This window comes from Nyctereutes procyonoides, unplaced genomic scaffold (assembly GCF_905146905.1).
Source record: "Nyctereutes procyonoides isolate TBG_1078 unplaced genomic scaffold, NYPRO_anot_genome, whole genome shotgun sequence".
NCBI classification, from domain to species: Eukaryota; Metazoa; Chordata; class Mammalia; order Carnivora; family Canidae; genus Nyctereutes; species Nyctereutes procyonoides.
In genome coordinates, this window is record NW_026575024.1 from 24,942,080 (window position 1) to 24,994,102 (window position 52,023).

A 52,023-nucleotide genomic window follows, 5' to 3' on the forward strand; every position below is an offset into this window, starting at 1 on the left:
TAACTACTGACATCTATGGCCCCTCCCTCCGAGTCAGATGTCTTACAAATATTTCATTAATTATCTGATGATAGCCCTATGAAGTAGGTACACATCACAGCTGAGGAAACAGAAGTTTAGAGAGGTTGAATAATTTGCCCAAAGTCACCCCATTATTAAATGATGTGGTTGGTATTTGAAACCCCCCCCAGCAAATGATAGAAAAATATATATTTTTAAATTTTATTTATTTATTTATTTATTTATTTATTTATTTATTTATGATAGTCACAGAGAGAGAGAGAGAGGCAGAGACACAGGCAGAGGGAGAAGCAGGCTCCATGCACTGGGAGCCCGATGTGGGATTCGATCCCGGGTCTCCAGGATCGCGCCCTGGGCCAAAGGCAGGCGCCAAACCGCTGCGCCACCCAGGGATCCCTTAAATTTTATTTATTATTTGACAGAGAGCAAGAGAGCACAAGCAAGGGGAGCAGCACAGGGAGAGGGAGAATCAGCCCAACCAACTGAGCCACCCAGGTACCCCTAGAAAATCTTTATTGAGTACTTCATGCTACACAAGACAGTGAGCTGAGCATTTAAGATCTATCACCTCATTTAGCCAGCACAACTGCATGAGGTAGGCATTATTATTGCCCCATTTTATATATCAGGTACTGGAGAAACAGAGAAGTTGAACAGCTTGCCCAAGGCCACACGGCTTGTAGAGGCAAAGTTGAGATTCTTAATGTAAAATTAAGTGTAGCATAATCTCTATGCTACACTGCCTTTACCCAAATGAATGAATGGATAGAGATATGCACAATTAAATACAAATAAATGAAGTGTTAGGAGTCTGGGAAAAGATATGACCTCCCTGGGGAATAGGGCAAAGTTAGCAGTAGAGTAGGAGAGACCCAGCAGAATCTGAGAGACCAAGTGGGGAGTAGGAGGAGATTGTGCACTGGAGAGGCCCCTGCACTTGCGTTAATGGTGGGTTACAAGGCCTGCCTATTCCATACCTATTCACCTCAGCATGTGTAGGCTATGCAACAGGAACTGTGCCTGAGGGTCAAATGTTTCTTTCTTAGTAAGGCTTTTCAGGTCCCCCCATATCATGCTGCAACCTGCACCCCACCCAACCTTCATACTACTGTCCTTTTTTTTTTTTCTGCAGTACTCATTACCTTCTAAAATATAACTTGCTTATTTGTTGTTGATCTTCTGCTTCTTCCACAGAGGATCTCCACAGATCATTATTTGGTTCACAATGCCTCATCAATCCCCTGAACTATGCCCAGCATATAGTAGGCACTTGATAAATATTTTGTCAAATAGTAAATGAATGGGTTGAGATAGCAGTGACTTGGAGGGCAGGAGAACTGGGTTTGGATTTGGCCTTTTTAAAATAGACCTTGGACAAGACTTGTCCATTATTGGGCCTCATTTTATTCTCTGTGATTCTACAAAGGGCCCAAGGCCCTGAAATTGGGCCTCAGCCCCTCGCCTCAGGATTCTCTGCCCGACCTCACAGAGAGGTTCAGCCTCAACCCTGAGGTGGAATCTGCTCTATCAACCTACAGGACCTGAGAATCCATAGGAGTCCTCTGCTGACAGCCTTGGGGGTTGGGAGCACCTACAGCTGCCACCTCCACTCCAGCCTCTCCAAGGGAGACAAAACTGGTCCAACCAGTTCTCCTAGGCTGCACCAATACGTTACTGTGTCAACTGAGATTTCCAAGCCACTGCCTCTGTCATGTCCTAGATATTCTAAGCTTCTTAAAACAAAGGAAAATGGGGCTTTATGGGGCTTTAGGTTTGCCGTTTCTCAGCCTCCATGACAGATTCTTCCTGAAGGAAATTTACCCTTGGCCTCCATGGAATGGGAAAAGGGGATGGGTAGAGTGGGTCTTGTTCTCTCAAAGTGCTGTTTTCAGTTCATTCAACGAATATTGACTGGCAATTCCTGAGCAGTTCTAGGCACTGTAAATGTATCAGTGAACAAAACAGAGAAAGGTCTTTGTCCTTGTGGACCTTTTGTTTTTAATGAGGGGAACAGACAATAAAAAAATGCCTAATAAAATGTCAAGGATGATGAATAAAAACGAAGGTTAAGGGATTAGAGTGATATGAAGGTGGGGTGGGGGGCCATTTTAAAGAGATAGGCCATGGAAGTCCTGAGGCGGTAACTTTTGGACAAAGGTAAATAGAGGGAGGGAGCCACTCATATGAAAATCTGAGGGAAGAGCATTCTAGACAGAGGGAATGGAAAGTACACAGGCCCTGAGGCAGCAAGTGGCCTATATGATGGAGGAGCAGCAAGAGGGCAGGTATGGCTGGAGTAGAATGAGAGAAGAAAAGATGAGGGCCATATCATATAGAACCTTGAAATCTATCAGGTAAACTTTAGATTTGACTCTGGGAGAGACTGGAAGCCACTAGAGAGTTTTAAAAAGAACATGGCATAATCTGATTGAAGCTTTAGAAAGATCCCTTGGGATGCTGTCAAGAGAATGGATCACGGTGGAGAGAGAAAGCAGGGAAAACAAAGAGAAGGCTGATGCAATCATCCATGCAAGAGAGGCTGGCAGCCTGGACAGGGCAACAATGGCTGGGGAGATGAAAAGTGGTTGGAGCCTTGGAGAAGTGATTTAAAAAACAAACAAATCTTGGCTTATCAGACCTGGCGAGAGCTTTAGTGATCCTGAGACAAGGCAGGAATTTTGGAGTTGTCATTCCTGGGTCTGAAGCCCAGCTTGACACATTCTGGCTGAGAGAATTTGGGCAGGTTGCTGCACCTCTCTGAGCCTTGGTTTCCCCATTTATAAACTGGACATGATAACTTGCTTCCAAGGGTGTTTTGAGGACTCAGTGACATGTAAGTAAGACACAGAGCACAGGGTTTGACACTTAATAGACAGTAAAGTTAGTTATGACTCAACTTCTCACATTTATTGATAGAGAAACTGAGGCCGGCTAGCTTAGAGGCAGAGACATGACAGTGGGAGGGAGAAAAGAAAGCACTATTTACAGGGTTCCTCAAGTTATATACCTTAGGTCCAGACAGTAAGATGGTTGAGTAGGCAAGGAACATAAAAAATCATGTAATCCTCCCTGGCTATCTTGTTTTCCTACTCTCCAAAGACATGGGAAATTAGAAATATTTCTCTACTCAAAGATAAATCAACACAAGTATAGTAAGTAGCAACTGATATTCAGCTGCAGTGTCAGGGAGACCTGAGAGAAGAACAGGAATCGTGGCATCTGGAATGCATGTGCCCAGTGAAAGGGGCTGGCTAGCTCAGCTCCACCTGACTGCTGTTTCCCTATGCCAGACATCCTTATTTTCAACACAAGTCAGAATCCAGATTTTTATATGAAATCTCCCATTTTTAAAAAAGATTTTAATTTATTTATTCATGAAAGACACACACAGAGAAGCAGAGACACAGGCAGAGGGAGAAGCAGGCTCCATGCAGGGAGCCTGATGTGGGACTTGATCCTGGATCCCCAGGATCACATCCAGGGCTGAAGGTGGCGCCAAACTGCTGGGCCACCGGGGCTGCCCCTAAATCTCCCATTTTTTAAAAAAGACTTTATTTTTAAGCAATTTCTAAACCCAATGTGGGGCTCAAACTTAGAAACCCAAAATCAAGAGTCATATGCTTCACTGAGTCAGCCAGACACTCCGTCTCCCCCCAATTTTTTTAAACTTTTTTTTTTTTTTTTAAGTAGACTCTGCCCAGCATGGAGTGCAACACAGGGCTTGAACTCATGACCCTGAGATCAAGGCTTGAGCTGAAATTAAGAGTCTGAAGCTTAACCAACTGAGCTACCCAGGTGCCCCCCCATCTCCCCATTTTTAATAACATTTTCTAATTGCTTCTGGAGTATAAGAACCCAGCAATTTTTTTTATTCATAGAATGTAGTAAATTTTTATATATTGATTTTGCTATTATTTCAGCATTCTTGCCATTATTTCACCCTTTCTGATCCTTATACTATTTCTTTTTCTTGCCTTATTGCTTTGGCTAGGCCTCCAACACAATGTGGAATCACAGTAGCAGGCATCCTTTTCTTGTTCTTGACACAGAGGGAATACATCTCCCTTTTCACCAGGTTTTTAATTTCATTATTTTTAAATATTGGCTTTTTTTTTTTTCATTGTGAAATCTAAACAAAGTCTATCTGTAGGCTGCATTCAACCCATGGGCTGCCAATCCATTCTCTGCTTTACCTGAATTCTCTCTGAATTGTGATAACCTTATTGGGTAGGTACTATTATTCTCCCCCATCTACATATGAGGACACTGAGGCTCAGAGAGGTGATGTGACTTGCCACAGCCACATACCTAGGAAGGGACAGAGCCAGATTCAAACCTAGCTCTACTTGATTTGAACATCTCTGTGGAACCCTGGATGCTCAGAGTGGACCCTCTTTATATTTCATCCTCTCCAGCACCTTGGGGGTCCTATAGAGAGCTCTGGGGTCCTGGAGCAGCTCTGGTGTCAACTTTGAGTAACCCATGACCAAGGGCCTTCCCCTTTAAAAAAAAAGATTTTATTTATTTGGCAGGGGGAGGGAGAGCACAAAGGATGAAAGTGAGAAGCAGACTCCTCACTGAGCAGAAAGCCTGAAGTAGGGCCCAATCTCAGGCCTCCAGGATCATAACCTGAGCTGAAGGCAGATGCCCAACCAACTGAGCCACCCAGGCACCCTAGCCTTCCCCTTTCTGGACCTCAGTCTTCCCATCTGCCAATCTAGGAGGGATGTAGTTATGGGAACCCAATATGTGGTCCCAGCTTCTTCCCCTGCAGTCCAACTATGCATCTACCAAATATTAGACGCTGATATGCCCCTTGTTCTGTGGCCTAGCTCTGCCACTTACTGCTCTGTGATTTGGGGCTATTTAACCTCACTGTATCTTTGGCTTCATCTCAGCTACAAGATGGAATTAAAAGTGCTTTGGACATGCCAGGCATGGCATAAGTGCTAATAAACACAAGCCTTATGATTATTGATAAATATACATGCATGTGTACACTGACAGGAAGAGACTGAAATATAACTTCAGTAGTTGTATTAGGATGGAGATATGGTTTTTAACATTTTCTTTAATGGCACAATTTTTAAAAATGTTTAATGCCTCCCATGACTCCTCCATTTTGAAGAGAATAAAGTCCAAATTCCTTAACCTAAGATCCAAGGATACTTCTGATTCAACATCAACTTCTATTTCAATATGGCAAAGTGGCTAACAGTGCACGGAGGCAGGCCACCCCAGCTGGAATCCCAGCTCTGTGACTTACTAGCTGTGTGAGCTTGGGCAAGGAGCTTAGTTTCTCTGCGCCTCTGTGTTCTCATCTGCAAAATAAGGAAATTAACAATTCTCACCTGATGGGGCTGAGGTGCTAAGTGCAGTGTCCCTCGTGTGGAAGCTTGAAATATATTCATGATTATGATGATTTAACCACTATCCCCAAATCTCTTGTCATCCTGGTCCCTTCACCAGCCCCAGAACTGTCATACCTTGAAGGCTTGGCTCATGGCTTGCTCTCCCTGGCATGCCTTCCCCTATTTATCCATCCATCAAAATATTCCGTGTTAAGGACCAGTTCAAGTGTGACCTCCCCTGAAGAGATTTTCTGTTCTTACCAGTTCCTCCTCTGGCCCTGCAGGCTGGGTGCACTTACAGCTCTCACCCCCTCAGTGGTGTGCCATTTCCTCATTGGTCCTTCCTACTGCATTGTACCTTTCCTGAGGGGAAGTTGGGCTTGCTCTGAGCTCCAGCCCAGAGCCCCAACACAGATATCTGAGGGATGTACCAGTCTTCAAGGAAACTCATCAAACTGAGTGCAAGAGCTGTGCTGCATCCCGTCCTGACCCTTCTGGAGCCTGTTTCCTCTCCTATCACTGAGGCAGTGTGGCTGTGAATGGAAATGAGGAAACACTGGCCAAGGCCCCTTTTCTCTTCTTTGCTTCCCAATAAGCCTGGTTTGCTTCTTCTCTGGACTAGCTGGGGAGTGGGGACAGAGCGCAGGTGGTGGGGGCAACTATGGATTCTGGAGGCCTGCCTGAGATGGACCTCTGGCTCTGATCAGAGTTTCTGATGCCAAAGGGTTTGGGGCAAGACCCAGGAGATCTTGTATTTTCAGAAGTGAATATAAACCCCTTCCATAGCCATGTTCTTAAATAACCATTCTGGGAGCATCAAACTTCTCCATGGCTAATGGGGCAACACAGCTGTGCACAAAGGGCCATGGGACCTCTCGGCTCCCCCAACACTTTGGAGGAGGGGGTGCTGCCACCTAGGGGCAAAGAAAGAAACTGCCAAGGCTCAAGCCTGAGCCATTGGACACACTTTGATATAAACATTTATTGAGCACTTTCCAAGTGCCAAGCACTATGCCGAGTTCTTTGCACATTTCATCATACTGGATCCCTATGACAGCCCTATGAGGTCAAAATTTCATATGCCCCATTGTACAGATGAGAAACACAGGGTCCAGGGAGGTAAAGTGACATACCCAAGGTCACACAGCAAGTGAGTAGCAGATTTGAAGCCAAATCTGGTTGATAGCTGCACTCTAACCATGACACTTGAGTACCACCTAAATGTCTACATCACAGAGTCATCTGTAGATACCATGTGGAACCGTGTATGAAAAGATCCAGAAGATAAGGGCCCTACCCATTTCAGGCCTCCAGAAGAGCATCTTGACTAGAGGCCACACCAAGATAGCCCAGATGAAGGGCAGGTCAGACCATCCTGTCTTCTCTCTTAGGTGGGCTGACATCAGCCTGGACCAGCCAGACCCGGGACTGCTGGCTTGGCCAGCTCTCTTATCTCCAATGTCCCTATCTGGAAGCCATAGGCAGCCCTGCCTCACATTCCAGAATGCTGCAGGGCTATCCATCAGAATAGGAGCTACAGCAGGCTGGCCATAGGCCAGGGTTCACAAATGACACTCCAGAAGGACTTTGGCCAATGGCTCACTTCTATTGGGAAGGATCTCTAGTCAGTCCCTGAGGCCTGGACCCAAAGGTGAGCGTTAGGCCAGGCTTGGGGAGCAAACACCAAGAGTCCATCATTCTGAGGCCTGGATGTAGACAGGCACAGCAAGCATGGCACATGGGCCCTCAGCCCCTGCCTGTAGCTCCGCTAGTGCCAGGTTGGAGCCCAGGCTCTCAGCATGCCCGGGCACTACCAGCTCAGGCTCGCCACCCACTGTGCCACCCACTACGATGGACAGCACTGCATCTGGTTCTGAGAAGGGCGGCTTGCCTGGGGCAGCCTCGGGCACTGGCCCAGACCCTGTGTCCTTCAGCTCCTCCAGCCCCAGCGGGTCAGGCAGGGGGGTCACCACCTTGCGCCCACCACTGCTGCTGCTGCGGGGTGCTGCCCTCCTCCGGGAGGGCCGCCGGGCTTGCAGGTCCTTATCCTTTTGGGGGCCAAGGCGGCAGCGGTGATCCTTGAGGTATTTGTGTCGGGAAAAGCCCTTGGCACAGCCGGCGCAGCGGAACTTGTAGTTGCCCGTGTGAGCGCGCTGGTGCTCCGCGAGGTGGGCGCGGCGGCTGAAGGACTTGCTGCACAGGGCACACTTGTGGAGCTTCATGCCTGAAGCGAGGGGAAGTCAGTGAGAGGCACCCCGACCCCGTACTCTACCACCACGCCTCTGCACTCGGAATAAAACCCAGTCTCTCACCATGTCCTGTAAGCATGTGTGTGAACTGGGCTCTGCTCCTGCCAGTCTCATCTTCCCCTTCTCCCGGGCCATTTACTCCCAGACAGCCACACATGCTCTCCTTAGGCCACTAAACTGGCTCCTGCCTCTGGGCCTTTGTACTTGCTGTTTCCCCTCTGCCTAGAATAGCGTGCTCAGCCCCAAAACCTTGGCTAACTTGCCAGGTCACCATTTTCTCTCCTCTCTGGTCTGTCTGCCTCACCCTTGCCCCCCAGACCATCCCCACAGGGCAGCCAGAGATGGCTTCATTAAATACACAAAGGATAGTGATATTCTTTGCTCTGAACCCTCCAGTGATTCTCCAAGTTTCCCACAAAGCCCTATGCAGTCTGACCACCCCTTTCACCTTTCAGCCCCAATCCCCGCTGCCCCTCACTTGCTCTATGAGCTCTTCACCTCCCACTCACCCTTCTTTGTCTTAAACACACACACACACACACACACACACACACACACACACACACACACGGTCTCTTTCCTGCCCCAAGGCTTTGCACTCGTTCCCTCCTGGAAGCTATTTCCCAGCTCTTCTCATCCCTCAGGACTGCACTCATGTTACCTCCTCCAGGAGGACTTCCCTGATACCCGCTTCATATCTTTCTCTGCTCCATCACTCTTTATTCTTGTCTTTGTACCCTGCACATTTCACTGTAACATACTTGTCTGTTGTTCATTTTCAATCTCTGCAACTAAATGCTAAGCTTCTCCAGGGAGCCAGGGTAGGGCTCTGCCCATCACCCCCAGAGTCTGACATGTGATAGGTTCTCAATAGTCATTCACTGAATGAATCACTGGTGCCTCCACGTTTACCATGAAGTCAACTCCAGCCCACACTCACCCTGAGCCATGTTCCCCTCACCCTCCCTGGAATGAAGGCTCGGAGAGGGGCAGTAACTTGCATGAAGCAACATAGGAGGGCAGTGGTAGTGCTAAGAATCAAAATCAGGCCCTCTATCTTCAAGTTCTCAACTCTAGTCTCCCAGTTTTGAAACTTTCTTGAGCCACTAAGTCCTTTCTATAAACCAATGGTTCTTAACCAGGGGCAATTTTTCCCCTCCAGGAGATGTTTGGCTTGTCTTCTGGAGACATCTGTGGTTATCCTAACTGTGGGGAAGATACCACTGACATCTAGAGGGTAGAGGCCAGATATATTGCTAAACATCCTACAATGCACAGGGCAGCCCCCATGACAGAGCATCTGATACTACCAAATATCAGGAGTGCCAAGAAACCATGTTCTAGACTGAATGGTATGTAGAAAGCCAGCCAAGCTGCTCTGGGGATACCACAGCACCCAAGGAAGTGCCATAGAGCCCCTGGGGAACTGGAGTGGGGTGGAGACCCTTGCTCCACACACCAGCTGCCCTGCTCTGCTAAGGGTACCAAAGAACGTTTCTGGCTATGTCTTGGACCCAGGTAGAATCTGATTTCCTTCCATGCCCGATCCATATCTTTATCACACTGGGCACCTCTCTGATTTACAGCTATCTGCCCTCAGGTCAGCTTCCCCCTGCGCAGCCTGGGGGACTATATCTGACTTCCCTCTGTAGGACCCTGAGGACCCTAACGCAGGCCTGGCTCATGGCTCACACAAGCAAAAGTCTGTTGGCTGGAATATAACAGGCAGTGATAATAAACTTCATGAGATGTGTCTTCTCTTTATAGGGGGCCTGCCCCAGGGATTCAGACTCTCCTGGTAGGTCCAGCAGTCACTTACCAGAGTGGGAGAGGATATGAGCCTTCAGCTTATCTGGCCGGTTGAACTCTTTACTGCAGCCTGTGTGTGTCCTAGAACCCAAAACCACTGGTCAGGGGGACCTCACCAGATTCAGACTCTCTGTGCTAGCCCTGGGCATGAGGGACTCCCTGTGTAGTCTAGGTAAGGAAGCAGGGTGGCAAGGAAGCAGGGTGGGGTGTGAGGTAGGCAGGCAAGGCTCACAATAGGAAGTCTAGGCAAGGAAGCAGGGTGGGGAGTGAGGTAGGCAGACAAGGCTCACAATAGGAAGAAAGAAGAGGGGGGCCTTCAGAACCTCAGCCCTGACAATTTCCTATCCCACTGCTGGGTAAATCTTCCCCTCCCACTCATACCAATCTCTACTCACGAGAAGGGGCATTTGTATTTCTTGAATGGCTCATGGATCAACATGTGTCTCTTCAGTTTGTCCTTACGGTTGAACGCGGATTCGCACACTGAGCATTTGTAGGGCTTCTCACCTGCAGGAGGAGACATAGATGGGGGTCCCATGAGATGGAGTCTGAATCTGGGGTACACTAGAGGATAACAGCCCCTCTAGGGAAGTGGCCTGGGAAAAAAACAGCCTCGCCCATTCCTCATGACTTTGTTTTTCCAAAGAGGAGAGGGGGCTATTTCAGATAGGGCAGTCAGGAAAGGCCTTTCTGATGAGGCAAGAGGGGAGACCTGAGGTGGTAGGGGAGCAAGCCATAATGGAAATTAGAGTCAGGGTCCCAGGAAGAAGGAAAGGTGGGAGTGTATGGTATGTCTGAAGAGCAGTGGGGAGGCCAGTGTGGCTGGAACACAATGGGGAAGGGAAAATGAGGCAGTAGGGGAGGTCAGCAAGACACAGCTGGGCCCAACAGGAAGGGTCTGGAAGGCCTAGGTTTATGAACAAGATGAGAAGCCAACAGATGGGCCCAGTGGGGCAGGGACTGACAGATCTGACTTAAGAGTGCCATGGGTGGGACACCTGGGTAGCTCAGTGTCTGTCTGCCTTTGGCTCAGGTTGTGATCCTGGGGTCCTGGGATCAAGCCCCACATCAGGCTCCCCGTAGGGAGCCTGCTTCTCCCTCTGCCTATGTCTCTGCCTCTCTCTGTGTGTCTCTCATGAATAAATAAATATAATCTTTAAAAAAAAAAAAAGTGCCACAGGCTCCCTCTAGCTGCATGCAGAGAACAGACTGGGGGTGGGGGGGTGGGGTGGAAGAGTGGGAAGTAGCTAAGTACAGATCATGTTAGGAAAGCAGAATCGGCAGCCTTTGCCAGTGGATTGACTGTGGGTTGTGAGCAGAAGCAGTCCAGGATGAATCTTAGGTGGGGCTGAGTGACGGGTGAATGGTTGTGGCACTTATGGAAATGGGGTCCACCATAGGGGAGCAGGGAATTACACCTTAATTAATGGAATCATTGCAACAAACTATGCACTAAGAACTAGATGAGAAAACCGAAGGTCATATAGTCTGCACCTAGTGATTGGGGGAACTAAGATGCCAGCCTAGCATATGATGCAGAGTTCACCTGAGTTGCCCCATGTTGACAGCTCCAGAGCCTGGTGAGGACCAGGGCAGGGAGAAGGTCAGGTGTCACAACCTGTCCTGTGGATAAAGAGCTGCTGTGCTATTGCGCTGTTCTGATTTCCTGCCATTATTTCCTCCCTGTTCTCCCCCTGGAATGAATAAAGTACTTTTGAAAAAATGCCAACCCAGTGATTAAGGAAATTCTGGTCCTTAAAATGGAATGGTCTGCAGTCATTAAAAAGATTAGAGTCCATCTGTGTTTCCTGATCTGGAATGAGGCTCCTGGTCATACTGCTAGGGGGGAAAGAAAACTGTAGAACAGCTTAAGATAATCCCCTTTGTGTTAGAAAAAAGTACAATCCTCATACTCCAAAACAGTCTTAGCCACAGGTGTTTGTGTATACATGGAATATGCGGGGAGAAAGTCAGTAGCAAATAGGATTTGAAGGAGGAATTTAAAGCTTTACCTTATGTACTTCTATGCTGTTTCTGTTTTTTTTTTAATTTTTTATTTATTTATGATAGTCACAGAGAGAGAGAGAGAGAGAGAGAGAGAGAGAGAGAGAGAGAGAGAGAGGCAGAGACACAGGCAGAGGGAGAAGCAGGCTCCATGCACCGGGAGCCCGACGCGGAATTCGATCCCGGGTCTCCAGGATCGCGCCCTGGGCCAAAGGCAGGTGCTAAACCGCTGCGCCACCCAGGGATCCCGCTGTTTCTGTTTTTTAAATAAGCATGTATTACTTTTGAATAATAATTCTTAAAACTATAGAGTAATTTGGTAGTATCTACCAATATTACTAAAGCATGTACTTTCCCCCCTTATTATGGTAAAATATACATAAAATTTACCATTTCAACCATCTTTCAGTATACATTTCAGTGGTGTTAGGTACATTCTCACTGTGGTTCAATCACTGCCACCATCCATCTCAGAGCTCTGTCATCATCCCAAACAGAAACTCAGTACTATACTGCATATATATTTTAACCTAGCATTTCCACTGCTAGGAATATACAACTACAGATATACTCCCAAAAGCATGCCAAGGGGACCTATATAGCATTTTGTGTACAAACTATCAGCTGAAAAATAATCTAAGCATCCATCCATAGGAACTAGTTAAGTAAAAATTAGTAAATACAGAGGAATTCTCCACAGCTGAGAAAAAGAAGGTACTGCTAGGAGCATCTTTAAGGTATATTGATGAGTGAAGAAAAAAGGTACATAACAGAGCAAATAACATATGTGCTCAATTGTGTAAAAGTAAGCAAGTGTGCTGTAGAGATATAAAATTAAACCATAAAGACTCAGACTGGGGTGCCTGGGTGGCTCAGTTGCTTAAGTGGCTGCCTTTGCCTTGGGTCATGGTCCTGGGGTCCTGGGATCAGGCCCTGCTTTAAGCTTCCTGCTTAGCAAGGAGTCTGCTTCTTTCCCCCTTCTCTTCTCCCAGCTTATGCTCTCTCTCTTTCGAAAGAAAGAAAGAAAGAAAGAAAGAAAGAAAGAAAGAAAGAAAGAAAGAAAGAAAGAAAGAAAGAAAGAAAGACTAGGACTACTAACAGTTATCTTTGAAGAGGGGAGTCGGTATTTTTCAAACTGCAAGTCACAACCTGTTGGTGGCTATTTTATTTTATTTATTTATTTATTTATTTTATTTATTTATTTATTTATTAAATTTATTTATTCATAGAGACAGAGAGAGAGAGGCAGAGACACAGGCAGAGGGAGAAGGCATCATACAGAGAGCCCAATGCGGGACTCGATCCAGGGTCTCCAGGATCATGCCCTGGGCTGCAGGCAGCGCTAAACCGCTGCACCACCGGGGCTGCCCCTTGGTGGCTATTTTAATAACTAAAATTGAACAGAATGGAAAATACTGTTTTATGAAATTCTTTTTTTTTAAAACATGTATTTATTCATGATAGACACACACAGAGAGAGAGGCAGAGACAGGCAGAGGGAGAAGCAGGCTCCATGCAGGGAGCCTGACGTGGGACTCGATCCCGGGTCTCCAAGATCACTCCCTGGGCTGAAGGCGTCACTAAACTGCTGAGCCACCCAGGCTGCCTGTTTTATGAAATTTCTATTTAAATATATCCTCTGTATGGGCAGCCCTGATGGCACAGTGGTTTAATGCCACCTGCAGCCCAGGGTGTGATCCTGAAGACCCTGGATCGAGTCCCATGTCGGGCTCCCTGCATGGTGCCTGCTTCTCCCTCTGCCTGTGTCTCTGCCTCTCTCTCTCTCTGTGTGTCTCTATGAATAAATAAATAAAGTCCTTTAAAAAAAATAAATATATCCTCTGTATATAAATACATTTCCTGGGTTGTAGTATAAAAAATATTTTTTACCATAGGTCATAATGAAAAAAACAAACCAAAAAAAACCATCAAGCATTTGGATTATACATCTGAGGTGAGGAGATGGGGTTATTTTTTTTTCATATTTGCTTTTATAATATCAAGGATTTTTTTTTAAAGATTTTATTTATTTATTCACGAGAGACACAGAGAGAGAGAGAGGCAGAGACACAGGCAGAGGGAGAAGCAGGCTCCATGCAGGGAGCCTGATGTGGGACTTGACCCCAGGTCTCCAGGATCACACCCTGGGCTGAAGGCGGTGCTAAACCGCTGAGCCACCGGGGCTGCCCTCAAAGATTTTCTACTCAGGTTTTTGCAATCTTTTTTTTTTTTTTTTTAAAGATTCATTCATTCATTCATGAGAGAGACAGAGAGAGACAGAGAGGCTGGAGACATAGGCAGAGGGAGAAGCAGGCTCCTCGCAGAAGCCCGATGTGGGATCGGATCCTCGATCCCAGGATCATGACCCATGCCAAAGGCAGCTGCCCACCCGCTGAGCCACCCAGGCATCCCAGGTTTTTGCAATCTTTAGGTCCTTTTCAATGGAAAAAAAAAAAGATCTTTTAATTTATTTATTATTTATTTGACAGAGAGAGTGAGTGCATAAGCAGAGCGAGAGGTGAGAAGCAGGCTCCTCACTGAGCAGGGAATCCAATGTGGGGCTCAGTCCCAGGACCCCAGGATCATGACCCAAGCCAAAGGCAGATGCTTAACCGACTGAAAAACCCAGGTGCCCCTAATAATCTTTTCTTGTTTTAAAGATTTTATTTATTTATTTGAGAGCCAGCAAGCACACAGAGGGAAAAGCAGACTCCCTGCTGAGCAGAGAGCCTAATATGGGGCTCCATCCCAGGACCCTGAGATCATGATCTGAGCCCAAGGCAGAGGCTTAACAGACTGGGCCACCCAGGCACCCTTTAACTAATAATCCTTTAAAGATTAAAAGAAAATAAAATGTCGGGATCCCTGGGTGGTGCAGCGGTTTGGCGCCTGCCTTTGGCCCAGGGCGTGATCCTGGAGATCCAGGATCGAATCCCACATCGGGCTCCCAGTGCATGGAGCCTGCTTCTCCCTCTGCCTATGTCTCTGCGCCTCTCTCTCTCTCTCTGTGACTATGATAAATAAATAAAAAATTAAAAAAAAAAAAGAAAAGAAAATGTTAATGTGTCTCAATGGGGGAACCAAGGAGACGGGGTTCTGTCCAGGTGTGGGTGGGAATTGTGCAGTGAGAACAGCACCCCCACCCTTAAGGGCTCAGAATGATCTCAGTGGGCTGTTAGGGGGCAGGGCCAACAGTCCCCCCCCCCCCCCCAGCCTCCAGAGATACATGTCTACTCTAGTATCAGTAGGAACTCCTGTTCACTTGAGAGGGCAGTCTGGTAGGAGGCCAGAAAGGGGATTTGGAAGGGGGTGAAGAAAGAGTTGGGGAGGAATTGGATGGGGAGAAGAGGGCTGGCAAAGGCCAGAGCAGGGTGGGAAGGGGAATAGAGAGGGAGTTAGGGGAGAGTGTAGGCTGGGCAGGAATTGATGGGGGCAGGGAACCCACCTGAGTGGATGTGAGCATGCAGTTTGAGGTAGTGCTCCCGCCGGAAGAACTTCTTGCACACCTGGCACTTGAACCTGCCCCCACTTCCATGGGTGGGCAGATGCCGTCGCAGGTAACGTTCACAAGGAAACACCTGTCAGAAGAGAGGAGTTGGTGTTAGGTCTGATTCACTAGCCCTCACCATCTTCTGAGCTTAAGAGGTTTTTCCTTTCCCACACTTACAGAAATAATTTCCTTCCTGCCCAACAGGGATCAGGGCCCAGTGTCAGGCTGAGCCCTTAGAACCTCACGGCTCCTCACGGCTCCCCCTACTCACCCATAATACATGCTCTGAGCTTCTGCTAGGCTTCTTCTTCTACCCAGGAGGCCTTTCTCTCTTAGCCTGACAAATTTCTACCTAGCCTTCAAGACCCAACTCGGGTGTCACTGCTTCTGGGAAGCCCTCTCTGACTCTCCAATGCCACATAAGGCAACACAGATTCTGCCCTTGAATGTTCATATACATGTTGTTCATTTATTTTTTATTATTATTTTTTAAAGTAAACTCTACCCCCAATGTGCGGTTCAAACTCATGACCCCGAGATCAAGAGTCGCAAGTTCTACCACCTGAGCTGGCCAGGTGCTCCTGTTCATCTATGTTTATAAAGTCACCAACTGGGGCAGCCCAGGTGGCTCAACAGTTTAGTGCCGCCTTCAGCCCAGGGCCTGATCCTGGAGACCCGGGATCGAGTCCCACGTCGGGCTCCCTGCATGGAGCCTGCTTCTCCCTCTGCCTGTGTCTCTGCCCCCGGCCCCCCCTCTCTCATGAATAAATAAATAAATAATAAAATCTTTAAAAAAAAAGTCACCATCTAACCCACTAAATTACAATCAGTTCCTAATATGAGATTTTTTAAAAGATTTTATTTATTTATTAGAGATACAGAGAGAAAGAAAGAAAAAGAGAAAGAAAGAAAGAAAGAAAGAAAAGAAGAAAAAGAAAGAAGAAAAAGAAAGAAAGAAAGAAAGAAAGAAAGAAAGAAAGAAAGAAAGAAAGAAAGAAAGAAAGAAAGAAGAAAGAAAAAGAAAGAAAGAAAGAGGAAGAAGCACTGGTGGGGGGAACCTATTGATGAACAGAAAGCAATTAGAGTATGTGGACCTGATTCAAACAAAGAAACCTGACAAAAATTATGATGTTTCTGAAACAATTAGAAATTAGGACACTGCCTGGATATCTGATGATATGAAAGGACAGGCTTCAGTGATGGCTTTCAGATTCTCTGAAAAGAAGAACCAGTAACAAGATGGATAACATATCAGGAAGCTGGAGGCCACTGGAGATGCTGGGCCTGGGCTCAGGAGAGGCCTCACCCCACATCAGCACAGCCTGGCCTGGCCGGACCCAGCAGGGGCCCCAGGGTGGCCCTGTGTGCTATCTAGTGGCTCAGATGGGCCAGGCAGGGATCTTACTCCTCAAAGGTGAAGTGTCGTCTCTGGAGACAAGCCCAGGCTTTGCTGCATGTACTGATGCAGGAAGGGAGGAGACATGAGGTGTTTGCTCTACCATCTCCCACCCCCTATTGTTGCCCCAGCCCAGAAAGGACAGTGGTACCCACCTTCTGGCAGTGTGGGCAGGGGAAGTTGTGAGTTGCTGTCTGCAGGTGGTGCTCCAGGGCCTCGGGGGTAGAGTATTTGTTGACACATTTGACACACCTACATGGGAAGGAGCAAGAGAGGAGACAGAGCAGTGTGTGGAGACTGGACTGGCCCAGGAACCAGCCATTCTCCCCCAGGGCCAACACTGAGAAGAAAATTCTACATTTAATTAATTCATTCTTTTTTTTTTTAAAGATTTTATTTATTCATTCATGAGAGACACACACACACACACAGAGAGAGGCAGAGATACAGACAGAGGGAGAAGCAGGCCCCATGCAGGGAGCCCGATGTGGGACTCGATCCTGGGTCTCCAGGATCAGGCCGTGGGCCGAAGGTGGCACTAAACCGCAGAGCCACCTGGGCTGCCCGCCGCCCCCCCCCCTTTTTTTGATTTTATTTATTTATTTGAGAGACAGAGTGCGCACAAGCCAAGGAATATGCAGAGGAAGAGGGAGAAGCAGACTCCCTGCCAAGTAGGGAGCTGGACAGGGGCTCCATCCCAGGACTGTGACCTGAGCCAAAGGCAGACACTTAACCGACTGAGCCATCCAGGCACCCCCATTCTTTTCCTTTTTTTAAAAAAAAATTTTTAAGTAGGCTCCACACCCAATGTGGAGCTTGAACTTATGACCCTGAGATAAAAAGTCACATGCTCTACTGACTGAGCCAGCCAGGAGCCCCAGAGGGAATCTTTATTTTTATTTTATTTTATTTTTTTTATGGAATGCTTCACGAATTTGCATGTCATCCTTGTGCAGGGGCCATGCTAATCTTCTCTGTATCATTCCAATTTTAGTATATGTGCTGCTGAAGTGAGCACCAGAGGGAGTCTTTAAAAAATGAAAATTAAAAAAAGAAAAAAAATCAGACCGTGTCACATCTTTGCTTAGAAGTCCCTACCTCAGCTTATGAGGCTCTAGTGGCTTGACCACTCCGACCTCTCAGACTTCATCTTTCTCCACTGCTCACTTCAATTTTGCTCCAGCCACCCTGGCCTTCTTAATATACCTTGAATACACTAAACTCTTTCCTACCTCAGGGCCTTTGCACTTGATGTTCCTGCTACCTGGAACACTCTTCCCCAAGTATTCCCTTGGGTAGCACCTTCTTAACCTTCAGGTCTCACCTCAAATGTCACCTTCTTAGAGATGCCGTCCTTGAGCACCCTGTCTCAAGTTGTCCCCTATGGCCTACCCCTAGGCACTCCCTATCAGGTCACCCAGTTTTATTTTCTTCTTAGCACTTATTATCTATGATTATTATTTATTTACTTGCTTACTTGATTATGATCTCTCTTTCATCAGCAATTGGGCTCTGGAGGCAGGGACCACATCTGTCCTGTTCATAACCTGATTTGAGCGCCAGTGACAATCTGTTATGTGAAAGAGTCAGGCAGACAAGGATCCAGGCCTGGCACCTGCTTGCTTCTGACCCTCAGTTTCCTCATCCATAAAATGGGGTAGGAATCGCAAATGGATGTGCCCCTTGTTCATTCTTAAGACTGTCACAAGAGTCAAAGGACACAACTGTGCCAAACTGCTCATACATCACAAAGCATTATAAACACAGTCTCTACTCTTAACATCACTGGCTAACAAGCCTTCAAAACAGCAGTTTCAGGTCACAAGCCACTCCCTAGTCTCCCGATCATTAAAACATTTGCCAACAAATGGACCTATTTATGATGAGATTCCAGTGAGGAATGCCACAGGTAAATGGGCAATTCATGCTCAAAGTAAAAACATGGGCCCTAACATCTGCATACCAGGGCCACCATGGGTAACTCACAGGGAGGCTGCACCTGTGGTAGGCCCAGCAGACTCCCTCAGGCCACACTCTGAAAACCACGGGCTAAATGCCTCCAGATGGCAAGAAAGAAAAAGCAAGTCAGGTGGGAGAGAGCTCCCAGGGGGACAGAGATCTTGCAGGTGGGTAAGGTAGGAGATGGCAAGAACTTCACAAGCTTGAGCAGTGAGGAGACACAGGTTTGTGTGGAAGGTAGTTCAGCAATAACCATTAGAATTAAAACTGCCGGGATGCCTGGGTGGCTCAGCGGTTGAGCATCTGCCTTTGGCTCAGGGCGTGATCCTGGAGTCCCGGGATCGAATTCCGCATCGGGCTCCCTGCATGGAGCCTGCTTCTCCCTCTGCCTGTGTCTCTGCCCCCCCCCCTGTGTGTGTGTGTGTGTGTGTGTGTGTGTGTCTCTCATGAATAAATAAATAAAATCTTAAAAAAAAAAAAGAATTAAAACTTCCTCCCAGAAATGCCACCCTCACTAAGTCATCCAAGGTAACATCCCCAACACGGGGCAAACCAATGTCATGTGCCTGCTGATTTAATGTGCTGAGGACAGAGCATTACTTTGTGATATTTCCTGCCAAGAGTGCCAATTCTGCATCTAACTTGAGGTCAAATCAGATAGATCCGAACTGAAGACATTCTACAAAATAACTGGCCTATATTCTTCAAAAATATAATAGTCATGAAAGACAAAGACTGAATGAGCAGCTGTTCCAGCTTAAAAGAGAATAAAGACACACTATCTGATGTGTAATGTGTGAACCTGGCTTAGACCCCTAGCCAGAAAAAACATTTACTTTGTCTATAAAAGATGTTATTGAAACAATTGCAAATTTTTGAATAAGGTCTGTAGATTAGGAAACAGAACTGTATTGATTTAACTTTCTGATTTTGATAACTATACAGTACTTATATAAGAGGTTGTCCTTACTTCCAGAAAATGTACACTCAAGTCAAAGGGTAAAAGAGCATCATGTCAGCAAATTATCCTCAAATAGCTTAGAATATAACAAAACAAATGTGGTAAAAAAAAAAAAAATCAATGTCCCTAAGTCAGAGCTTGGCGCATAGTAGGTGTTCTCTTCCTTTTACTTTGGCATCTCACTCCAGAGAGCCACACAGTCATGGGAACTCACAGATAATCCAAAAATTGTTAAGGCAAAAGCAAAAGAAAATGCCCCCTGAATACAAATGGGAATTATCCATCACTAACCAGAAATCTCTACCCCTTGACTAGCCAAAGCTTTGCCTGGTTTTCCTACCTCTCTGGCTCCACTACTCAATCTCCTCCAGGGCAAGCTGCCCTATACATACCCATTTAAGGCCTGGTCTCCCTGTCAATTTCTCAATGCTTTTGTGGTTTCTACAGGCCCCTTTTTACCCTGGCCCTACTTTTTCCCCTAGGCCACATCTTAACATCATTTCTTCCACTTCTACTCTATACAACAATCTTTCTAAGCCACTTGGTATTTCATTTTATGTCTCTACACTTGGTGTTCCTCCTACTAGGAATACACTCTACCCTACCCACTGTCTATTTGGCAAACTCCTATTCATCCTTTAAAACCCAGTTCAGATATCACTGCTTTAGGGACATCTTCCAATGTCGCACTGTGGTACTTGTGTACCTTATATCTAAATATACATTAGCGGGGATCCCTGGGTGGGGCAGCGGTTTGGCGCCTGCCTTTGGCCCAGGGCGCGATCCTGGAGACCCGGGATCAAATCCCACCTCGGGCTCCCGGTGCATGGAGCCTGCTTCTCCCTCTGCCTGTGTCTCTGCCTCTCTCTCTCTCTCTGTGACTATCATGAATAATATATATATATATATATATATATATATATATATACATTAGCATTTTGTCACAGTACATGTAAGCATATTTACACACCTGTCTCCCTAAGAAGCCTGTGCATTTTTTTTGTTTGAAAAATATTTTATTTATTCACTCATCAGAGACACAAAAAGAGAGGCAGAGACACAGGCAGAGGGAGAAGCAGGCTCTCTGTGAGGAACCCGATGTGGGCCTCAATTCTAGGACCCTAGGATCACGCCCTGAGCTGAAGGTAGATGCTCAACCACTGAGCCACCCAGGCATCCCAAAGCCTGTGCATTCTAAAAGCAGGGTCTGTTGTTACTTATCTGAAGCCTAGACACGTCACCCAGGAGTAACAGAGGTTACTGGATAAATCTCTATAGACACAAGTTTGTACAGAGAAGCAAAACCATTCCAACATGAAAATATTCACTAAGAACTGGGAGAAGTCCCCTGACAAATACCCCTCCTTGCTTATCACTAATACCTATTCCCACGCACTCTGTGCAGGGTTTTGTGAGGCAGCTGCTCCCCGATGACATAAGGTGAACACAAAACAAAATGACTCCAGGCAAAAACGTGGGATTTCATGCTAATGAAAATGATGTTAGGTGCCTGCGGATAACCCATCAACTCAGGAAGGCTGGAAGAGGGATCAGAAAACAACCAAATAAGAGAAACTCAGTGAGGATGGTCACAGGATTGAGAGCTCAACAAGAATGATTTGAAGATAACAGGATTCAAAGCCTGTGACAAAACTGAGGGAGCCCTTCTTCATTTCTGCCAAAGGGATGCTCTCTGACTACTACAGAAGACTAAAGTGATGTAAAGGACTGTCAGAAAAAAATCACTCCAAATGAAATCTGCACTTGGGGGATGCCTGGGTGGCTCAGTGGTTGAGTGTCTGCCTTCAGCACCGGACATGATCCTGGAGTCCTGGGATTGAGTCCCACATCAGACTCCTTGATGGAGCCTGGTTCTCCCTCTACCTGTGTCTCTGCCTCTCTCTCTGTGTCTCTCATGAATAAATAAATAAAATCTTTTTTAAAAAATCTGCACTTGGTTCAGTCTTTGGTCATTCTAAGGATCAGCCTATAGCTTCAACTTTAAACTGAATTGTGTAGGTTATAAAACAAATGAATCTTATCTTTATGATTTTTGCTTTCCAATATGTGCTTGCACATTCTAAGAATCAGTGTACCATTCTGACTGTCACCTAAATTTTGTAGATTATCAAAATAATATTTTCATGATATTTTTAGTTTGGGGGAAAAATCAAATCCTTTTTCCATCATAAATGAAAAACTACTGGTTTCTCTTTTTTTCAGATTATTTTTTAGGATAAATGTCTACCAAGTTGAAGAATTCTATAAGGAGGGCCTACATCTTCTCCCTCAGGTCCTTAGCAGTCAGAACCAGAAGGCTGCAGAGCCCTGGGGTCCCTGCAGGGAGAGAGAGGGGAAGTACAAGGGCACATACTTGTAGACGGCACTGTCCTTCTTGGGGCTGTGCTGTGGCAGGAGGCTATGGGAGTACTGGTGCACACCCAGATCATAGAGAGACGGGAAGTCCTTGCCACAGAGGTGGCAGCGATAGCTTAGCTCCTCCTGGTGGCTCTTGATATGCTCCAGAAATGTGTCGAGCTTTGGGAACGTCTGTGCACAGCTTTTGACCACACACTTGTATACCTTGAGGGAAGACAGAGACCAGGTGAGGGAAGGCAGACTGCTCCCCTGCTCCCCCTGCTGCTGGATCTCTGTTTTGTTTTGATTAGAGAATCCTCTCTGCTTAGCCAGTCACAAGGCCCCATTACCTTTCCCTCAGGTGCTGTGTGACCTGGGTATATTTAGAAAACTTATCCCAAACCTGGAAATACAATAAAAAGACAATATTGTGTCCTTCTGGTGTTGTACCACAGTAGTGGCTCTCCGATGTGAGGGTTCATTGCAGTAACATATTGTTGGGTACCATTCCCAGAGCATCTGATCCAGCAGGTGTGGGTGGCCCGAATATGTACATTCCTAACAAGTACCCAGGTGATGGAAGCTGAAGCTGCTGCTTTGGGCACCTCACTTTGAGAAGTTCTGTCTAACAAGCCTGCCTAGGGCATCTCACTCTGGGGGATGTGCCTTGCTTTGACCATTTACTATTGATCAGGATCCAGATTCTAGAGTTAAATACTAATTTGCAAAAAACAGATCCAATATAAATGATTTTTGTAGGTAGAAAAGATATCCCCAAAGGTCATGGGTTTTATTGCCCTATAGGACGTTCACCAGATTTGTATCTACCTTAGCGATCTTATTTGAATATTCCTTTCTAGGGGCACCTGGGTGGCTCAGTGGCTGAGCATCTGCCTTTGGCTCAGATTGTGATCCTGGGATTCTGGGATTGAGTCCCATGTCAGGGTCCCCACAGGGAGCCTCCTTCTCCCTCTACCTATGTCTCTGCCTCTATGTGTCTTTCATGAATAAATAAATAAAATCTTAAAAAAAAAAGAATATTCCTTTTTTTTTACTGGCAGAATTATACATAGGTATAAATACCAGTCTCTTAGATCCTCATCTGAACTGGCTTTGTCATCCTTTTAATTTCCTTATTAATGAGTTATGTAAAATTCTGGCTCATGCTCACTGTTATTTATATGAGAGTTATATTTTTAAATTTTGAAAATTATACTTTGACAAGTATACTCCCGATTGCCTGTATAATTCCATTTGCTCGTTCTTCCTAACAAAGTGAACCCTGATTTGCGCAGGGTGGCAACATGCCCAGTTAAAATACTTGATCTCCCTGGCTCCCTGGCATCTAGTATCAGCCACGTAGCTCCTTTCTTGCCAGTGATATGCAGGCAGTAGTCCTTAGGGAAGGCATTACTTCTATAACACAAAAGGCAAAAGCTTTTAAAGAGAAATCCCTTCCATTTTTCTCATTTGTCCTGACTGGAATACAGACTGGAAAGCAGGTGATATCTGCAGATATAGCAGCTATCATGCAATCTTTAAGATCAAAGTCACAGGCTAAAGATGGCAGGGCCGAAAACCAGAAGAAGCCTGAGTCTACAATGACATATCTGACCTGCTATACAAGCCCAACATTGCTTACTTACAGACATCTTGTAACATAAGGGAGATAAAACCCTAACTAGTTAACTAGTTATGTCTATTATTTTCTATTATTTGCAGAGTAATAATGAGTTCCTAAGTGACAGAGCACATGCACTGTCTTTGACTGATGAGAGATCTACAGAGGGCTTCTAGGAAAAGTTTTCTTGCTCCTAGAAGAGACACAGAGAAGATAGCCCGTGTTTGCTGTGTCTGGACTACTGCCTACAAAGAGTGACTACCATCCCAGGAACACAGACAATCTGTCAGTACAGAATAAGGTCATACCCTGAGGTGGTAGAGACAAGAGCTGGAAGGACACAGGGACCCTGATGTTGGATTAAGTCAACTGACCATCTCAGGCCTGGAGCTGCCCAATCTTGGGTTTTCTTATTATGTGTAATGACAAACCTCTTAATTGTCTAAGCAGTTTGAGTCAAAGTTTTTTGCGATTTTCCCCAAGGGTATTCTAGCTTAAGTTCCTCAATCCCCCGTTGGGGATCTAGGGTAAGAGAAAAGTTAGAGATTTGGACGAAGATTTGATTATAGTGATGCTTACCATGGTTTTGCTTACAACAGCAAAACACAGTTCATATCCCGCATATTAAAACATTGGGATTTTAAAAAATATAGCTGTTAAAAATTATGTTTTTTAAAAACAGTGACATGAGAAAATTTTCAATATAAAATTAGGTTAAAAAATAGAAAGCGCAGGGATGCCTGGGTGGCTCAGCAATTGAGTATCTGCCTTCAGCTCAGGGCATAATCCTGGAGTTCCAGGATTGAGTCCCACATCGGGCTCCCTGCATGGAACCTGCGTCTCCCTCTGCCTATGTCTCTGCCTCTCTCTGTGTCTCTCATGAATAAATAAATAAAATCTTTAAAAAAAAATAGAAAGCACAAATCTCAAGAGAATTTATGCTTATTAAAAAAAAAAAAATCTCAAAAAAAAAATCTCAAAAGGCCCCATAGGGATGATTCCACTTACAACGTTCTCAAAATGACAAACTTATAAATACAAACTGATTAGTGGCTTGCAGAGGCTGAGGATATTGCAGAAGAGAAAAGCAGGTGTAACTAATGAGGGGTGGAACAAGAAAGATCTTTGTGGTGATGGAATAGGCTGCGATTGCAGTACAAACCTACACAGGTAGTAAAATGGCAAAGAACTATACATATGCTTTATACTCATGTCAGTTTCCTAGTGTAGCTATCAGGCTGTACTTATGTAAGATGTAATCATGGAGGGAAACTGACTGAAGGGTATAAGGGATCTCTCCCTACTATCTTTGCAACTTTCTGTGACTCTATAATTCTTCCAAGAGAAAAGGTTAAGAAAAAAAGTTATCAGAAAAAAAAGTACAATTCAAAACTATATGTGTATATAGATCCCAATTATAATAAGAAAAATAGAAGCTTTACAAAATATGGTGGATTTTGTGCTGCATTCTGGGGAGGATATACTGCAAGGCGGTTAATGACATGGGGTTTGGCTTTGAGCTCTGACCCAGTCAGTTACTGGCACTGTGGATCTGGATAGGTCACTTTGCCCCTCTGGGCCTTAGTTTCTTCATTTGGATATACTGGAAATGCCTATCTCTAAGGCTGTTATGAAGATTAAAAAAATATTGAATGTAAAGCATTTAGCAAGTGTCCAGCATATAATAGATACATTCCTCAACCTATACATTCTTTGTTTTTTTAAAATTTTAAAAAAGATTTTATTTATTTGAGTGACACCTGGGTGGCTCAGTGGTTGACTTCAGCTCAGGGTATGATCTCGGGGTCCAGGGATGGAGTCCCACATCAGGCTCCTGTGTCTCTCATGAATAAATAAAAATTTTTTTTAAAAAGTGTTTTATTTATTTAAGAGAGTGAGTGAGTGACAGAGAGCAAGCATAAGTGGGAGGAGGGGCAGAGGGACAGGGAGAAGGAGAAGCTGAGTCCCCACTGAGCATGGAACCTGACACGGGGCTGGATCCCAGGATTCCAGGATCATGACCTAAGCCAAAGGCAGACATCCAATCTACTGAGCCACCCAGGTGCACCCAACCTATACATTCTTTAGATTTTTCTGAATTTTCTTTTTTTTAAAAGATTTTATTTATTTGTTTGTTTGTAAAGATTTTATTTATTTATCCATGAGAGACACAGAGAGAGAGGCAGAGACGCAGGCTCCCTGCAAAGAGCCCAATGCAGGACCCTATCCAGGACCCCTGGGATCACACCCCAAGCTGAAGGGAGATGCCCAACCGCTGAGCCACCCAGGTGTCCCGTTTTATTTACTGTAGAGAGAAGGAGAGAGAGAGCGAGCACATGTACCTGAGTAGGAGGAGGGGCATGAGGAAGAGGGAGAGAGAGAAACCTAAGCCGGCTCCAAGCCCAGAGCAGAGCTGGATGCAAGACTCAATCTCACCACCCTGAGATCATGATCTGAGCCAAAATCAAGAGTCAGATGCTTAACTGACTGAGCCACCCAGGCATTATTGAAGTGTACACTTTAAAAGGGGTGAATTTTGTGGGATGCAAATTACATCTTAATTAAAAAAAAAAAAAAAAGACTTAGATTTAGGGCCCTAAATCCTCAAAGGTAGGTGTTTAGACATGAGATTTTCTTGGGGTATTAAGAATTTTTCTCCTGTTTGTTTGTTTGTTTGTTTTTCTCCTGTTTGATTTCTCCATTATATAACCCCTAAGAGGTGAGTTTCCTATCATGGCCTAGCAACATCATGACGCAGGAAGCTGACCCCACACAGAGAGGGTAAGCCTGGCCTAACACAAGTGGTTAGATGGTAGCTCACTGCAGTGGGGCCCATTCCTGGCCCTTCCTGGGCAGGGTTCAAGAGCCTAACACCAGCCAAGGCTCATGCCTAGGTTGGTTGTGACCTCTGCTGCCCACCACACACTTACCTGCTCATTCTTATGCTGGGTCATGTGGGACTTGAGCTGGAAGTAGGTGCTGAACTTGCTGGGGCAGAACTGGCATAGGTAGGAGCTGTCAATGAGAACGACCTGCTTGGCCTCCAATTTGTCCCCTTCATCCTCACCTGCTTCGGGCAAGGCCTGAGGCTGTGGGGCACTCGACAGGGACTGGCCCAACCCTACAGACGAAAACCAGGGATGAAGTCACTGAGAAGGGCAGGGGACGAGTCAGGACAGGGAGCCATGACATTCTGGAAGGACCCACAGAGCACCTCCTGTGTGTTGCTGGATTTACCCTGCCACCTACCACGTGCTTGGTGATGGACACTGTACTCAAGGCGCTACACTCACAGTCAGCTTTGTGTACTGATACAGCCATTCCAGATGCTCACCTCCTGAATACTTACATCCTGATTGGTAAATTGCTGTTGCCTTAAATCTCCCCTACTGGCCTTTCCCTCCGCCTCTCTGTGGTTGCTAAAAATCCCAAACACTACTCCTAGCTGTATTCATCATGCCTCCCCGACTCCTTGTTTTAATTACAATCATTTGTTTAGCTGTTCTTCCCTCACTTTCTGAGAACAGGGGCCTCCACAGTAGGCCTCCATAAATATTTGCTATATGGTTGAACCCCTGGTGCCAGGCACTGTAGGAACAGAAAAGAAAAGAAGAAAAAGAAAGAAAAGAAAAGAAAAGAAAAGAAAAGAAAAGAAAAGAAAAGAAAAGAAAAGAAAAGAAAAGAAAAGAAAAGAAAAGAAAAGAAAGGGAAGGGAAGGGAAGGAAGAAGAGAAGAGAGAAAAAGAGAAAAGAAAAGAAAGGAAAAGAAAAGAAAAGAAAAAAAAGAAAAAAGAAGAAAAGAAAAGAAAAGAAAGAAAAGAAAAAAGATTCCTCCCCCAAAGAGCTCAAAAATATATACAGGGCACACAAAGAATGGCTAAACACACTGTAGGGCTAGTTCCAACAGGAGGGTCAAACAAAAGTGGTCACACGCTGCTGGTGCAGCAAAACACCCCCTTTGTTAGCTGGTATGTGACAAGCATTGCTCAATCATGGGACTAAACAGGACAGGCTTAGGCCCTGGGCCTACACCGTCCAATACAGTGGCCATGAGCCACATGTGATGACTGAGAACTTGAAATGTGTCTGGTCCATATCCAGACATGCTATAAACATAAATATACCCTGGATTTTGAAAACAGTATAAAAAAGAATATAAAATATTTTATTAATAATTTCCTTATATTGGGGTGCCTGGGTGACTCAGTTGGTGGAAGTGTCTGCTTTTAGATCAGGTCATGATTTGAGGGTCCTGGGATGGAGCCCCACATCAGTCTCCCGCTCAATGGGGAGTCTGCTTCTCTTTCTCCCTCTGCTCTTCATCCTCCACTTGAGCTCTGTCTGTCTCTCTCTCTCTCTCTCTCTCTCTTAAATAAATAAATAAAATCTTTAAAAAAAATTTCCTGGGGCACCTGGGTAGCTCAGTGATTGAGCATCTGCCTTTGACTCAGGTCATGATCCCGGGGTCCTAGGATCGAGACCAGCATTAAGTTCCCCACAAAGAGCCTGCTTCTCCCTCTGCCTATGTCTCTGCCTCTCTCTGTGTGTCTCTTAGGAATAAATAAACAAAATCTTAAAAAAAACCCACAATAACTTATTTATATTATATGTTAAGATGATAATATATTTGGTTAAAAATGATTAAAATTAATTTTTAAAAGATTTTTATCTATTTATTCATGAGAGAGAGAGAGGCAGAGACACAGGCAGAAGGAGAAGCAGGCTCTCTGTGGGGAGCTTGATGCAAGACTCAATCTTGGATCATGCCCTGAGCCAAAGGCAGACGCTCAACCACTGAGCCACCCAGGTGTCCCTAATTTTGCCTTTTTTTTTTTTTAAATTGTTTTTATGTAGCTACTAGAAAGTTTGTTCATATTACATTTTTGTTAACAGTACTGCTCTAGGCCTAGTAGTCCTCAACCCCCATATAGAAAAGGAATTAAACCAATATCAAGGACATGATCATCAGCACAGGGACAAGTGATGGCTCGTGTGAGAATCCTACAAAGTATAAAGGAGCTTTGGAGACCATCTGCCCATGGAAGTCAAACAGGTTTCAATTTCAAGTCAGTTGATAGTGACTGCCTGGAGCAATACAGTGAAAGCAGATTCTGAGGCAGATTCCATGCGCAGCAAAAAAGACAGGTGATTGATTAGTGTTGTCTACCATGGGCACAGTATTAGAGTAAGGCCAGGCTTCCTGTATATTTGCCATCCCTCCTTTCATGCTATGCACCACTTTATAGATGAAGTAGACTGAAGCCCAGAGGGGTCAAGACGGTTGCCCAAGATCACACAGCTAGGAATGAAACCCACAAAGCTTCAAAGAACAGGTATGGGAACAACGGCATTCCTCAATTCTACCTACCTGCGTTTTCCTCATCTTCCTGCCTGCTGGGGTTGAGGGCCATGACCTGTACGGTCACAGAGTTGCGAGAGACAGTGCCACCGCTACGTCCTGGAGGCCACACCTTATGAGTCTGCATGTGTTTCTTGACATTAGATTTCTGGGCAAAGGCACGGCCACATGCAATGCACTGGAAGGGCTTCTCCCCAGTATGGCTGTGGGAAACAAAGCTGGTCAGCACTCTCATGTACGAGCTGGGATGTGACCTCAGCAGAGGAGCTCATAGCCCCCAAGAAGGCCCAGGCGGAGCATCCTGGGTGCCGTTAGCTATCTAGTGACAAGCTGCTGACACCATGAGGACAAGCAGCCAGGCCAGAGACAGACAGACCCTGGGCTCCCAGTGACTTTACTGAGTTGCTGAATCAACCAGCCCTAGAGCTGGTCTTCTCTGTTGCCATCTCATACTGTGAGATAAAACATTTCCTAACTGTTTAAGCCTACTTAAATCAGGATTTTATTCTTTGAAGAAGAAATAGTACAATCACAGCATAGCACTTGTAACCATTACTTAATATCTACCTTCAAATCAATCCAATTTTTCAAACTTAAAATAATTAAAAAATTAAGCTTCCTATCATTATATGGGAAACCACTTATCAATAAAAAGTAATGAAAAATGCAATAACTTATAAAACAATATTATTAAGATCTATAGAGCTGCATTGTCCAACAAGGTTAACACAAACCACACTGGACTATTTAAATTCATTAAAATTAAGTTAAATTAAAAATTAAAAATGCAGTTTCTTAGTCATACTAGTCACATTTCAAGTGCTCAGTAGCCCCATATGGTTAGTGGCTACCCTACTGGACAGTGCCAATTTGGGCATTTCCATCCCTGCAGAAAGTTCTATTGAACGGCACTAGTGTAGATTAGTGGGTCTCAGAACTGAGTCTGATTTTGCCCTTCAGAGGACATTTGGCAATATTTGGAGACATTTTAGATTGTCATAGCTGAGGAGTGAGAGGTGCCACTGGCATCTAATGTTAGAGGTCAGGGATGCAGCTAAGCACTCTACCGAGCACAGATTAGCCCCTCTCAAAAAACAATGATGTGATATAAAATGTCAATAGTGCTGGGGCACCTGGGTGGCTCAGTCAGTTAAGCATCTGATTCTTGATCTCAGGGTCATGAGACCCTGCCTGCCACGATTGGAATCTGAGGTATATACATATGAACGCGACCACGCGCTCTCTCCTTCTCTCTTTGCTATAAAAAATGAGCAAGTACGTGAGAGGTGTTCAAAACAGACTAGCACCCAAATGGAGACTTTCCTCTTTGATGCTTCAAAGATTGAAAGAATTCAAAAAGAGAATAATTTTCTACATCTTTCAGAATTTCTCAACACCATAACCACAAGCCACCTAAAATCATCTCAGGTACCAACGTATCCCACTCTGTGAAAAAGAGTGAACAAGATCCCCCACACACACACTTACAGATGGAAAAGCCAAGGCCCAGAGGGGCTCCCTGCATGTTCTCAGGCAGAAAGTAGCACGTAGTCCTGAGTGAACAGACCCTCATGGAGTCATATTTGCAGACTGTGGCAGCCCTTGAGGTCAGCCCTTTCTGCAGAGGTTAGAACTGAGGTACCCCTCACACTGGCAAAGGCCCTATAGTTGCAGTACATTTCTCCCCTCACTGCACCTGGCTCAGACTTTCCCTACCATAGTAGGCAGGCCCCAAAGCTCTCATAGATCCCTCCTACTGCTCCTGAAACAGAAGAGGGAAAAACTGACCTGCCTTGGACCAGAGGTCTGAGAACCATAACAGAATGGATGGGGTCAGGTCACCACCCTGGCAAGAGGACTGAGAGGGAGCCTTGTTTCTACTGTGGATGGCCTCCTGACCTGGGCTGCCGAGGAGCCACCTGCCCCACCACACCTGGGTACCTTCGGATGTGCTGCTGCAGGTCGAAGTTTTTGGTGAATGACTTGTCACAGTATGAGCACTTGAGTTTCTGAGCCTTTGGCTTCCCTGCAGCTGAAAAACAAAGTTGGGGTGGGCGTGTGAGGCTAGTGTATAATTGAAGGCAACAAGAGCAGCCTCCTACTATTCTATGTGTTGGACGTGGGGCCAGAAAGCCCAGACCCTGGGAGGTCCAAACCCATGGACAGGCAGGGGAAGAAGCACAGAGCCTCTAACACTGCCTGGAGGAGGAAAGCCCGGGACATGTTCTGGCTAGAAGAGTAGAACAATCTCTGAAAGGCTCCCCTCTGCCCTTGGATAAAAATCCAACCACCGGTTTAGCATCGCCTTCAGCCTACGGTGTGATCCTGGAGACCCGGGATCGAGTCTGGCATCAGGTTCCCTGCATGGAGCCTGCTTCTCCCTCTGCCTGTGTCTCTGCCTCTCTCTCTCTGTGTCTCTCATGAATAAATAAATAAAATCTTAAAAAAAAAAAAATCCAACCTCTCTGCTGTAGCCTACAGGGCTATGCATCCTCTGCTTCCTGCCAACCTCATCCTTCTCTCCATCCAGCTGCAGTGGACTCCTTGCTAACCTTGAAAAACATTAAGCATGGTCCCACTTCAGGGCTTGTGCACCTGTTGTTCCTCCTTGCCTGGTATGCTCATCCCTCAGATAGCCACAAAGCTGCTTCCTTCTCATCCCTAGATAGAGAAGTAGCATCATTTTCCAGTCTCTCCCCATTATTCTCAATCATAGTACCCTGTTAATCTCCTTCCTGGAGCATCCCATAAACAATTATCCTGTTTTCCCTGTGTGTCTTTCCCATTAACTTGTAACTGAGGGCAGAGAAATCATGGACCATGATGCTCGGTCCTCAGTACCGGACACTGAGCCTGGCACACAGACACTCAATATATATTTGTAAAAGGAGGGATAGAAGTAGTTGACCGGAAAGCCCCTAAAAAATCCTTGATTTCTGTGCCCTCCCCTTCTACCACCACTTTCTAACACTGCCCGTCCCATCCTTAGCACCTCTGAAGGGGTGACAGACACTGCTGCTTGCCTTTGTGACACCAACTGCCCCCTCCTTTCCTCAGAAATCCCCTGAATAATGGGAACATCAATGTTCCTAGCTAAAAGAGACATTTCCCAGATTCCTTTGCAGCTAGAGATAGTCATATGACTGAGTTGTGATCAATGAGATCTAAGTGAAAGCATCATGCAGAACTTCTAGAAGCTGGGAGATGCCCCTTCTATTCTTTTTACTGCTTGGAATATGAAATTGATGAGTGGAACTCCAGCAGCCATATTACGTGATAAGGCACCCTGATAACAGAAGCTATAAGGGCGCCTGGGTGGCTCAGTCACTTAAGTGTCTGCTTTCAGCACAGGTCATGATCCCAGGGTCCTGAGATCCCAGGCCCTATGTAGGGGTCCCTGCTCAGCGGGGAACCTGCTTCTCCCTCTTCCTCTGCCTGCCACTCCTTGGCTCGTGCTCTGTCAAATAAATAAACTAAAAAATAATAATAATAAATAAAAAAGCAGCTATGCCCGAGGGGTAGCAGAGCAAAAAAACAGAAGAAATATGGGGGCCTGATGACCACATAAGGACACAATTTCCAAAATACCTGTCACTGGCCTTGTTTCACACAGGAGAAAAATAAAATTCTATCATTTAAAGTCACTCTTATTTTGGATTTTTCACTACACACAACCAAACTTAATCCAAACCAACACAAATGGAAAGACCAGAACTAGGCAGCCTTATGGACAATTGAATGCTGAGGAGAGATGCCCCTGGTAAGCTGTGGGCCCACCTTCTGGGAGTCCGCTGGCACCTTTAGCCCGTCGGGTCTTCAGCGTTGGTGGGGAGTCAAAGGTGGCCACTGTGCCCCCCGTGGCACTGGTCATGGGGGCAGCAGGGTTTGGTCCTTTCGGTTTGAATCCCTGTTTGCCAGGGCTGTATACCGGAGGTGTGGGGTATACTGGAGCCTCCACACACTGGTTTGGCACCTAGAAGGTCAGCACAGTTAGGAAGATAGGCCTGGAAAGGATAGAAAAGAACTATACAAGCCAGGGGGACCCTTACTGTGGCCCTGGCTAATCTCAGCCACTTCCCACCTACATCACAATCCTAACCCCTTCATCTGGCTCAGTGATTCCAGTTACTCCCAAGACCTTATAGAACTTAATGGAGCCGACACGCTAAAAGCAGCTTTGGAGGGGTTAGGTTAGACTCTGCCACTTATTTTTCTAAGTGATCTTGGTAAGTCTTTTAACATCTCTCAGTTTGGAGGCACCTGGGTGGCTCAGTGTTTGAACGTCTGCCTTTGGCTCAGGTCATGGTCCCAGGTCCTGGGAGGTCTAGGAGCCTGCCTCCCTCTGCCTATGTCTCTGTCTCTGTCTCTCTTTCATGAATAAATAAATAAAAATCTTAAAGAAAAAAAAATCTCTCAATTTCATATCTGTAAAATGGGAATAATCAGAGTACTCCTCTCGTTGGGTTGTTTGTGAGGATAAAATTAGTTAACATGTAAAAAGCTTAGAATGGTGCCAGCATATAGTAAATACTCAATAAACCTTAGCTACTGCTACTGCATTACTGGTACTAGGAGGAGTTTGTTAGCACAGGAGAACCAGGAAGTCAGAAGGATCTGTGCCCTCACCAGCAACCCCACTTCCTAACTAACCCTGCCTAATCCAGTAGGTATCTCTCATCTGAGAACTGACACTGAAACTACAAGAAATTCATTCACATCAAATGAATTCTGAGCTACTCAAACCTAGTTAACACTAAGCTTACATCATAACACTGGGGCATTGTGAAAAATTCATTAATTCAATGATTTACTCATTATTCACTGGTTTTCCCAGGCTGGCCTAACAAAAATTTTGCTTCCTATCCTTCTCTGCTTTTTTTTTTCTTTGTAGAATTATCATTATTTAATAAATTATGTGTTTTACTTACTTATCTATTATCTGCCTAGTTCCATGAAGGCAGGGACTTTTGGTCTCTTTTTGTTAACTGTTCTATCCCCAAACCTGGAGTAATCCTTGGCACAGAGTGGGCATTCAATAAATATTTACTGAATCAGTGAATTCATTTATATATTATAATATAATGATGTATAAAAATATGCACTTGTTCAGATAACCAAAACATATTTGTCAGATATATTTGGTCTTTGTCCACAGATCCTGAAAATGCTTCAAAGCCATAAAAGTGAAATGGGTATCTTATTTATTTTTTTTTTGTTTTATTATTAATGAAAGTAGCTTTTGGCCCTGATCCAAGGGCAGGCTGGTTGCTGAGAGGACCAACTATCTGACAGATGGGTCAGAACATTCAGTCCCATACCCCAACCTCTGGGGAGTGAGGAAAAGCTGGAGGTTGAATCAGCCACAGCCAATGACATAATCATGATTATGTAATAAAGCCTCCATAAAAACTGCAAAGGACTGGGTTTGGACAGCTTCCAGGTTGGTGAACATAGGGATGTGCAGGGTGAGTGGCCACCCAGAGCGGGCACAGAAGCTCCATGCCCCCTTCCCCATACCTTACCCCACGTATCTCTTCATTGGATACATGTTGATCTGTATCCTTTATTATATCCTTTAACAAACTGATAAACGTAAATGTTCCCCTGAGTTCCGTGAGCTGTTCTAGCAAATTAATAGAACCTAAGGAGAAGGTCTCTGGAACCTCCAATCTGTGGTCTGTCCATCAGAAGCATAGGTTGCTTGCAACTGGATAAAGTGGGGGTGAGGATAATCTTGCAGGACTGAACCTTTAACCTGTGGAATTTGCTGTTATCTCCAGGTAGATAGCATCAGAGTTGAGTTGGGATTCTTGGACACTGTGCTGCTGTCTGAGAATTGCTTAGCATTGGGGGTGGGAGATGGGACCCCACCCAACATTGGAATTAGGTCCAGGAACCAAACAGGTGATATCCGTGGATGTAGGTATCGGGCATCCAATATGGCACCACGTGATAATAGTAGGTGCTTCTGCTAGATCTTGTCTGTTGGCCTTGGATGCCATTCCTACACCCCTCCAGGCTCTCCCCTGATATGCACACTCTGACTCCCTTGCCAGCAAGGTTCTGAGCACACATTAGGTAGTGCCCATGAGAAGCACGTACATGATATCTGGAAGGCAGAGGGAGGTAGAAACTGCTTTCCTCTGGCAGCAGTGGTGGGAGACAGGAAGGTCTGCAGTCCTAACTTTTGGAGTAGTTGGCTGAACTCTACAATCCCCTCCTGACCACTAGCTTCGAGGACAACAGGGCAGCAACAGAATCCTATAGCTTCCCCACCTCTGGGCCAGGCAGGAGCATCCTGGCCCTCTGGACCAAGCCACAACAGTATATTTGAAAACCAGTGACACCGCCAGCTCTTCTTTTTGCTCCATCTAGCCCTTCCCAAGCCACCTTTCTAAGCACCTGACCTCATATATTAAATCCCTTTGCCAGAAAGACCTAGAGTGGTCCCTATTTTCTTGACCAATACAGCACTTGATAAATATGTACCACATGGATGAATTTACCCATCATTCAAGTCATTACTGAGCAATTACATGACTGCCATAGGGTTTGCTCTCTTTAGCCTCAGAGGATAAACGGGAGTTCTCATTTCAGAGGAGAGAAGACTGAGGTCAGAGGGCCCTATTTCAGATACCTATTAGAGGTATACCTCAGGCCAGGGACTCTGCTACGGGCTAAGGATGCCAAATCAAAGAAGACTCTGCCCTCAAAGAGCACCCTTGTCCTCATGGAAATAAACAGCACTCGCTCTGGTCTGGCCCTCTCTGCATATGGGCCACCACCATACTCTCAGCATCTCACTGACTTAATTTGTTGTTGTTGTTTTTTTAACTAAACAAAGGGAAGCTTGCTCTATTCCCCCTGGTTAGGACAAATCCTCTGCAGGCTCTCATAGCATTATGTGGCTGGTGGTGGGATTTTCCCATTGGTCTGGTTCTCTTTAGATATGTATGCTCCCTGACGTGGAATGTCTATATGGCCAGGTGAGTGGGAATTAATGTGACCTCAAGTGTAGGCAGGCTCTTGCTGTCAGAAACACACCTCCTAGCACTGGGGTCTGGGCAGGTTCTGAACTCTGAGTACCTTGAGCTTGTAGCAGAGAATTAGTGTGGTACATGGTGTACTGATGGCACCATGGTTTCGATTCTATCACTCCCAATACCTGTGCCCTTCGCAGTATGATTTGCAGCTTTTCCCATAAAGATGTGGCATCTTTTTCCCTACTACTTAAATCTAAGCTGGCCTTGTGACCTGCTTTGACCAATAAAAGTGACTCCGTCACAAGCCTAAGCTCCAAGAGGCCACAAGCATTTCTGCTTGCATTACTGCACCTCCACTGCTGCTGTGAGAACATGCCTGGCTAACCTGCTAGAGGATGAGAGATGCATTGGAGCAGAGCTGGGTCACCCAACTCATCCCACCACAAGCCATCCTAGAGCAGCTGACAGCTGCCATCTCCAGACACCTAGAGCCAAGATCAGCAGAACTGCCAAGCAATGTCCATGCAAGAACAATAAATACATTTTGCTGTATACCACTGAGGTTCTATGGATATTGCTTACACAACCATAGCTAGCCCATATATCTAGCTTATTAAAAATGTAAGAGACTGGGGCGCCTTGCGTATCCGACTCTTGATTTCAGCTCAAGCCACAATCTCGGGGTCCTGGGATCAAGCCCCACGTCGGGCTCTCTGCTCAGCAGGAAGTCTGCTTCTCCCTCTTCACCTGCCACCCCCCCCCACGTTCATGCATCCTCTTTCTCTCTCTCAAATAAATAAATAAATAAATAAATAAATAAATAAATAAATAAAATCTTAAAAAAAAAAATAAAGTCCTCTCCCATGATGTGGATACACCCCTGATCTGGGTATATCCTTATCTCCCATGGTACCTCTGGCACAGTGTCTGGCACACAGCTGGTGCTTGGGAAAGGTTCAGATTACCCATGATAACCATAACCAGTTTCTCCACCTCCACCCCAAATCCCAATCTCTGCTCACCTCCAGGGGTGGGTAGGGCTGCATTCCTAATGCCTGGATCTCCACTGTGCCACTCCCAGCCAGGGGCGCTGTGGCACTGTACACCTCCACCACGCCATTTCCGCCAGGGTTGGCACGCCCAGGGGGGCCCAGGCTCTGGGGTGGGGGTGGGGGTGGCTGGGGCGGTGGAGGTGGGGGCAGTGGTGGAGGGGGTGGAGGAGGTGGCGGAGGCTGGGTGAGGTAGCTGGGTGCAGAATGCATGTTCAGGCTGCTCTGAAATCAGAAGAGAAAATTAAAGTGTCACATCCTCTTGATAGCAGCTGTCTTCTTACCAGTGAGGAAGGACATTTGCCTTAGCTAGCCACATGGAAAAAAGAGCCCCTCACCAGGCAGCTCAGAGAACAGCACTGACAGGACACGTGGTAACACAGTCATAGAACAATACGGAGGAAGCATCAGCTGGGTGCCATTGCCCCTTTTCTCTTATACATGACTGAGTTGATCAAGCAGTCCTAACGCTGCTGTCTTAGGAGGGCTTGCTTGTGGGACCAGCTCTTGAATGGCCTCTGAGAATCTGCCTTGTGGAAGGTTGCCTATGATCAATAAAGCTATTTTGCTCACCTAGGGCACTGATCATTCTGTACCAGGTTACTTAGACTGTATGGACAGTGTGATCTGTAGTGAATACTTCCTTTCCTTCTAAGAGTCTGGGATTTTGGTCACTGCAGCACCTACATGTGCAATCCCCAATTAAAGCCCTGGCCCTCAAATCTTAGGTGTGCTTCCTGGGCAGAAACATGTACACATGTTGCTGCTCTTCACTGCTGGAGGGGAAAGTGTTTTATGTAATCTCTCCCCATTTCCCCAAGAGGAGGAACAGTAGAAACCTATGCCTGGATTCCTCCAGACCCCAGCTGATGTATTTTCCCCTTGCTGATCCTTTGTCAGGAATAAACCACAGCCAAGAATACAACCATCCTGAGTCCTAGGAGTCTACCAGAGAGTCGTTGAATGTGTGGGTGGCTGTCGATTCCTGAAATGCAGGCCACTGACTTCTAGAAATTTATTCCACAAAAATAATGAAGCAGGTGGGCAAAGATAAGCATACATGGATGGTTCTCCAGTAGTTTTTATAACAGCAAAAAATGGTAATGACCTACATTTATCTATTAACAGAAGCCTGGCTATAGAGAGGATGGTCCATCCAAATAATGGACTATTTGACAGCTATTAAAATAATAGTGATCAGGAGCACCTGGCTGGCTCAGCTGGTAGAGCATGCAAGTCTTGATCTCTGGGCCGTGAGTTCAAGGCCCATGCTCGGTGAAAAGCTTACTTTAAAAAAAATGATGGTGATCAGTATTTCATAAAAGATGCTCCTCTTAATTGCTATTCCTTGGGTTCCACAGTTGACCATGTTTGGGGAAAAACCTAGGGCAACAAAAATCAAAAGTGTTTAATTGCAGGGGAAAAAAACAAAAAACAACAAAACAAAACAAAACAAAACAGGGATAGGGCAAGGAAAGCAGTAGAATGCCTCCACCCTAGACTGGTTTGACCAGAGATTCTTTTTGTATTGGGACATCCCAAAGAGCTACTCTTCTGAGGAACATTTTGGGAAATACTGATATAGAATTGTAGGCATAGATAATGACTAAGCAAAAGACAAAATAAAAAAGCAAGTTTCAGAAGAGTGCATATTAACACGGTCCACTTATAAACGTAATTTGTAAGCTGTTTCTCTCTATTTGCATTCAAAGATCAAGAAAGACAGATGCCATAATTCTAGCAGTGTTTTCTTTGGGTGGGAGAGAGTAATAGGTGATTGATTAACTGGCTGACTTTCCAACTTTTCTTTTTAAAAAAATTTTTAAAAAGATTTTAAGTGATCTTCACACCCAATGTGGGGCTCAAACTCACAACCCTGAGATTAAGAGTCACATGCTTTACAGACAAGCCAACCAGGTGCCCCCCAACTTTTATTCTGAAAAATCTCAAACCTACAGAAAGGCTGCGAAAAGAACATAGTAATCAGGGGCTCCTGGTTGGCTCAGTGAGTAGAGCATGTGACTCTTGATCTCATGGTCGTGAGTTCAAGCCCCACATGGGCACAGAGATTACTTTAAAAAAAAAAAAAAAGAGTACACTTTAAAAAAATGATGGTGATCAGTATTTCATAAAAGATGCTCCTTTTTATACGTCATCTAAATTTACCAGTTGTTATCATTTTGCCACATCTGCAATGTGCATTTGTGTGTGTATCTGTACATACATACATGTTTATATTTGTGTTTTAGCATGCCACTTGACAGCTGCAGACATCACAACACTTTGTTTCTCAACACTGTGTTCAGATGCATCTCCTAAGAAAGGGATATTCTCCTATATAACCACAATTTGACAATCACACTCAGGAAACTGCATATTAATATAATGCTATTACCTAAAATATTCAAATTCCTCCATACTTTCAATTCCCCAGTGTCCCAATAATGCCTTTAGAGTCTTTTCCCCCCAATCCAGGATCCAACGAAGATTGCATATTGCTGGGAGAAGGGTGGGCAAAATGGGTGAAGGCAAGTGGGTGAAGGGCAGACAAAAAAGAAAAAAAAAAAAGAAGTGCACATTGTAGTCACTTGCCATGTCTCTCTAGTTTCCAGATTATCAGATTATGAGTAATTAAACTTTGTTTTTACTTTTCTATTATGTATTTTCTAATGTTTTCCAATGGACATGGAACAATGTTAAGAATAAAGTAGGAGGGGGCGCCTGGGTGTGTTCAGTCAGTAAGGCGTCCAACTCTTGATTTCAGCCCAGGTCATGATTTCAGGGTTGTGGGACTGAGCCCCATATGGGGCTCTGTGCTCAGCAGGAAGTCTGTTTGAGATTCTCTCTCTCTCTCCCTTACCCTCTACTCCTCCCTTCCCTCCCCCCGCTCCCTGCCCACATACCTCTGCTCACTCTGCCTCTCAAATAAATAATCGTAAAAAAAAAAAAAAAGAATAAAAACAGGAAGGGTGTCTGGCTGGCTCAGTTAGTACAGCATGTGCCTCTTGATCTTGGGGTTGTGAGGTTATGAGTTCAAGCTCGATGTTGGGCATGGAGCCTACTTATTCAAAAAAAAAGAAGAATAAAAATAGGAGTCACAATAGCCAGACTATGGCTGTAAAACCCCAAAGTAATATTCTCAGTCCCAACTGAATTGACAGCTTCCCTACCCACAGCAAGGCAGGCCAAGGGGAGACGGACAGTCTCTCTTCAGCATAAGATAACTGACCCCAACCACTCTTCTTTCTACAAGGTTCCAAATCCACAGTTGTCAACATACAGGCCTGGAATCAAGGCCCTAGGAGAAGCCGGCCCCCTCCTTACCTGCACAGGCGGGGGGCCCTGGGGCATAGGCTGGTCCAGGGACGTGAAGGCTGACATGGCAGACATGAGCACATCATCACTCACCAAGATGTTCCCCTGCACCAGGGTCTGGATCAGTGGGGATGGGGGCACTGTAATGTACGTGGAGATCTGGGTAGTGTAAATGTGAGAGAGAGAGAGAAGAGAAGGAAAGAGAAGAGAAATGTTTGAGGCTCTGGAAGAAAACAAGGCATGATGTGAAACACTTGGGTTGTGGAATCCCACAGACCTGTATTTCATTTTCACCTCTACTGCTCCCTCCTGTGTGATCCTGGGCAAGTCACTCCCCCTTTCTAAACTTCAATTTCCTTATCTATGAAATGAGAATAAGTCATACCCTTTTGTAAGATAACTACTCCATGACCCAGCAGTAATACTTTCTGGTATCTCTCTTAGAAAAACACTCACACATGTCCACAGGGAGTCCATGAACAAGAATATTCTATACAGCTTTATTTCTAATAGTGAATAACTGCAAATAACCTCAGTGACCATCGAAGGGGAAACAGAGTAAAAAATACAATATAGTTATAGCAAAGAATACTATGCAACAGACAAAAAGTATTGTATGAAAAATCAAATTATATAACATGCAAATTATATTTCTCACTTTAAAAATTCTAAAATAAAAAAAATAAAAATTCTAAAATAATAGTACTATATAATTCTTGTGGGTATTTAAGTAAATATGTGAAAATATCTCAAAAGGTTATGGCTACCCTTCAACAGTTACCTGGGGGTAGGGAAGAGGAATAGTGCCAAAGGGGCCTTGATTTGTAACATTCTAACTTTTAAAATGGAGACGGGAAATATGTATTACTTGCAAACATATAAATTAATAATAAAAATAATAATATGCTCTCAGGGTACTAATAAGGATGAAAGTTAGACCTTACAAGAAAGTGTCAAAGGTACAGGGACTGCTCCTCTCAGTGGATGTAAAGGGTTTTTATTTTACTGGTTGCTTTTCTTTATTAGCAGGCCCTTGGCATCTTCCTAGGTCACCTGTTTCTGTAGGCTCTCTGGGGACAATAGAAACTGGTCCCCAGGCCCCAGAGTCCCTCAACTAAGTAAGGACAGCCCAGGCAGGTAAGATGATGCCCTATCTCATGGTCAGGAAAGACAGTGTAGATCCTGGATCACAAGTATTTTTACAACATCACATATATTAGGTTGATGAAAATGGGCAATCACAACCATGTCCATCAAAGTCACTTGGCAGTGGATTCATGTTTACCCACAACCAACTACTCATGTTCATTATTCCCTTGCCTAGGAGTGAAGGAATTTCCCTTTCTTTTATTGAAAAAAAGAGGGAGAAGGAATATTTTTATGCTAACCAACTCATAATCAGGAAGTGGGAAGAACTACCATGCTCTGGGTTAGGAGAGGTCTGTGGCAACCTGAGAAGTATCAGTGTACAAGTCCTATGGATCTGGGGGTGAATGCTTTTATTCTGATGGCAGGAATCATGTCTATACAATGGATGGAGAAAACATTTTAAAGGAATAAGGAGATAAGAGGAAGCCAGAAGGAAATCTGACCCCTTGACCTGGTATTCCAAGACATGTCCAACCTCCTTTATGAGGTCTCTTTGATCCGTCTAAGGGCCCCTGACCCATAGCATCTCTGCTCTCCTCTGACCTCCAGACTCGTAAATCTATCTGCATTTTCACAACCTCCACTTAAAGGTCTAGTAGGCATCTCAAATTCAGCACGACCAGTTAATCTCCTGACATCCCCCCAAATTTCTTCTTGCTGCTTTTCCCACTTCAGTGAATGGCAACTTCACCTCTGCAGTGGATCACCCTCAACTCCTCCTAATCTCACACCTCACATCCAACCCATCCACAAGCTCTATTGGCTCCATCTTCAAAACATTGCCAAGATCTCATCCCTTCTCTCTACCACCACTGCCACCATCCTGGTCAAGCCACCACCCCCTATTGCCTGGATTGGTACAATAGCCCCCTAAAGGGTTTCCAGGGTTTCTCTCTTGACTCTCATCAAAATCTATTCTCTATACAGTAGCCAAAGTAATCTAGTTTAAGTGTAAATCAGACTACATCCCTCTTCTGCTCAAAACCTTCCAAAAGCTCCCATCTCATTCAGAGTAAAAGCCCATGAGGCCCCCACATGCTTTCCACGGTCCCCCTATTGCCTGTTTGACCTTATCATCTTCCACCCTCCTCCTCACTCACTCAGCTCCAGCCACTCTCACCACCTTGCTATTCCTGGAATAAACCCAGCACACTCCCACCTCAGGGCCTTTGCACTTGCTGATCCCTTCTGAAATACTCTTTCCCAAACCAGCAGCATGACTCATCCTCTTACCACCTTAGGTCTCTGCTCCTATGTCACCTCTTCACAGAGCTCTTCCCCATGCACCATATATAAAATGGCAAAACCTCTCATCCTTGTCTTGGCATCCCCATCTCTCTGCACTTAACATCCTGACAAAAATATATCTCTACATATATGTTTGGGTAGCATTTCACCTAACTCCACGAGGGCCATGATTTGGAATATTCGTCTATCACAGTGTCCATGCAGTGCCTGACACACAGTGCATGCTCAAAAAAACCTTGAATAAATGAGTATGAATGAATGGAAGGAAGGAAGGAACAAAACAAATAAGCAAATGAATGAATACCTGGCGATTGGCAGGAGGCGGGGCCTGCTGGACTGCTGTGGGTGCTGCGGAAGGCGTGTAGATGCTGTTAGTGGCCAATGAGACTGTGGCCAGAGGCGGGGCATTCCCCTGGCACTGTTCCCGCTTGTGGGTCATAAATGCTGGCAGCGAGTTGAACTGCTTCTTACACTTCCCACAGAGAAAGACGTCCTCATCGTCTAGGGGTCACACCCACACCGGAGCAGAGGGAGAGGAAAAATGATAAGAAGTGAGATAAATGAGAGGGCATCACAATGAGAGACAGGTGAAAATCTGCAGCTGGACCACAAGCATGGCCAACCTAACAGCAATCTGTGGCTCAGCGTGCATGTGTCGAGTGCCAACTTTGTGTTTTCAAGATTTCAAAACCACATAGGCACCTACAGGAATATCCAGCCATCTTTACTCAGGTATTAAAGAATTCAAAATCAGGAAGTAGTAGAGTAGGTGTGCTTCAAAGCTGAGAAATTCAGAATCTTTATCCAGCTGACTTTGTTCATCAGTCCCCAAATGGGCTACATGACCTTCTATGTCTCTGCATTCCCTGTTTCCCCTGCAAGCTGCTTCTCTCAGAACAACTCATTCTGCAAGACTCTGCTCAGATGTCACCTCCTTCAGTAAGCCTTCCCAAAGCTAGTCACCACAGTTCCCTTCACAGGGTGCATCTCTCATTTTCACACTTTTCCCAGCACCACCAGATGTGAGTCCCCTGAAAGGGAGGAAATGAGTCTTAGTTTGCACTTGGGCATCCTTACTTATTTCCATAACTGTAATATCGCCTATATACACAGGAGGCCCTCAATGGAGATTTGCTGAATAAGTGAAAAACTAAATGATTAGCAAAAAATAAAATATTTTTAAAAATAATAATAAATAAATGAATGATTAGCTCTAGCTGACACCACCCACTGAGAATCACCGGCTGTGCACTCTGCCAAGCACCTGCAACGTTGGGGCAGAAATGTCTACTTCTCATTCAATATTCACTCTGCCTTCTTTGACAGTAATACAAATTTTAGTGGGAAACATGATTGTCTAATTAAAGACTGTATCTCTCAGCCTTCTTTGAAGCTAGACATGTCATGTGACTGAATTCTGATCAATAAGACAATAGCAAAAGTATACTGCCCACTCAACTTCCTTTTAAAAGGTGTATGACTTCTGCTTCATTCTTTCTTCCCTCCTGTTGGCTAGAATATAGAAATGAAAGTAGAAAGCTGGAGCAGCCAACCTGGATTGCAGGTAGAGGGCAATAGAACCATTAGAAAGAAAGGGTCTAGGATCCCTGGGTGGCTCAGCAGTTTAATGCCTGCCTTTGGCTCAGGGCGTGATCCTGGGATCCCGGGATTGAATCCTGCATTGGGCTCCCTGTGTGGGGCCTGCTTCTCCCTCTGCCTGTGTCTCTGCCTCTCTCTGTGTCTCTCATGAATAAATAAATAAAATCTTTAAAAACGAAAAAAAGAAAGAAAGGATCTGAGTCTTACCACATCTACCCCAAATGTACATCAGGACTTCATGTAACAGACAAATAAGTGTTTATCTGCACAAACCACAAGAAACATGCTCCTTATTTACAACAGCTGAAAGTCAATCCCAAGTATCCTCACAAGGTCACTATGAGGTAAAACTATTGGCCTCATTTTACAGATTTATAAACTGAGGCATAGAGAAGTTAACTTACTTGCCTAAGGTCATAGAGCCAGGAACTATGGGAATAAGGATTCAAACCCAGGTGAGCATCTCTCTACACCCAGAATGGTTCCCAAGTGTTCAAAATGTTTGTGGAATGAATAAATGAATGCATAGACTCACACAGTGCTCTAAAGTTCCTTGCCTCATTTCTATGGGTTTTGTAACTCAGTTCTATGTCTCAGGTCCTGTCCTGAAAATTGGAGATTCATGCTCAACCTATTCTTGTCATAGAGGGGAAGATGAGAAATAACTTTTGGGTCAAAGGTACAAGTGTTACTAAGCTCCTAGCCATTCCCTATGTCATGATCCCCACATTCACTAAGTGATTGAGAAAGTGTGTCCTCATTGCTAAACAGAGAAAAGCATGAGCCTGAAGATCCAGGCTGGGAGGAAGGGGGAAGGGTTCAGACACTGACAGTATCCTGGGTACCCCAGCAGGCAGTTCACTCCCATACTCCTTCATAAGCCCCACCTGTTTTTCACAGAGAGCTACTGAACCTTCCCACTGAACCTGAGCAGACACTCACCCAATGGCTGGATAGCAGGAGGTGCACTGACAGTCTGGCCTGTTGGATCAGGGACTGCTCCTTGGCCATCCAACAATGACTGTACTGCCAGGACGGTCTGATTGTCCATTCCTGAAAAGAGAAATGGAGCCTCTGACTTCCTCTAACAAGCCAGACCCAACACAAGCTCTCCATGGCAAAGATGACCGGCTGTGCCCTGATATACATTCTCTAGTTCCATTGCAATAGAACCCAAGATTTTTGGGTGAAAATATGGCCCATATGGCCCCACAATAAAGATTACATTTCCCATTTCGCAGCTGCTCTTTTTTTTTTTTTTTTTTTTTTTACCCAGCTGCTCTTGAAACTAGGAAATGTCTAAACCCTGGACAATGGGATGTAAGGAAAGGTGTTCTATGGCAGTATCTGGGAAGTCTTCTTAAAACTGCCTGGGGGATCCCTGGGTGGCGCAGCGGTTTAGCGCCTGCCTTTGGCCCAGGGCGCGATCCTGGAGACCCGGGATCGAATCCCACGTCGGGCTCCCGGTGTATGGAGCCTGCTTCTCCCTCTGCCTGTGTCTCTGCCTCTCTCTCTCTCACTGTGTGCCTATCATAAATAAATAAAAATAAATTAAAATAAATAAATAAATAAATAAATAAATAAATAAATAAATAAATAAAAAATCTGCCTGGTATGTGATGCCTTTCTTTGACCCAACCTCCATCCTGCTTCCTACAATAAGATAGTGGGAAGTCTAGCCATCATCCCAGATCATACAGATAAGGGTCAAACCCTCGGGATTGCAGGGCAAAAAGCTAGAGATCCTGGATCCTTAAGAATTTTGTAGAACATAGCCACCGTTGTAGGTCTGGACTGTCTTCCTCTGGACTCCCATATGCGAGAAATGAATTTTTAGTCTGTTCAAGCCACTGCCAGATTGGGCTTCTCTCTTCCTCAGGGAAGTCTGATCCTAGATCATAAGCCCCTCCACAAATCATGTTACTGAGTCTTCCCCATCCTACCTCACAAATCCCACAGATTTGTTTGTACTTGGGTATCCTTGCTTCTCTTGTTTTCCAACACATGCTTCTCTTTTCAGTTCCTCAGTAAACAGTGTAATCTGAATTTATGACCAGGGCACCCATGAGAAGCTGAGTACCTCTACGTTTCCCAGTCAGCTGCCACTACTGCTGAGGTTCACAGTAGTACACTGCCTAGCCATGTCACCAGCTGGAGGGCAGTCCTCCTCGTATCTAAGTGGCCACCAAAGCACATTGCCTCCCCCCCCAAAAAAAAAAAAAAAAAAAAAAACAGTGCCTCCCTTTCACTGTCCCCACAGCCAAGGCTCTGCTTCCAATCTCTCAGCTTTTACCTGGACACCTGCTCCAGCTTCTACAGGCAATGCAGGTTACAACCATTAGTGCTTGCAGCCAAAGTGAATTCTTATTTTCTGTTGTCACACACATGCTGTGTCTCTCCTGAGGCCAACTCTTCCCTCCAAGCTCCCCTGCTCCCTCAGAAACCATTCTCTACCAACTGATCCTTTTCCTCACAGTATGCCTGCAACCTCTGCTTCCTATCAACAGCTCCACATGCTCAGGTCTCTCTAGAATGCCCTTTCTCAAGCCCACCTATCTCTCCTCCCTTCAATATCAAGCATCCTTCTATCTCCTCTACCCACCTCTCAACCCTCCTCTACCTACTTCATGGGGCTTAAGCCCCATGAAAATCACCAAAGAACAGCATCGGATATTCCTTCCTGAGACACTCCCTTCTCTAGCTCTAGGATGCTTCCCTCTTGGGCCTTCTCCCATCTCTCTGCTCACTCCTTTCCAGCTTGCTTTGTTCTCTTCTGTCCATCCCCTAAACACTCCTGTTTTGAAAGATTCCTTCTGTCTAGATTCTCTTCCCTCTCTGGACAGACTCCCTTACCTCCCATCCAGTTCTCTCCAAAATCTAGAGCTCCAAACCTGAGGTTTGCTCCTCTGGAAGAGCTTCAGTAAATCTTCTACTATTTTAGGCAAAATTGTGAGATTAGCATTTGTTTTTTAAAAGATTTTATTTATTGATTCATGAGAGGCAGAGACACAGGCAGAGGGAGAAACAGGCTCCCTTCAGGAAACCTGATGTGGACTTAATCAACCCCAGGACCCTGGGATCACCACCTGAGCCAAAGGCAGATGCTCAACCACTGAGCCACCCAGGTGCCCCGAGATTAGCATTTGTATCCCAATCTGTACATTAGTGTTCATAGCAGTTTTATTCATAGTAAGAAAAAACTTGGGGTGCCTGGGTGGCTCAGCTGGCTAAGTGTCTGCCTTTGGTTCAGGTCATGATCTCAGAGTCCTAGGACAGAGGGCTCCCTGCTCAGTGGGGAGTCTGCTTCTCTCTCTGCCCTTCCCCTTCCTCGTGTTCCCCCTCTCTCTCAAATAAATAAATAAAATCTTAAACAAAACAAAAAAAAAAACTGGAAACAACTCAGATGTCCTTCAATGGGTATACAGTTAAACTGTGATATATCCATACCACGGAGTACAACTCAGTAATAAAAAGGAATGAACTGACATGCACAATAACTTGGGTGAATTTCTAGGCAATTATAAGTGGAAAAGAGCCAATCTCGAAGGTCATATACTGTATGATTCCATTTACATACATTCTTGAAATGACAAAATTTTAGAACTGGAGAACAGATTAGTGGTTGACAGACATCAGGGATGACTGGAGAGAAGGAGGTGGGTGTGGCTATCAAAGGGCAGCCTCTAATACTGATGGAACTGTTCTGTATGCTGTTATTTTTTTTAAAGATTTATTTATTTATTCATGATAGAGAGAGAGAGAGAGAGAGAGAGGCAGAGACACAGGCAGAGGGAGAAGCAGGCTCCATGCAAGGAGCCCGATGTAGGACTCGATCCCAGGACTCCAGGACCACGCCCTGGGCCAAAGGCAGGTGCTAAACCGCTGAGCCACCCAGGGATCCCCTGTATGCTGTGTTATACAACAGTTTTACACAATGTTTCATTGCAGGAAACTAGGTAAAGGGTACATGTGAATTTACAAAAATAATAATAATAATAATGCTTTTAAAATTAAAAAAATTGGGATGCCGGGGATCCCTGGGTAGCGCAGCGGTTTAGTGCCTGCCTTTGGCCCAGGGCGCGATCCTGGAGACCCAGGATCGAGTCCCACGTCGGGCTCCCGGTGCATGGAGCCTGCTTCTCCCTCTGCCTATGTCTCTGTCTCTCTCTCTCTCTCTCTCTCTCTCTCTGTGACTATCATAAATAAATAAAAATTTTAAAAAAAAGAAAGAAAAGAAAAGTCTGATAGCAATTGAATTAAAAAAAAAATTGGGATGCCTGGGTGGCTCAGCGGTTAAGTATCTGCCTTTGGCTCAGGTTGTGATCCTGGAGTCCCGGGATCAAGTCCCACATCAAGCTCCCCACAGGGACCCTGTTTCTCCCTCTGCCTATGTCTCTGCCCTTCTGTGTCTCTCATAAATAAATAAATAAAATCTTTAAAAAATAATAATAAAATTTTTTTTTAATAATAAAAATTTAAAAATAAAAAATTGACTCAAAAAGTACTGCCTGTCAAAACTATGGAGATAATCAAAAGATCAGTGATTGTTGGGGGTTTTGGGCGAGAAAGGTACAAATAGAACACAGAGGATTTTTAGAGCGTGAAAATGTTCTGTGATATTGTAATGATGGATACATCATTGTAGATTTGTCCAATAGAATGTGCAACACCAAGAGTGGACATTAAGATAAATCATGGGGATCCCTGGGTGGCGCAGCGGTTTGGCGCCTGCCTTTGGCCCAGGGCGCGATCCTGGAGACCAGGGATCGAATCCCACGTCGGGCTCCCGGTGCATGGAGCCTGCTTCTCCCTCTGCCTATGTCTCTGCCTTGTCTCTGCCTCTCTCTCTCTCTCTGTATGACTATCATAAATAAATAATAATAAAAAATTAAAAAAAAAAGATAAATCATGGACTTTGAATGGTTACGATGTGGCAATGTAGATTCATCCTTGGTAGCAAATGTGCCATTCTGGTGAATTATGTTGATAATGGGGGAGGCTAGTGGTGTGTGAGGTCAGAGGCTATTCAGGAAATCTCTGTACCTTTCTTTCAACTTTGTTGTGAACCTAAAGCCACTAAAAGTAAAACGCTGTTTTAAAAAAGGCTGCCTGTCTAAAACTGAGATCAAGCTAAGTGTGCCACCCCCACCCTGCAGTTTTACCTCTTCCAGTAATCCTCACCAACAAGAATAGGCACCAATGTCCACCCAGCCACAGCCCCTGGGACACCCCAACCCGTTTCCCTGCCCTCTTCACATTTCTAGTCTTTCAGCAAGTCTAGCCTATTCTGCCTCCCCTGCCTCTCTCAGATTCACTGTCTTCCATCCTGCAGCTGTCCCCAGGCTCAGGCCACCATCAATTCTCAGCAGGACAACTGTAGCTATTTCACTCATCTCCCTGCGGCCACTCCAGCCCCCTCCAGTGTGTTCTTAGAGCAGCCTGAGTGAACTTTATAAAACATATAAATTTTTGTGTTGTTGCTCCCCTGCTGAAAACCCTTTCTCAGCTCTGCGGTGATTGCAAGATAAAATTCAGAAGTCTCGCCTCTAGCTCCTCACTCAGATGACCTTCTGTGAATCTTGGAAGACCTCTCTTCCCCCAGGGCTTTGCAAATGCAGTTCCTACTGCCCAGGTCATCTGTGGGTCCCCACAGTTCTGCTGTCTTTGCCCTAGCCCAGCACACATCACACTAACCTAGAAACTGATTTTTCGGGGATCCCTGGGTGGCTCAGCGGTTTGGCGCCTGCCTTTGGCCCAGGGCGTGATCCTGGAGTCCCGGGATCGAATCCCACATCGGGCTCCTGGTGCATGGAGCCTGCTTCTCCCTCTGCCTGTCTCTCTCTCTCCCTCTCTCTCTGTGCATCTCTCATGAATAAATAAAATATTTTTTTAAAAAACTGATTTTTCTTTTAATTTCCTCATTATTCAATATATGAACACAATTTCTTGTAGTAAAAATTCCAACATGGAGGACGTCCGTGGGACCTAAAGAGAAAGTAGGCCTCACCCTACTCTGTTGGTCTCCCAGAGGAAACCATTGACCCTGGCCCTCCACATCCCTCCACCCATATCAGCGCTAAATGCCAGCTAAGGCAATCTTCTTTTATGGTGTACCTTTTCTATAATTTTGATAGTTACTTGTTCTATAGCTTCTATATGCCTCCCTCCCCACCCACTACCCTCAACCTCTGACTGTGTGGCAGGAATTGGGTCCAGTTCAGTGAGTATTCCTGAGACTGGAATTCTCCAGATGGGAGGAGGGTTAACTCCCATTTTATGGTGAGAGCCCTGATCCTCCAAGAAGTAAAGGGACATGGCTGAGATCTCCCAGGGGACTCAAGGTCTCAGTTACATACTACTAGTCCGGCCAACTCTCAGTCTGCACCCTAATTATGTGTATACTGATCTTATCACACCCCTCTAGGAACATTCTCAGGTCTGTATCTCCCCTGGGACACAGTCCTGAGGTCACTAAGGCTCCTCCTCACCCACCCAGGTCCAGCAGGTGCATAGGGAGGCCTTCAGTGCTTGCTGTCTCCAAAGCCTGCAGTTCCCTGTGCCTGAGGTGCACTTCCAAGCTAGGAACCCCCAGAGCACAGGACAATCAGTTGGTGCCCAGTGTTTATAGGTTTTGGTCTGGGGGCGCTGTGTCCCGGCCAGGCACACGGTTGACACCCATCGTTTCTTGGTCTGAGTGTACAAAGCTCTGCACCCCAGCAAGGTGCACAAAGTAGGCGCCTAGTGTTTGTTGGTTTGGGTCTGTGAGCAGAGTCCTGGCCTTGCACACCGGTAGCCCTATCCTTTCCTGGGCTGACGTTGAGAGGCTACCTCAAGGCCTGAGGCACAGCTGGCGTGCTCCAGGCAAGCTCTTCGGGGTCAGGATGCCGAGCTAGGCTGCCTCGGCCGCCAAGCCCCTCCCGCCCCCGCACCACTGTCCCCGCTGGCTCCGCGCCGGCCGCTTCCACGGGGCGACCTCCCTCGCGACGCTCTCCCAGGCCCCGGCAGCTCGGCCTCCCCGGCTGTTCCCTCCAGGAAACCCCTCCCGCGCCGGCCCGCAGGCCCTCTCGGCTGACGCTGTTCCTGTCCAAGGCCACCCTCCCCGGCCCCGGCCGCGCCTCCCCGGCTCTTCTGCCCCGGTGCTCCCCCCACGGGGCCTTCTCTCCCCGCTGTTCCCGTCCCGCTACCCCCCCCCGCCGGGCCTCGGCTCTCGCCGCTGTTCTGGACCGATGCCCCCGCCCCCCGCCAATGAGCCTCATCTCCGCCGCTGTTCCGGTCCCGGCACCCCCCCACCCGCCGAGCCTCGGCTCCCGCGGCTGTTCCCGCCCGTACCGCTCCCGCCCCGCGGCTGTTCCGGCCCTGGCGCCCTCCGCCCCGCGGCCGCCACGCGCCCTGGGCCCGGCGCTGCGAAGACGCGGCGGGAGGGGGCGCAACGCGGAACAGCCGCCTCCCCGGGTCCCGCCGCCGCTCACCCTCCAGGGCCTCGAAAATCGTCTGCGCCATCTTGGAGCTGCCGCCGTCTCGGGAGCTGATGCGGGGCTACGTGAGCATTGTGGGAACCGCGGTGGGGTCAGGGCCGCCAGGGGGCGCTCGGGAGCTGCCGCCGAGCCCCCCCTCGTCCTGGAAATTCAGCCGTGGCTCCCCTGGCCCCCCCTGGGTAACCCAGGCACCGGGGTGTGGACCCCCACCCCATCCCTGTCTCCCTTGAACCCCCAGTTCCGCACACTGCCCCCATCCCGGCCGCACAGGAGGGCCTCCCAATTGGGTTTGGGACCCCTCATATTATCTGGGCTTGCCACCCCGCCCCTGCACGTGAGACCCCCAGTTCTGCAACATGGAGCTTATTTCCACAGGGCATGGTATCCCCCGCCTAACCCGGACCACCCAGCTCTGTCACGAGGACCTCCACGTAACCAAGACCTCTGCCTTAGCTGTACACGACTGATTTTCACCCCTTATCACACACTTATAGCCCGCAACCACAGTGAACCCCATCTCTACCTATAGGGAGCCACCTGTCTCCGGAAGTGCCTCCCAGCTCAGCCTGGTCTTACTCCCCCACCAACTCAGAGCTTCACCCATGGCTGTGGCTTAACCCCCCATTTC

General features: G+C 46.0%; 1 protein-coding gene and 1 non-coding gene across 4 annotated transcripts; both read right to left on the minus strand.

Annotated features, from left to right (window-relative positions):
- Positions 1-1,284: 1,284 nt before the first annotated feature.
- ZNF341 (zinc finger protein 341) lies at positions 1,285-51,449 on the minus strand. Of its 3 annotated transcripts, XM_055303087.1 has the most exons (15): positions 51,390-51,449; positions 44,863-44,973; positions 42,626-42,822; positions 39,934-40,083; positions 36,583-36,834; positions 32,355-32,550; positions 30,519-30,609; positions 28,587-28,780; positions 26,150-26,340; positions 21,615-21,823; positions 16,476-16,572; positions 14,880-15,012; positions 9,826-9,937; positions 9,441-9,511; positions 1,285-7,596 (listed from the first exon to the last, which is right to left on the minus strand). In XM_055303087.1, exons 1-15 carry the CDS (start codon positions 51,418-51,420, stop codon positions 7,067-7,069), a joined length of 2,565 nt encoding a protein of 854 aa, XP_055159062.1. In that variant the 5' UTR covers positions 51,421-51,449; the 3' UTR covers positions 1,285-7,066. The 3 variants fall into 3 exon arrangements, with proteins under 3 accessions (XP_055159062.1, XP_055159079.1, XP_055159071.1); XM_055303104.1 differs by lacking the exons at positions 42,626-42,822; positions 51,390-51,449 and having other exon boundaries at positions 44,863-44,931; XM_055303096.1 differs by lacking the exons at positions 39,934-40,083; positions 42,626-42,822; positions 44,863-44,973; positions 51,390-51,449 and adding an exon at positions 37,898-39,441.
- LOC129498708 (U6 spliceosomal RNA) lies at positions 17,232-17,338 on the minus strand. The gene has a single exon (XR_008662185.1). It is a non-coding gene; the product is annotated as a U6 spliceosomal RNA (small nuclear RNA).
- Positions 51,450-52,023: the final 574 nt, after the last annotated feature.

Bases quoted from the DNA above. Each gene is read 5' to 3' on its own strand.
- ZNF341 (XM_055303087.1), bottom strand. From the start codon at position 51,420: ATGGCGCAGACGATTTTCGAGGCCCTGGAGG. The intron at 42,823-44,862 runs GTGAGTGTCTGC...TGTGACCCCTAG, and splicing joins TCCTGCTATCCAGCCATTGG to ACGATGAGGACGTCTTTCTC. The intron at 32,551-36,582 runs GTGAGCAGAGAT...CTGACCTTCTAG, and splicing joins AGCCCTACCCACCCCTGGAG to GTGCCAAACCAGTGTGTGGA.